Here is a 66587-nt window from a genome sequence, read left to right on the forward strand (position 1 = left end):
ACAGAAGCATAAAAGGACAAATAAGCACGGGGCCTGTCCCCAACCCCAGCAACGGGCCCGGACACACACACGGCCTGGTTGGAGCAGGGCCCGCAGCGGCTTCGGGGGTGACTGCGGGGCGCAGTGGCCTGCACCAGCCTGCCTGGAGGGGCCCCGCATGCCCAGCCCCCCGGAGAGCTGCTCTCTGCCTGAGCTGAGGGAAGTGTTCTCTGTGGGCTGCAGCCAAGAGCCCGGAGTCCAGCGGTGGACGCCAGGCTCCACTTGCTGCAGCGGAAGCTGAGCTTTCAGTGCTAGGCTGAGGGCGGGCGCGGAGAGGGGCGGCCGCGAGTTGCTCTCCTGCATGCCCGCTCCTGGGCATTAAGGGTCCTCTCACCTGGGTCGGCCACAGGCTGTGGGGACTGCACACGTGTGCCGTGCTGGGCAGGTCGGCTAAGCGTCACTCACAGGTGGGCGGAACCCTAGCCCAAATCCTTGCAATTTGAATTTAAATCTAATCAGAGACTCAAACTTCTCTTCCTCTCATCGTGGCGGTGCTTCCTGCGTGGCTGCTGACCGTTCAGACCTTGCAGCCATCTTGTCTCTGGAACCTGGCGGAACATTCTCGGGCTCTCAGAAGCTCCTGAGCCTCCACAGAGACCTGTCGGGGCCGACTCCCACAGCCCCAGCGGGGAGCGCGAGGAGGCTCACTCTGGCTGCCTGGGAAACTCTGGTTTGGCGTCCTCCCGATCGCTCTGGGACTCGTGTACACGGACAGCACGTTAGTTAACTTTGTTGCGTAAGAATCACCCTAGAGCTGAGCAGGCCTCCAGTGCACGCCATTTCCCTGGGCAGGAACCTGGGGTGGCTCAGCCCCACGGCCCGGCCAGCTTTCCCTGACGTTGGTGTCCAGACTTCAGCCAAGCATGGCTGCTCATGATCCCGACAGACGGCATCACCGTTGGCCTCAGCGCCTGGGGCCGTGAGCCCCGTCACAGGGTGGGTCGCGTGTCCCCAGCATGGCAGCCAGGACCCCAGAGAGTGTGAGAAAGCCACAGGGCCTTCTGGGATCCGGAGGGCTGCACCCAGGTCGGCTGCTGGGCTCCCTGGCTCGAGGGGCACCAGCCCCTGCCCCGGGTCCAGCTGGGAGAAGTTTCCTTCCAAATCTGCCCCTCAGCCAGGCCCCCCGCCTCCCCATGGTGGAGCTCCTCTGCCAGACAGGGGTCTTGGGTGGGGTCTGTGACTGGCGGAGCTGTGTCCACCCCTCCCCTCGGCCCGCCCCCTGAACGTGAGGGATGCAATGGGAATGAGGAGCCGGGTCAGCGTCCTCAGCCCAAGGCCCAGCGGTTCCTGGACCTGTCCTGGGCCGGCAGCGGTGGGCAGCTCGGAGTTAGCGCCCTGGGCGCGGCCAGCCCGCGTGCCCCCAGCCCCTCGGCCCCAGCAGGAAGAGCACATGTTCTTTCCACAGAGAGGAGAAATTGTTCCGTGAGTGAGTAAGCCCTTGGCCGCAGAGCCAGCCCAGCCCGCAGAGCCGAGGCAGGAAGCTGGCAGCTCTCGCGCCTCTCCTGGAACCAGGGCTGGGCTGGCCGACTCCCTCGGAGGCGATGGACCTGGGTCGGGGCTGGGGGCTGGGAGAACTGCTGAGCCTTTGCCTCCACGTGGCTGGCCAGCGGGGCGGGGGTGGGCTCAGCAGGGGACAGGCTCAGGTCCAGGCGACCCCTCGGGGCCCCTCCAGGTCTGGAGTCAGGGCTGAGTCAGCGGTGACTCAGGTGTGCTCCGGGGGGGGGGGGGTGCTCGGCTCTGCGGGGTCTCGACTCTCTTCATGTTTTCCTTCTGTTAAGGCGTTGGGGACAGGGCAGACGGGGAGGCGCGAAACCCCTGAGTGTGATGGGCGGCCTGGCCCAAGCAGGGCTGCATTCACCGAGGGTAGAACAGGAGCTTGGGTGCTGCTGAGGGAGCTCCTTTTCTGTCTGTGGACACTTGCGTGCAAGGACAAACAGGCCCGGATGAAAGGAGTCAGGTATCCACTGGTGTCCACTGGCGGCCCCCGGGGACCAGACACAGCTCTCAGATGAGCCCGCACTGCCGGACCACGATTGTCCAGAGCTGGGTGGCCATCCAGCTCCCCAGGGCACAGCTGCTCAGTTCACGTGCCTGGCCACACCCACACCTCCCTCTCGAGGCTTGCCCTGAGGGCCAGCCAGCAATCTCGGGAGAAGGCAGTGACCTGCTGCCAACACGCCAGGCCTGTCCTGTGTCCAGAGGAAGGACCGGCAAGAAAGCAGCCAGCACAGGGGCTGGGCCCAGGGAGGGAGAGGGAGGCCTGGGCGGGTGGAGGGAGGCAGGCCCTGCCAGCACCCAGCTCCACCCTCCCGGTGTGCATGGGGTAGACCTGATACGGGCTTTTCAAACCAGGGGCCTAGGGCAGGCATTTGATGGACAGGTGAAGGCATGGCTTCTGATGCCCCATCCCATACCGGATGCCCAGGCTCCAGTCCTGGCTCCACTTCTGATCCAGTTTCCTGCCGCTCCTCGCCCTGGGAGGCAGCAGATGATGACTGTGTCCCTGCCTCCTGCATGGGAGACTTGGATTGAGCTCTGGGTTCCTGGCCTCAGCCTGGCCCAGCACCAGCCCTGGGCATCATGGATATTTGGGGAGTAGACCTGCAGATAAAAGTGCCCTCTCTCCCTCTCTCTCTCCCTCCCTCTCTCCCTCTCTCTGCTTCTTGAATAAACCTGGTATATGAGAGCAAGGCCAGCAGCACAGAGACGGCCTGGACATTAGCTCCCACAGGCCAGTGCTGCATGTCCCCATGAGAGGTCGCCCAAGCCTCAGCCCCCAGGCCGTCCTCCAAGCCTGGAGCACAAAGAGCTCCCAACACCTCTGGTTCTCAACAAAAAATGAGCTGGGCAGGGGTCCCAGCCCTCCCCTCAGAGACTTTGGGGGCCTCCCGGGCTCCCCCTCCCCCTAGGACAGGGGGAGTTGGGCCTGAGACCTGCTCTGGGGACTCTGCCTTCGGGGAGCCAGGGGTGCCGGTCCTCGCAGGAGGCCAGCGTCAAGGAAGGATCCTTGGGCTAGGGCTTGGACAGCCTGGGTCTCCTCCCGGGCCAGGGGCACCTGCCATCCGAGCCCCGGGGGCTGAAAGCAGCTGTAAGGGTCCCTCTAGCAGTCCCTAGTGCCTCACCCGCCAGCGTCCTGCTCTGGTTCCTGTGACGCCGCCTGGCCAGCGACAGCCCCAGGGCACCCCCTGGTGGCCACACACAGCCACGCAGCTCCGAAGTGCCTAAGAATCCGAGAAGGGCCGCCTTGGGCACCATGGCTAAGACTCGCTTGTGACACCTGCACCCTACGTGGTCTGCCTGGTTCACGTCCTGAAGCCACTCTGCTTCTGACCCGGCTTCCTACCGATGCACACCCTGCAAGGCAGCACACGGCAGCCCACCCACGAGGGAGACCCTGATGGGGTTCCCGGCTCCAGGCTCCGCCAGGCCCAGCCCCACTTGTGGGGTACTGGGGAAAACGGAGTCAATGAAGGCAAGATCTCGGCTTCTCTACTTTTCAAATAAAAATGGAAATAGGAAAATAAAAATTTTTAAATAAAGTAAAAATCCATGAAACACCAGAGCAGGATCACGGCCCTGAGGCTGGGCTGGGGCAGAAGGGAGCTTCCCCCAGCCCGAGAAGTGGGTGGGGTCTCCAGATGCCAGGAATCCCCACCCTGTGACGCTGCACTTGCAGGGCGGGCCTGGGTCTCAGCCTCCCCTCCGCGTGGTCATGCTGTTCAGGGCCCACCTTGCAGGACTCGGCCTCTGCTCCTGAGATGCAGGGGACAGGCTGGTCGGCGGGGGAGTCCCCGGGGGTGCTCGGCCCTTGGCCCCTCCTGAGGGGAGCCCTGAGAGAGGCACAGTCTCAGGCTGCAGGCAGCCTGGACACCACTCAAGTGTGAGTGACCCGCCCACTCAGGAGACCGTGCAGGCTGAAACCCGCCAGCCCCAGGCCCCGGCCCAGCAGCCCTGGTGGAGTGGGCGTGAAGCGGCCACCAGCCACGAGAACCCTGGGCCTCCCCCACCCCACCCCGTGCTGAACGCAGCCCTGGACCCGCACTCGGACACTCCCACCAGGACAGGCCATGCCCACGGCCTCCCATGGGCCCGGGGGCACCATGAGTCCCAGTTTATAGAGACTGAGGCAGAGGGGTTGAGGACCCTCCACAAGTCACAGAGTTGCTGAACAGCAAAGCCAGGGTCTGTCCCCACCCCCACTACCACCACCTCGCGCACCCTCGCACCAGCTGCAGCCAGGGTGACCCCCTGGGCACAGGAACCAAGGGAGCAGGCAGGAGCTGCCCGCCAAGTCCCACCTCCCGGAGGCCCGAGGTCTGGGCAGACCGGCACCCCACACTCCCCTGCGTCCGTGCTCCCAGCGACAAGCCAGCTCAGAGAGGAGAGAGAGCACGGCGCTGGCGTGGGAGTCGTTTTACTGCTGAAGATGCACTTTCCAAAAGCACGGGGCATCCGTGGCCAGGATGGAGGCTGGACGAGCCTCAGTTGGACACAGGCAGGCAGGGCAGCCCCCGGCTGGCCCGGATCCGCTGGGACACTCGGAAGAGCTCCATGGTGGCCCTCGCGTCTTCCACCGAGCTGTGGCCCAGACCAGTGTTCTGCAGATACAGGCAGAGTGGCACTCAGATGGGGCCCTCACCGCTCACACCTCCACTCCAGCTTGGAAGGACAGTAGCCACAGGCCAGAGCGGGCCAAGGACACCGCAGATGGCAGAGAAGAGCGAAGCCCCCGTGACAGCCAGCCAGGCCCGGGGCAGCCAGGGAGGGACCCAGGCAGGGCACAGCATCCGTGAGGGAGGACCACGTGCTGCTGGCCTGGGGACAGGAGGTGCCTGCCCCTAAGATAAGAGCTGCAGCGGGGGTGGGCCAGGGCCTACCAGGAAGGCTGTGACCACTGCACGGGGCGTGGATCTTCAGGACTCAAGGGGGCACATGCTGCCCTCCTGTGTGCACAGCTTGGGCTCACGTGGTCCTGTAAGCCCCCATGTTCCGGATGGTGAAACGGAAGCCTACACCACAGCCGGTGGGGCTGGCACCCTTCCCTCCCTGCACACCCCTGCAGCCTGAGGTCCTGGCTGGGCCAGTGTGGGACCCGGGGGTGGCTGCATTTTCTTGGAGTTCCTCCTTTGAGAGGGGCCTCCCTTGCCTTGCGCAGGCTCCTTTTCCAGACATTCAGGGCCCAGGGCACGGCCCACAGCACCTCCCATGCCTGCCCTGCCCTCACCCGACCGACAGGGAAACAGGCAGAGCCCCTCAGACTTGCGGTCAGATGAACCCACCCTGGAACTCCAGGCGCTGCCCAGAGCTCAGCGTCCGTGGGCTCGTACCGTTCTGTTAGGTGGGCATAGCCATGCCTTCCTCAGAGGGTGGGACTCTCCCAGGAGGGAGACCCTGTCCTGTGGGTCTGGAGGCACTGATGCAGCAGGAGCTGGGGCAGGGCGAATCACCCGGCTCCAGGGGCCAGGGACCAGGTACCTGAGCCTGCGGGGCCCCTGAGTCAGGCTCACTGCCCCCAGGACACGGCCCAGACTGACCGCCACGGGGAAGCCCAGCCGGGTCCTTGGGCCACTGCTGACCCAGAGGCTCCTCCCCTGCTCAGACACAGCTCCCGCCTGGGGCTGGGGCCGGGGGCCTGGCTCTGGGCCCCCAGTGCTCAGGCCTGCGGTCCCTGCTGCCGGGCCTCTCACCTGGATGTTCCTGTGGAGGAGGCGCTCACACAGCACCCGCAGGGACACTCGCCTGCACGAGCCCAGTCTGGCCTCGCGCCACAGCAGCCTGTCGGTGGCCGTGTCGTAGATGGTGTAGGCCTCCATGTCCTCCCGCAGAGCCTGGAAGTCGTGCTTCAGGTCGTGGCCCACAACCAGCTTGCCTCTGAGCAGCTGCAGAATCTGCCCAGGGAGACGCGCATCACCGAGGCCCCTGGCGGGCGGGCACAGCCCCTCCTCCCTCGCTGTGTGGCCTCGGGCAGCTCACACCATCCCTGGGCTCCAGCCACATCGACCAGGAAAGGAGACGCCTGAACCAAGTCCCCCTGAGGCCCACACAGGCCGGCTCCGATGGACCCCGGATGCCCAGCGGCAGCCTTCCTGGGTCAGGCAGACACCCACGCCCAACCCCGCCCGCAAGCGCACTCCCTGGCACAGAATTAAAGCTGAGGTGGGTGATGACTGTGAAGCAAGGAGAAACCCCCCCTCCAAGGGCCCAACCCAACACCTGAAGGTCAGGGGTCGCAGGTGGGCGGAACTCACACCGGTGCAGACGGAGGAGGGTGCAGGGGGCCTGGAGGAACCGGGGCAGGAGTGGGGGGAGCAGGAAGTGGGCTCTCCCCCAGCCCCGCTGAGCCCACATGGGCGTTCTAACCCGCTAAGTCTGTGGCAGGGCCATGGTTGCCATGCACAGGGACAGGAGATCTTCAGACTAGTTTGCAAACTCCTTCTCAGCCCTCTCCGAAGAGGAGGACTCTGATGCCCCGCTGGCCTGCAGGCGGCCCGGTGACTTCTGACCTCTCTGGGGCCAGGTCCGAGATCATCCAACCGCCCGCAGAGGGGGCTGAGCCCAGGCAGTGGTGAGGGACCCCCGATGGCAGTCTCAGCCTTCAAGCCCCTTGGCAGACAGTACCGCCCGGCCCTGCACAGCCTGCAGGCCTGGAACAAAATAAACACCGATGTCGTTTCCACCACAAAGTCTGCCGTCATTCGCTAAGTGCCACCAGATAACAGGGCTGGGCACACACCATGAAGGCAGAGTGTCGCCGCTGCGCTGACCAAGGCACAGGCTGCCCAGGCTCTGCCAGCCTAGCGGCCGAGCCACAGGGGCAGCCGGGAGAGTGCCCACCCACCCTCACCCCACGGGGGCCTGGGTGGCCTCCCGGGCAGTGGCCACGCAGCACTTGGACTTGTCAGCCTCTGGGGAGGGGCCTGGAAGTGAAGGGGTCTCAGCGTCCTGGGCTGACAGCCCCTGGGACACTTCCCCACCTCCCACTGGTGGCTACGATGAACTCCTCGTGACAAAGGAGAGGGTGGACAAGCCGAGGAAGGGGGAGAGGAAACGCAGCTCTTCTGGACGAAGGTGCTGGGCCCTGGACAGGGACGGATTCCGGGACTTGTCACACGGCCTGGGCAGGTCAGGCCCACGTGGCAAGGGCCACAGACGCTGGGCAGGGCTGCCACCAGGTCAGACAGCTGCTGGAGCGAGAGCAGGCAGGCCCAGGGCTGCAGCACCTGCTCTGAGTGACACACGGCAGCTGCTCAACCTCACCACTGCCGCAGGCGGAGGTGGAGACTCACGTTCCTGGAAAGAGATGTGGATGGGGAGGGACACTTGCTGGGCTCCTGCCAGCAGGCACCGTCTGTGCCAGGTCCGTCTGCACCTCACAAGAGGAGGAAGTTAGGGGGCTTGCCCAGGTCACCCAGCTGAGGACCTGCAGCCGAGAATGTGTGGCCCCACCTGAGCTTCACACCGCACCTGCTGCCCCCAGCCGAGCACCAGGACAGAGGGCACAGCTGGCCCACAGTGGCTGCCAGTGAAGACTTCCGGGGTCAGGACAACAGCCCCTGTGAGGCGGGATTGCCTCCCTCCTGACCAACCCACAGGGGCTGCAGAGGGAAGGTTCCTGGGTCACATGTGCAGAGGGGAAGTGGCAGGCAGGTGCAGCTCAGGCCTCAGAGTCTGCCCTCTGCCCGTGCACTGCCTAGATGTGCCCAACCCAGGCCTTCTGAACCCAAATCAGCATGTGCTGGTTGTCCCAGGGGCTGCTTCCCAGCACGGGCAGCGCCCAGCGAGGGCACTGGGGGATACAGTGGGCCAGGCGGCCAGCCAGCTTCCAGACCAGCACTGCCTGGCAGAGTGGTGTGAGGCACAGGTGGAATTTACATCAGACGGCTGATGTTGCAGAGTGGCGGTAAAGCCATGGCCTGCTGCGCCAGCATGCCCCATGGGCGCCTGTTCATGTCCCAGCTGCTCCACTTCCCGCCCAGATCCCTGCTGATGCTCCTGAGAAAGCAGTGTTAGATAACCCAAGTGCTTGGGTCCCTGCACCCACATGGGAGACCCGGAAGAAGCTCCTGGCTCCCGGTTTCAGATCAGCTCAGCTCCAGCCTTTGTGGCCATTTGGGGAGTGAACCAGTGGAGAGAAGACCTTTCTGTCCCTCCCTCTCTGTCTGTAACTCTACCTCTCAACTAAATAAATCTTTTTTTAAAATAATAAAGATCTATCAGGGTATTTTATGGTTCTTTTTAAAAATACTAGTGTTCCAAGCCCAGTGTGGACTTGTTGCTCACAGCACGACCCAAGTGGCCAGCACAGCCCTGGTCGTGCTCCTGGCCAGCTCCTCCATGATCTGGGTGTTGGGGCTGACTGAGCCCCCAGCAAAGTTGTGTTCAAGTATCACCCCCAGCACCTCAGGAAGAGGCTTGTTGGCAAGGGGGTCTTGGGGTCGCTGCAGAGAAACACTCATGTCTCGGGACCTGCGCTGAGCTGTGCACACCCCCCAGGATGCTCTGGGTCATCTCTGACCCCGGATACCCAGGGGATGATCTGGGCTGTCCAGGGGACCGTGACAAGAAAGAAAAGCCTGCAGGTTCAGGACACACACGATTTTTCCCCTGAGTAGCTCTGATGCGGCACTGGGGGGATCTGTGAAAGCAGAACCTGCCTCCGCTCTCTCTACCCCAACAAGGGATGGGAAGCCAGGTACACAGAGGTAGAGCACCTTCCAGGGAACCTAGCTGGTGACAGCAGGGCTGGGGCTCACACCAGCCCCTTAACTGAGCTAACAGCACCTGGCAGGGCTGCGGCTGAGGAGTGAATGGGCGTGAAGACGCACAGGTGAGCGCCCAGGGCTCAGTGATCCAGAGCTACTGCGGTCTCCCCTGCAGCACCGGGGCCTGGATCTCGAGGGGCACGTGGAGCCCCCCTACCCAGGCCTCTCAGCTTGTAAGGGGGGAGGAGTCCACTGCCTGAGCCCTCCCTGGGTGACTCAGCCCGGGAGCACTTCCAGGGGCTGGGTTTGGCTTTCCCTTCTGGTTCAGAGAAACCGAAAGTTAGGCCTGCAGAGGATTTCCCAACAAGCCAAGCACAGCGAGGCAAACCTCGGCTAGCGTGGGCGGCTGTGCAGCCACAAAGCTGGTCTGGGACAGACATCCTGGCCCCTCTGCCCCGGAGGCTCTGTCCTGGGCTCTGGAGGTGGCTTGGCCCGGGGGTCCACATGGGAGCACCTGTGGCAGCCTGGTACGCTCGCGGAGCAGGGAGTCAGGTGGCACTCGTTACCCAGCCTCCATGCCATCTTCTCCCAGGAGAAAGCCTCCTTGGGGGAGACGCAGACACCGGCGGGGTCACCATCACAGGGCAGGCACCAGGGAGACAGCAGGTAAGCGGGGAGGGGAGGTTCTCCGCAGCCCCTGGGCTGGCTGGCACCGGCCCTTCACTCACCTCTCGCCTGGCCTGGGCAAACGGGGTGGCCGTGGCCATGTGCTGAGGCGTGACCCCGCTGACCCGGGTTCTGTAGTCGGTGATCTCCCCCTCGGGCAGGATGAACTTGTCGTAGAGCACGGTGCCCTGCAGGCTCACCAGGCTGCAGCGTGCCAGGCCGCTCTCCCGCAGGGGCCCCAGCCCCACCATCTCGCAGTCCATGGCCACCACCTCGGGGCTGCCCGCCATGCTCCTCGCAGACCCTCTGGTGCTGCAGAGAGGGGCAGCAGGGTCAGCCACACCTGGCCACCACAGGTTACCCCTCCGCCCTGCCCTGTCTCCAGCAACACCTGGCCACAGGGAAGCCAGCTTCCTGGCTCACTGGGCCAGCCGGGCAGCCTGTGGGCCGGGAGGCCCCGCCCATGCCTCCTGGCCCTCACCTGGCGGCCCTGGGTCCTGTCTCCGCCTCCAGGCAGCCTCTTCCCCCTGAGAGAACTGCTCTGGCAAGGACTATCTCTGCTCTGAGCCAGGCATCCCGGCCCCTTTAGTTTCTGATTTGTTATCAGAGCCGGGCCAGAAGGCAGGCACGTGGGCCAGCAGGTGGGGAGCTGCCTGCCTCACGAGACACATCTGACGTGGAAGGAGCGATTGCAACATCTCGACTTCCTCACCCTCCACCCAGGAGTAAACATTCCCAGGATTGGGGCCTGGGAGCTGGGTCCTGTCTTCCACCGGGACACTCGTGCTGTTTGCAGGAGCCGGGTGGGGGTGAGAGGGGGCTAGCCCCCAACCATGGCCCAGTAAAAAGATTCAGGGGTGCCCTGGAAGCCGGCATCCATGCACCCCCAGGGGCTCTGTGCCGTCTGGGGACAAGGTCTGGCAGTGGGACCGAACTTCCGTGCGCACAGCAGTGAGTGCAGGCAGGGCGAGGTCACCTGGGCACAGTGGACAACTCCCAGCACTGCCGTGTCCCACCCCACCCTCAAGCCCTACCGGGCTTTCCCAACATCTGATTTCTTGAGCTGTTTGTCACTGCACTTCTCTGCCCATGAGCTTTGGTCACTTCTTCTTGTCCAGCTCAACTCCCTGGAAGCTTCAGACCCCTTCACCTGTGGCCTCCTGCCACATCACGTCCCAGCCCTCTTAGGTCCACACCCACCCACCTGCAGCTCACTCAACTCCCCACACTTGAGGGGCACAAGGTCCAGGGCTGGGAGACAGCAGCTCACAGGGCACAGGAAGCCCCTCCTGCCTCCACCACTGGCTTGGTCTGCTTCTCCAGGCTTCTGTATTTAAATCTGCACCCTAGCCACTTCCTGGCTTTCCCATCAATCAGTGTTTTGTTTGCTCTTTGGTCCCTGTTTCACTGCCTTTGTGCTCAGTGTCCTGGGCACTGTAACCAACAGCACAGGGGAGGAACCCAAGCCAGGGGTCTCCCAGAAGTGATGCCCCCAGCTTTAACCAGCACCATCGGTGGCCAGCCAGGCTGGCAATCTTGTTGGGTGAGGCGCCAGCAGGTGAGTCCCTCGGTTGACACCTGTCAGCCTCAAAAGACAGGGCCTGCTGGCCACCACCTTGGCCACCAGGAGGCAGGTGGGAAGGCAGATGTGGAGCCCAGGGTGACTCGTGCTGGTTCTGTGTGACGTGAGTGAGAAAGGTTGGTCCCCACGGTGGTGCACTAAGGTGGGGTCTGGGGGGAGCTGATAGCAGGTGACCCAGCACAGCTGCACAGGTACAATGCCATGCTCTCATCCCAGGACTGCGACTGAGTCTCTTCACAAAGTTGCCAGCCTCGGGTGCTCAGTGCCAGCAGCAGAAGAGAGACAAAGACGGCAAACAAATGCCCTCCACACAGCAGGCACCGCCCCGGGCAGCTGCAAGGTCCTCTACCCAAAGCTGAGCGCCGGCCAGCTCACGGGGTGTATCTCAACACATGAGTTGTGCTAATGACACAACTAAATGAGCTAAAAAATGAGCAGTACACCAGTAAGCACAGAAAGTGCTCAACATGGGGCTGCCACTGTAGCTCAGCAAGCTAGGCCACCCCTGGGACACCTGCATCCTGCATGGGTGCTGGTGCAAGTGCTGGCTTCTCAGTTCTGATCCAGCCCCTGCTAATGCGCCTGGTAAAGCAGCAGCAGGTGGATCTCCTCTCTCTTCAACTCTTTCAGATAAACAGACCTAAAAAGGGGGGGAGGGGGGGAGTGCTGGCATTGTGGCGTAGCGGGCTAAGCCTCCGCCTGTGGCACCAACATCCCATATGGGCATAGGTTCTAGTCCTGGCTGCTCCTCTTCAATCCAGCTCTCTGCTATGGCCTGGGAAAGCAGTAGAAGATGGCCCAAGTCCTTGGGCCCCTGCACCCACATGGGAGAGCCGGAAGAAGCTCCTGGCTCCTGGCTTCAGATCAGCTCCAGCCATTGTGGCCATTTGGGATGGAAGACCTTTCTCTCTGTCTCTAACCCTACCTCTTAAATAACTAAATAAAAATCTTAAAATAAATAAAAAGTGCTCAATACCACCAATCATTAGGGAAACATAAACCTCACACCCAGTACGAAGGCCGCTGTCAAAAGCTGAAAATGGAGAGCGCAGCCTGGTGCACTGCGGGGAGCAGGCCAGGTCCTCTGACCACGGGGCATCCATGAGGCCCGCACACCTGTGCTCACAGCTGCAGCATTCACCCCAGACGCGGAAGCCAAGGGCTGCGAACCGCGGCTCACACGTACACAGAGCTGTGCAGCCTCAGACAGGGCCTCGAGCCCTGTGCTCCGTGCAGACGAGCTGAGGACCTGACACTGCATAGAGCAGGCACAGGTGCCACAGGACACACCCCCGAAAAAGCTACTGAAACTCAAGAGTAGAAAGGCGGCCGGGAGGACGAGCCCTGCTTTGCAAGAAGAGGTTCTGGAGATGGACGGTGCACACCAAGTGTGGCTGACAGCACGTGAGGCTGGCTAGGGTGGCAAGTTTGTTATTTTACCAGCACTTAGAGAGCAGCGGTTCCAGGGAGAAACAAGTCCCTGTGTCCTCTAAGGAGCAATTACAAAACAGCATGGCGTTCCTGCCACATGCCGACACGCCACCCTGACAGCTCCGTTGATGGCACCCTCCAAGCCCGGCTCTGGTGCCCAGGCTCGGCCTTCCTCCACCCACACACCCAGCCGTCAGCTCCCGCCTGGGGCTGAGTCTGGCGTCAGACTCTTAAGGGATCCAGAAGGAAGTCCTAGAGCCAGCTCTCCCACTGTGCCAACAGAGGGGCTGTGACCACATGGCCACGGCCCCGCCTCGGAGGAGCCAGACAAGCGCAGGGACAGCCCTGAGCCCCAGCCGCGGCAGAGCAGAGAGGACTTTACTTTCAGGCCCTGATGCTCCACCGAGGGCTTGGCAGCTCCGCCGCGTGGCTCACAGGCCGGGCACTGTGCTCAGCACTGCCCCTGAAGCCTCACTCTGCCCACTTCCAGGGGTCCGGAGTCAACAGGCTCAAGAGGCGCGCACGTGCTGCCTGAGGTCTCGCAGCCACGAGGCACCACCCCAACCGCCCCCTAGCAAACAGAGAGCCTTTAGAAACTGCAGGGAAACCCCACGGCTACACGGACTGTTGGAGCTGAGGACGCCCCAAGGCGGCCCAGCCCAGCCTGGCCAACAGGCGCTCTGCTCCCCTGGACTGCAGCCCTGCTCCTAAGGGAGACAAGGCAGGCACAGGGCAGAGGCCCCAGAGACAGCTGAATGCTGGGGGTGGGGAATCCCAGTTTGGGTCAAAATCAGTTTTCCAGTGCCCACCCAGCACTGCTCTGCTCCTCCCTGAGCTGTGCCCAGCACAGGAAGGGCCAGCGCCACAGGGGGACGCAGCCTGCCCCAACCACGGAGACACCTGTCCCTCAGGGACCTTGGCTCTCAACTCCAGCTCTGTTTATTCCACTCATTGACCACAGATGGGTGCTCACCCCACCTGTGCCCCAAGGAAGATGACAGCCCGGTGGGCGGCACCTGCTGGTGACCTCAGATGTGGGGGTGGGGAAGGCCAGGGACTGGCGTGCTAGGCCCCAGGGGGCCATCCGCTCGCCATTTCCTGGAGGGTGTAAAGTGCCACGAGTGAGTCCAGGGACTGGAGACAGGGCTGTGCCACGGGCGGGAGACAGGACACGGCCAGGCCCTGCCCTAGTCCCTCGGTCCTCCTTCTACAGCTTCACTCCTCCCCAGCTTTTCCTCTGGGGCCCTGGGCCAAGTCCGCAGGCCAGTACTGGTCTTCCATGTACTGCTCCATGTCAGTGCTGCTGTCAGGGTCCCCGTCCTCACGGTGGGCCTGGAGGCCGCTGGCCACTTGCTGCTCCCACTGTGCCTCCACCAGTCGGTAGAGCTCCATGGCCGCTGTGGCATCTTCCACAGACGAGTGCCCGTGCCGGCCCACCTGTGGATGAGACATCTGCCTGCAGCCCTGGCCAGAGCCTCCTCCTGCAGCTCTTGTACAGGCCTGAGAACACGTGCCCCACCACGGGGTACAGAGAGAAGGGCCAGAGCGCCAGCCACCCCCCCCCCAGGCCGCCCGGCCTCTCTGAGCGCCAGCTGTCCCCCACAGGCCACCAGGCCTCTCTGAGCGCCATCCATCTCCCCCCAGGCCTCCAGGCCTCTCTGAGCACCAGCCATCCCCTCACCCCAGGCTGCCCGACCTCCCTGAGCACCAGCCGTCCCCCCCAGGCCGCCCGTCCTCTCTGAGCACCAGCCGTCCCCCCCAGGCCGCCCGGCCTCTCTGAGCACCAGTCATCCCCCCCCAGGCCACCCGGCCTCTCTGAGCACCAGCCGTGCCCCCAAGGCCGCCCGCCCGGCCTCTCTGAGCAGCACCAGCCGTCCCCCCCAGGCCGCCCGGCCTCCCTGAGCACCAGCCGTCCCCCCCAGGCCGCCCGGCCTCTCTGAGCCCGTTCTCCTGAGATGGGAGCCACGACAGAAATCTGCTTGAGGCTCAGGCTGTGGGGCAGGGACAGGAGTCAGGCGGGGGCTCATCTGAGACCAGGCTGGAGGAACATGGTGATCAGAGCATGGTAGGGAAGGGCTGAGAGACACCACGGCTGCTCCACAGGGGGACTGAACCATATGCAGGGCCCCCAGACCTGGGCTGGCAAAGAACCACAGGAAGTGGGGCTTTCTCCCTCCACGTACCTGGATCCTCCTGTGCAGCAGCTGCAGAGCCAGGTCCTTGAGAGAGACCCGGGCCCGGGCGTGGAGGCTGGGCTGGCTGAGGAGGCTGGGGACGTACGTGGTGTCCCGGGTCTGGCTCCGAGGGTGCACGTACTTGAGGGCCTGGAAGTCGTTGTGCAGGGCGTGCCCCACCACCACCTTCCCCTTCAGGAGTTTCAGGATCTGAGGGTGGAAGCAGGAGTCAGAGGCCCCAGCAGCGGCCACAGCCAGGCTCCGAGCAGAGGCTCAGCACAGGAACTCGCACCTGAGGCCGGGCCCCACGACCACCCAGTCTCCTACAGGACCAGGACAGCAAATAGCACCCGGGTGGAGGGGGGGGTCTGCGTTACCGGACACCAGCACTCCAGGCCTTCTACATGCCTGGGCGCCGCGCCTCACCTCGCCCGCCTTCTCTACACTGGGCTCCTCGTTCTCCCCTCCGTGTGCCATCACCCAGCTCAGCTACCCCCGCCCCTCCCGCACGGCAGGAGCCACAGGAACCAGCGAGGCTCCAACAACAGCACTTCACCTGATCGCTGATCTACTCACTCGCCTAGCGGGTGAACCAGAACCGAGCCTGGCGCAGTTCTCGGGGTAGCAAGCAGCCCAGCCCTGTGGTTGGGAGTCTGCCCCAACCCTCCCCATACCCAGGGAGGCCAGGGCAGGGGCCTGTGCCCCAAGCTCTCCCAGCTGTGCCCCATCTTCACATCAGGTCAGGAGTGCTAGCTTTGTCGCTCTACTCTGATTCAGGCAGCTGTCCTAAGGCTTCTTTTGAAAATACGCATCTGTGGGGCTGGCGCTGTGGCGCAGTGGGTAAAGCCACTGCCTGCAGTGCCAGCATCACAAAAGGGTGCCGGGTTCGAGTCCCGGCTGCTGCACTTCTGATCCAGCTCTCTGCTATGGCCTGGGAAAGCAGTGGAAGACGGCCCAAGTGCTTGGGCCTCTGCACCCACATGGGAAAACCCAGAGGAAGCTCCTGGCTCCTGGCTTTGGATCGGTGCAGCCATTGCAGTCAATTGGGGAGTGAATCAGCAAATGGAAGACCTCTCTCTCTCTCTGACTCTCCTTCACTGTGTAACTCTTCCAAATAAATAAATAAATCTTTAGGAAAAAAAAAATAAAATACACATCTGTTCCAAGGCAATCGACATGCTGGGAGGAGACCTGCACTCTGCTCACGCCTGCCTGCACCCAGCAACGCAGAGAAACGAAGCCTGCCGAGCACCACCCACAGCACCCCTCCGTCCAGGGACCTGCCCGCCCACAGCACCCCTCCGTCCAGGGACCCGCCCGCCCACAGCACCCCTCCGTCCAGGGAACTACCCACCCACAGCACCCCAGCAGCAGCCCTCACACCTGCTCTCACGAGCAGACAGGTAAAGGGTTAACACATTTCCTAACCACTTAACAGGCCAAAAGGGTGCCCCATTGTTATCAGGGTTCTTTTCATCCTGGGTGTCACTGACAGTCCTGTGAGGGTTGTGCCCAGCCCAGTTCCCTGTCTGCTCCGTGCGTGACCTCAGGGACACAGCGTCACAGCCCTCTCAGGACAGCTGGGCGTGGAGCCCACCAGTCGGGTGCTTCCTGTGGTCGGGCATCGCTGTAGTCACAACCAGCAGAAAACAGAACCTGACTGCCGGCACCGCCTTTGTCCAGATCGCCCGCGCGGGCCCCAGTTGGGTGGATCAGGGTCAGGGACTGCAGTCCCAGAAGCCTCCCGAGGTCTCCGCCCACCACCAGACCCCTGCCGGCCCCCAGCCCTGACCTCCTTCTGGGCCTCCTTGAAGGGGATGGCCTTGCGCATGTGCTGCCGGGTGACTCCGCTCCAGCGTGTGCGGTAGTCTGTGATGGGCATCTCCGGCCGGATGTACTTGTCGTAGAGCACGTCGCCGTGGTAACTCACCACGGAGCAGCGGGCCAGCTCGCTCACCCGCCCCCGGGGTCCCGTGCCCACCATCTCGCAGTCAATGGCCACACACTTGCTGGGCAAGAGTCCCGCGGCCTCCTTGCGGGTGGGCTTCCTACTGCATGGGGCACAGCCCGAGCCGGCCCCTGGGTGCTGCCCCTGGCTGTCAGGAGCCTGGGTGCCCGGCAGCGGCTCTGGCTCCGGGGGCAGGTTCAGCAGCCCCTGCCCCTGCAGCAGGGCCTTCCGCGCCATGAACCGCTGGTGCTGCCGGCTCCTCCTCTTGTGCCGGCTCCGAAGCCCGTCCTTAGCATTCAGGCCACCAAGGCTCGGGCACAGGCACGGGGCAGAATCCGGGGCCTCCCGGGGCTCCGTCCCCATCAGCTCATGGCTCTGGACAAGGGAGGCCTGGGACGTGCTCCTGCCTTGGGGCAGCGGCCTGCAGAAGACAGACAGAGAGAGAGGCTGGCTGAGGAGTGTGCCCAGCCCCAGCCGGGGGGCTGCCTTGGGGCCTGTGCTGCAGCGGAGGGTGGCAGCTGCCCGAGGACCCGGCACTCCCACTGCCAACACCATCACTGCCAACAGCACCTGAACAACCCACACAAACCCGACGCCCCCCACTCCACAGGAAAGAACCCGAGCAGCAGGGGCCGAGGAGCCTGCCTGATTCCTAGGCACCTGCCAAGGAGAACCCAGAATCTGCCCTCAGTCTCCCGCGCTCCCTGACACGAAAGGCTTCCAGCTACACAGTTAGGAGCAAACAGCTCACAGGAGGGCGCAGGCAGTTACGCTGTGAGCTACTCGGTCTCAGGTCCAGCTCCCTGCCGATGCACATGGGAAGACAGCAGGTGACAACCCAAGTCGTTGGGCCCCCCACCCACACGGGAGACCCGGTGTTGTTCCGGGCGCTGAGTTCTGCGTGGCCCAACCTGGGATGCTTCAGGCGTCTGAGGAGTAAACCACCAGGTGGACGAGCTTTTTCTTCCCAATAAACACATCTTTAAGGAATAAAGCAAGTCACACAAAGTGCCGAGTGTCCCGGCGGCAGCCCTGCCCCTCCCCCCAGGCTGCAGGGACCAAGCCCCCTGCTCTGCGCTCGGACGGCAGAGCGGCCGCGGCCGGGACTCACCGCCCCTCCCCAGCCCAGGCCCGGGTCACTCACATCGCGCAAGGCCGGCTGGGCAGGCACGAGGGCGCTGGACCCCGAGCGGACGCGGAAGCCGCAGGCGCCTCCGTCAGGGACTGCGCTGGAAACGGCGCAGGCCGGTCTCGGAGGGCTTCCCGGAGGAGGGAGGCCTGCGGAGGGGGCAGGGTGAGCTCCAGGCGAAGGCGCCGGAAGCCGCGCTCCGTGCGGGGCCCGTGCGACCCACGGCGTCCGTCCCAGCACTGGGCAGCCCGGACTTGGGTACCCTACCCAGCCAGGGCTCGCCCAGGGTCCCCGGGGCTCCGGGCGGCTCCCACGTCGCTGCAGAAGAGGCCGGGGCGCCAGCCCCACCCGCGATCGAGAGCCGGCTCGACCTGGCCCCTACGCCCGCACCGCCCGCGGACAGGACGCGGCCTTCGGTGCCGACTCAGCGCCGGCCACAGCCCGCCCCGCCGGCCACGGCCCGCTCCCCGAGGCCCCCGGCCCACTCCCCGAGGCCCCCGGCCCGCTCCACGAGGCCCCCGGCCCACCTGGGCTTCTGCTCACCCACCGGCCCGGAGTCGACTCCGCCCGCACGTGGAGGCCCGGCCGCCGCAGCTCCCGCATGCCCGGGCAAGCCCGGCCGGCCGCTCGCCTATTGGCCGGCTGGGGGGCAGCGCCCGCCTTCGTCCTCTTCTGATTGGCCAAGGCCGTCTAGCCGACGGTAGGCTACGAAAGCAGAAGGGCGGGACTCAGTAGGGTCGCGGCGATGTGCCAGCAGGCCACGCCCCCGGGGAACTGAGCCGCCGGGGGGGCGTGGCCTCCGCGCGTCCCAGCCAGCTCCGGTCTGCGCCTCCCTCCCCAGACCCCCTCAGCCCCCTCCAGCGCCCCGCCCACAGCGCCCCGCCCCTCCAGCGCCCCGCCCAGCGCCCCGCCCCTCCAGTGCCCCGCCCACAGAGCCCCGCCCCCTGCCCCCTCCACCCCGACCTCTGAGTCACGGGGTGTCCTGTGAACTTGAGGCCGCAGGGACTGATGACTGACAGCGCACTCGCGTCTGTGGGGGAACAGGCGCCCCCGCCTCCCGGTTGTGCCGTGAACGGTACCGCGCGCGGGCCATGGTCCGCACTGGACGAGACCGCGTTTGCACCCTGGGCTGCTGCTCCTTCCACGCCTTCTTTCGCACACCTGGAGCTGACCGGGAGCCGCGCTTGGCTGGCAGGTGGCAGCCGGCGTGACTGACAGGGCCGTGTGTCCAGAGCAAGAAGAAGCCATCGCGGACCATCTGACGTCTACGGAGGGTAAGGGAGTCACCTCTGTCCCAGGGGAGGGCCCGACCTGAGCAGCGCCCGCACTTCCTGCAGGCCTGGGGTGCGGCGGGAGGAGCCAGCGGGAGCCACTTCGCACTGAGCCCTACCCAGGGGACACTGGGCGGCGTCAGTCCTGCTACGCCAATCCCCAGAGGCTTTTGGGAGGCGGACGGGCTGAAGCCACAGATGCTACTCCAGCAGAGCTTTCTGGGGAGTTCACTGTGGCTGTGTGCAGGAGGAATGATGGGTATGGGGACGGCCGCAGGGACCTGGGGCAGGGGCCGTGGGGACCTTGGGGAGAGGGCGTGGGGACCTGGGAGAGAGGGCGTGGGGACCTGGGGGAGAGGGGGCGTGGGGACCTGGGGGAGGGGGCGTGGGAACCTGGGGGGGGCGTGGGGACATTGGGGAGAGGGCGTGGGGACCTGGGGGAGGGGGCGTGGAACCTGGGGGGGGCGTGGGGACATTGGGGAGAGGGGGTGGGGACCTGGGAGAGAGGGCGTAGGGACCTGGGGGAGGGGGCGTGGGGGCCTGGGGGAGGGGGCGTGGGGGCCTGGGGGAAGGGGCGTGGGGACCTGGGGGAGAGGGCGTGGGGACCTGGGGGAGGGGGCGTGGGGGCCTGGGGGAGGGGGCGTGGGGACCTGGGGGTGCGTGGGGACCTGGGGGAGAGGGCGTGGGGACCTGGGGTAGGGGGCGTGGGAACCTGGGGGGGGCGTGGGGACATTGGGGAGAGGGGGTGGGGACCTGGGGGAGATGTCGTGGGGGCCTGGGAGAGGGGGCGTGGGGACCTGAGGGAGGGGGCGTGGGAATGGCCATGGGGACCTGGAGGAGAGGGCGTGGGGACCTGGGAGAGAGGGCGTGGGGACCTGGAGGAGGGGGCGTGGGGACCTGGAGGAGGTGGCGTGGAGACCTGGGGGAGAGGGCGTGGGGACCTGGAGGAGGGGGCGTGGGGACCTGGGGGGGGGCGTTGGAACCTGGGGGAGGGGGCATGGGAATGGCCATGGGGACCTGGAGGAGGGGGCGTGGGGACCTGGGGGAGGGGGCGTGGTGAGGGGAGCAGAGGATGGAGCTCAGGACAGACTCGAGCTTGCTCTGAGCAGCTTGGATGATACAAAGTTAAGCAGAAAAAACAACATTGAGCACAGCACAACACAGAAAGCGACCTGGCTTGGGAAGGAGACTGTCCTTGGAAGGACTGTTCAGGGTGCAGAGAGAGTAGGAAGTGGGGTGAGTGGACATCCAGTGCTGGGGCCAGCCTGTTCCTGGAGGAGGGATCTGGGAAGAAGGGGTGTGTGATGGCTGAGGCAAGCCAGCGTCTTGGCACCTTGAAGAACCCAACGATAACCACACTTTGGCCAACAAGCATTTTGGTGCCATTGACTAGTGGGCCGAGTAGAGCAGCCAGTCACTTAGGAAGCAAAGAAGAACTTTGGGGGCTGGCACTGTGGCATAGGTTAAGCCTCCACCTACAGCGCCAGCATCCCTTATAGATGCCGGTTCCAGTCCCAGCTGCTCCACTTCCAACCCAGCTCGCTGCTATGGCCTGGGAAAGCAGTGGAAGATGGCCCAAGTGCTTGGGCCCTTGCACCCACATGGGAGACCTGGAGGAAGATCCTGGCTCCTGGCTTTGGATCGGCTTAGCTCTAGCCATTGTGGCCATTTGGGGAGTGAACCAGCAGATGGAAGACCTCTCTCTGTCTCTTCCTGTCTCTAACTCTACCTCTCATGTAAATAAATAAAAATCTTTAAAAAAAAATGGCAGAGTGAGGGACAAAAAGATCTCCCTTATGCTGGTTCATGCCACAAATGCCTGCAACAGCCAGGGCTGGGCCAGGCCAAAACCAGGAGCCAGGAATTCAATCCAAGTCTCTCCCGTGGGTGATAGGATCCAAGTACTTGAGCCCTCACCTGCTGCCTCCCAGGCTGTGCACCGCAGGGAGCTGGGCCAGAGCAGAGCTGGGACTCAAACCCAGGGTGGGATGCAAGCCTCGAGAGTGGCACCTTAACCCCGGGCCGCTTGCCCCACCCCTCAGCCATTGCTGCTGTAGAAGCCCGGTGGGTGGTGAAATCCCAGGAGTGAGAAGTTTCCATGTCCTCTGAAAATAAACCATGTTGGCTCCAAGTCAGACAACATTCAGACTCCCCTGTGTTCTTTAAAGACGTCCACGTCTACACTCGAGCTTTGTAACTCCAATGGAATTTTGGTAAAAATGTATTATCAAGCAGAATTGTGAGGCCCAGTGTCCAACAGGGCGGTAGCCCAGGAGCTGCCCACAGGCTGGGCTGGGGCCTGGGTGGGACCCCCGCCCTCCGCTGGGTCCCTACTCTCCTGCAGGTTTTCGGCTGGAAGCACTCGGCACAGGACTTTCCCTGATTCTGTCTGTCCTGCTGTAGTCGCAGGGCCGGCTCTGCGGCACCCGTGTGATGGGCCAGCTGCAGGCTTGAAAGGACGCGCTGGCCTGGTCAGTTTTGAAGCAGTGGTTCTCCAAGTGTGGTGGCACAGCAGCCTGGGCCTCTGCCCCGGGGCCCCACATTATAAAGCCACCCGTTGTCGCGTGTGAGGGTGCGAAGCGGCGGAAATGGGGCCGCAGGTGCGCATGGAGGCTGCACTCCGGACCCGGGCCGCCAGTCACCCTGGCACCTTGACAGCGGCGCCCGCAACTCCTGCGCTCCCAGCACCCTTAGCGCAAAGCAAGGCTCTCATGTGGTTGATTTTTATGGAGGTTCGGATTGGATGCAGAGAAATTCTACTGTGTGCTATTGCAGGCTCGCTTCAGACTGGAGTTAAGTCAGTAGTGTCCCGTTGTCGGCTGAACGTGGGGACCTGGACAACGCCCTGGGGCCGGGATCCTGAGTTCCCACGGCCCGGGATTCTGGGTTCCCACGGCTAGGACCCTGTCCTCCAGCCCTGGCTCGGCAGGCGGGCGCGCGGCCCCAGACGGCAGACGCAGCTGCCCAGCGCGGCCGGCAGAGGGCGCCGCAGGCCGCGCGTCTCGGGAGCGGCGGGGAGGCCTCCGCGCGGGACCCCAGGCAGGTCCCGCCCCACCTCCCCCGACCCGGCCCGGATTCCGCCAGCCGGACCGAGGCGGGCACGGGCTGCGTCCATTCGCGCGGAGGGGGTGCCCTGAACGGGACGCGACCCCGCCTGTCCCACTTCGGGGAGGCCCCGTGTGGAGTCTTCGGCGGCCCCGACAGCCGGCGGACCCTCTGGCGTGAGGACTGGGGCGGTGGGCGCGGGGTCGGAACCTCGACCGAGTCACCTCCGCAGGGGCCCGCCCGCGGCTTCTCCCACGCCCCTGCGGCCCCCGAGGGCCCGCGCCGCCGGCGGGGAGCGGCTGTAGTGGGGCGGCTGCCGTTCGCCGGACCGGAGGTGGTGCGGATGGCACAGGCCACTAGGCTTCTGCCTGTCGTGCGGGAGACCTGGGTGTGTGCCCCTCCCGGCCCCGGCTCCCTGCAACACCGCATGGCGTCAGCGTGGGCCTCTGGGGAGTGAACGTGTGGCTGGGAGCCCAAATAAACACATTTTTTATTTTTTGAATTAATTTACGTGAAAGGTAGAGTTAGAGAGAGATCTCCCATTAGCTTGTTCACTCCCCAGATGGCAACCAGACCTGGGCCAGCCTGAAGCCAGGAGCCCAGAACCGTCAGGGTCTCCCAGAGGGCAGCAGGGGAGCTTGAGCCTCCACCTCCGCTGATCAGGAAGCGATGTCCCACCCAGGGCTGCCGCGACTCTGTTGAGCTCCCCGACAGGGGATGCCCGGTTCACCAGTGGCCTCCGGTCACCTCTGCTGGGGGAGGGGCTTCCCCACCCCCACTTTTCCCTTGGTGACATCTCTGGGCCAGCAGCACTGGGCAGGTTCTGGGACCTGCACATCCCCTGCACCCAGTCCACTCCCCTCTGGTTTCGTCCCTGCTGCAGATACTGTGCTCTCCAGGGCCAGACATCCGGATCCCGGGGTGGGACCCCCGGGTCTCCCGCTGCGGGTGCCTCGAAACAGCTTAGGAGGAATGAGGGACAGTCATGAGGCTCCCTCTCCCTCCCTGTCCTGGGCCCCTCCTGGGGTCACAGGAGAGTGAAGGAGGCGCTGTGTCTGCTGAGCTGTTTCCTAGGAAGTGGGGGGGGGGGGCATACAGGGGCACCCGCTGCGTGGCCAGCACCGTGCGGCAGACTGGGACTTGTTGTTGAGCACAGCGAGACAACAACAAAATCACTAGTCTTCCAGACGGGGCTGGCCGGTCCAGTCCTGGGGGCCGCACCCAGAGCCCTCCACATGCGCGCGCACGTGCATACACACACACACACACACACACACACGGGCGGCTGGATGGATGCTTCTGCAGGGCCAGCCTCAGCCCCCTCCTACCACCACCACTCCCCTACCTCGGACTTCTCCTCTGCTGGAGCTGGGGCAGAACTTATTTTCTTCTTTCTTTGTCTTTTCTGGAGAGTTCTACCATGGTCAAATCCTTCCTTTAGTAGTCGGGGATCTTACTTTCAAAGGAAAGCAGGCAGGGGCCAATTCTCCTTTTCACAGAGCACTGCGCTACACAGAGAAGGGAGGGGAAAGAGCTCCAGGTGGTGCCGGCCCCCACTGGCCCCTCCCCTCCTGCACTGCCCCGTCAGGGCAGGGGCCGCCCGCCCGGGCTCACTGAACCGGCGCTGAGAGTGAGGTGCCTGTGCCCAGCAAGCGGAATAAACAGCCAGGAAGGGGTGCGAGCTGGCAGGGGGATGGTCTCTCCCCTGGACCAGGCTGGGCACCCATCTAATTTCCCCTGCAGCAGGCCCTGCGCCAGCCCCTGACTACACTGGGGGGCACCTCCACTCCCTGACCAGCAAAAGCCACAGCGTCCTGGTGGCTCGGCGAGCAGGGCCCTGAGTGCGTCTCTGCAGCAGCTCCTGGAAGTGACCTGCACACAGGTGCCGTGTGCAGCCTCAGCCCTGGGTTTGTCCTCCATGTGAGGTGGGGAGGGCCTGCCTGGATGTGAGGAACCAGGGGCCCAGGTGCGACAGGGAGAAGACGGCAGAGCCAGCTTGCTTTGAGCTTCAGAGGTCCTCGAGTGGACAGACCTTCCTCATGCTGCAGCTCCCCCACGTCAGCCTTCAGGGACAGAGAGTGACGCGTGGTCTCTGGTTTCTTCTAAAATAACATACAGGCACCTCCTTTCCTGCCAGAGAGCTGTGATGTGGAGAGCAGGGTGACTCAGGGACAAGGGGCTACGGGAGACGAAGACCGGCCTCTCTCAGGGAGCTCAAAGCTCAGCACCGGGCGGCGAGAGACGAGCTGAGAGCCGAAGTGCCCCAGCTCCCTGGACGCCCGCCTGGACATGCACTCAGCTGCTCTCCGCCCCTTACTCTGCCCTGGACACGCTGCCTGGAGCAAGCAGGCAGAGAGGGAGAGCGAGGCAGCCAGGAACCCACTTCCATCAGCCTTCTTGCAGATGGATAAAAATGGACTCCATGGGTTGGGGGAGATATGAGGGGCCAAAAAGGCTGCTCTGGTCTCCAAGGAACATGCCTTTTTTTTTTTTTGACAGGCAGAGTTAGATAGTGAGAGAGAGAGACAGAGAGAAAGGTCTTCCTTTTCCGTTGGTTCACCCCTCAATGGCCGCTACGGCCAGTGCTGCACCGATCCAAAGCCAGGAGCCAGGTGCTTCCTCCTGGTCTCCCATGCGGGTGCAGGGCCCAAGCACTTGGGACATCCTCCACTGCCTTCCCGGGCTACAGCAGAGAGCTGGAATGGAAGAGGGGCAACTGAGACAGAATCCGGTGCCCCAACCGGGACTAGAACCCGGGGTGTCAGCACGGCAGGTGGAGGATTAGCCTAGTGAGCCACAGTGCTCACTGGAACACGCCTTGAAAAGAGGATCTGCCCTTCAGCTCACAACGCCTACTCCCCACCACAGTCCTCAGAAGAGTCCTTAGCAATACCAGTTTCCATGGTTCCCCGTGACCATGATCCCCAAACCCCTCCTCTGGGTGATGGCCACTCTAGGTAACCATGGTAACAGCTACTGAGCTCTCTCTTCCAGCTGATGGCAGGGAGGGGCCAGGGCCAGGGCCGCCTGTCTCTGACAGAGGCAGATAGGTGATGTGTGTTGACGCTCAGCCCCCCATAAAGCACAAGAAGCACCTTGGGAAGCAGGTGCACCAGATGCAGCCAGAGGGAAAGGCTGACAGTCCAGCCCCAGGGCTCCTGGTGCCACTAACCAGTGCCCTGAGTGGGGTCAGCAGAGGAGGCAGCTCCTCACCAGGCAACTGCCTACTCCCAGCACCTCCACCACCAAGAAGCAGGGAAAGACCCGGCAGTGCTGGCCTGGGAAGGCAGGCCCGGGGGGCTGAGAGCACGCTTTGGTTCCAAAGCCAATGTTGTGAGGGCAGGCTCCAGTGAGGGACAAACGACCAGGTGGAAAAGTTCACCCGCGTGGTGCACGCGCTCTGCAGTGGCCGAAATGAAGCCCAGACCCTGGGCCCTGGGACTCCCGGTTCTCCTGGGCTGTCGGAGGGGCCCGCACGCCATCCCTGTGGGTACCCTGCTCTCCAGCCAGTCCGCAAGGGATAAATGGCAGCTTCTTATTGGCTGGCGAGGCAAGGCACACCGACCAATGAGAGAGCGCTTCTTCCTCTTGCCCCAATGAGATCTCAGTCATCATGGTGAACGGAAAGTGGACTCCGTCTGTACAGAAAACGTGCACAAAAGGGACAATAATTAAAAAAAAAAACAAAAACCCTCTTGTTGCTATAGGGCATTAGAGATGTGAGAATGCAAAGGGCACCAGGCCAGCCGCGCGGTGAGGCCCAACAGAGAGGTTGCCTGGTGAGGAACAAGACAGAGGGGAGCGGTTTTGCGTGAATGCCGCAGAACTGCGGGCAGCCGGCCTTAAACTCGGGCTGAAATTCTAATGCCTCAGATGTCTGACTCAATCATTCTCAGGATTCAGGTGTCAGCGGGCGCTGGCACTGCGGGCTGAGCCCCAGGAGGTCGCGGGGCCGGGGACGCACGACTCAGGCGCTGCAGGGCGCAGACCGTCCCAGCAACGGGGCCCTCCTAGGGCGCTCACGGCGGCCTTTGGAAAGCCACGGGCAAAGTCCCATCCGGAGGTTCAGCGGGATTCAGGCAGCGAGGCTGGCAGGGAAGCGGGCGCAATAATCGCGAGGGAGGAACATCGGAGCGCAGAGCGCGGGGGAAGGGATCCAAGGGCGCGGAGGCGAGCGGGGCGGACGCTGCAGAGCGTCCCAAGAGCCGCGGTCGGGGCTGCTGGTGGAGGCAGACCCGTGCTTTCCATGTGGTCCGGCGGCCGCTTGTAGGGGGCTGGGGGCAACCTGAACTCAGCGCCGCGCGATCCTTGCCTGGGGCAGAGCCCCGGCCCCTTTCACCCCCAGCCCGGTGGCCGGCAGAGGGGAGAGGGGCGAGGGCCGGCCCCGCGCCCGGAAACCGCGGCTCGCGGGCGACCGCAGGATCGAGCCGGGCAGGGGGGCGGCCGCGACCTGGTCCCGCACCCTTGTTGGCACTGGAAGGTTCCCCGCGCGGGTCCCGGGGACGGGGTGCGGGAAGCGGCTCAGGGCTTGCGGGAGCTGTACCCAAGGCAACCAGAGGCGGGACCGTGGCGGGCCCCTGGGCAACCGCTCCTGGCTCGCCACCTCGCTCCGGCGGTGCGGGCTCCGCTGCGTGTCCTCCTACCCGGGCTGCTTTGCGTGAAAACGCGAGCCTCGAAGTCCGCTCAGGACAGTTTCTGTCCACTGTCCAGCGTGGTCGCCCAACAAACAGCCTCACCCTGGCCTCCGCGGCCGCCTCTGCCAGCGCGTTTTCTCTCGGTTCACGGCGGGATCGCGGGGGCGGGGGCCCGCGTGTCCGCCCTGAGCTCCCCTGCCGCGTGCTAGAATCAGGTCCCAACCCCGGGGCCACGAGGACGAACCCCCGTGCTTTTCGTGGGCCTGGGTGGTCAGGCGCGCGTGGAGCCGTCCCGCACCCAGACAGGGCGCTGGCCTCACGTGGTGCTGTCTGACCCCGAGGGGCGCCGCGTGGGGGCATGCCCTTGGCCTTCGGGAAAGGCGAGGCTGGGAAGGGTCCTCGCCACATGTGCTTCCCCACTCCCGGGCGCCCCGCATGCCCGCCGCGAGCGCAGAGGGGGTTGGCGCTCGGCGCCGGGTTCGTTACCCATCCCGCGTTCCTCCCGCTCTGTATGCTTGAGAGGTCCCCGCCAGGGACCTGAGGCCGTGGCGCCGCCGACGTCGGTGAGCCCAGCTGCAGGCCGGCTTCAGCGTGGCCAGCGGGTAGACAAGCGTAAGAGAAACGGACGCCCCGGCACTCGAGATGGCGAGCGCAGGCCGGAGCGCTCCGCCGCGGGCCCCGGAGCCGCCTCGCCTCCCCGCGCGGGCGCGCACCTGCGAGGACTTCCGGCCGCCGGCGGAGCAGTTCTGGGCTCAGCCAGCGAACCTCAGCTCACAACCCCGAGCCTCCCGCTAGGGTCTGGGCCGGGGTGACCTGGCCCGACCCGCCACGGCCGTCAGGGCAGCAGGACCCTTGCTGCCAGTTCTCCGGAGAGAAAGGCCCTGGCCGCGCCGCCCGGGCTGTCGCTGCGCCCCTTCCTCCCTCAGAGCTGCCGAACAGGGTGCAGGGCAGGCGCGGGTCTAGAGGTTCGGGGCGCGCCCTGGAGCACCCGCTTCCCGCGGCCGTCGGTCCAGTGCGTAGGAGTCTGCGGAGGCCCCGCCGGCGGCGGCTTTAAAGCTGAGTCAGGGCCACGAACGCTCCTGACGTCACCCTTGAGGCGAATGGTGAAGGGGGCGTCACCGAACTTCGCTTCAAAAGTCCCCCGTGACCATGGCGACAGCTGGGGACGGGGGTCCTAAGGCCCGCAGCCTGCGGCATTTCGGTCCCTCGGGTCCCAGAGGGCGCGGGAGCCGGCCCAGGTCCACCTATCTGCCCTGGGTGGTTCCGCTGCCGGGCTGCCAGGGCCGCAGAGAGGCCACCTGATCCCAGGCCACGTGGGGCCCTGCGGGCAGCCACTGCGCAGCAACCACAGTCACTCCGCCCGCCCCCGCCTCAGGGCCAGGCCGGGTCCACCTGCCCAGACAGAGCGGTCCCCTTGGGCCCAGGCGTGTGCGCGCTTCCCCGCTCCGGGGCCCGGGCGGCGCTCCGCCTCGGGCCCTGCGGCCTCCAGCGGCCCGCCTGCGAGAGAGCACACCCCGCCCAGCCCTCAGGGTTCATCCCCACCGGGGCCAGGAGAAAACCGACCACAGCGCGACAACCGCGTCGGGAGCCCGCGTTTCCTGGGCTCTCAGAGCACTAAAAGTATGATTGATACTTGTCAAAAAAAGTTCACTAGAAATCCGATTCTCCACAACTTAACATTTATTTTAAAGATTAATTTATTTACTTGAAAGAGTTACACACACACACACAGAGAGAGAGAGAGAGAGAGAGAGAGAGAGAGAGAGAGAGAGAGTCTTCCATCTGTTGGTTCACTCCCCAATTGGCCGCAACGGCCCTGCACCGATCTGAAGCCAGCAGCCACCGGGGCTCAAGGACCTTGGCCATCTTCCACTGCTTTCCCAGGCCACAGCAGAGAGCTGGATCGGAAGTGGAGCAGCTGGGACATGAACTGGTGCCCATATGGATGCTGGCACTGCAGGCAGCAGCTGTAACGACTACCCCACAGCACCAGCCCCAAACATCTATTTCTTTATTCACGTGTTTATTTGAAAGGTAGAATAAGAGACACACAGAGAGAGACATCTTCTGTCTGCTGGTGCACTCCCCAAGTGCCGGACACAGCCAGCAGCCAGGAAGTTCATCCCACAGGATGCCAGGAGCCCAGGCTCTGCCGCTGCTGTCCCGAGCCCATCAGCAGGAAGCTAAAAGGAGGTGGAGGAGCCAGGACTGGACCCGGCCCTCCCTCCGATGCAGGATGCAGTGCTGTAACACACTGTGCACAGCCCCTGCCCCAGTAAAATAATCTTAAATACAGGAAGTGCTGGGCGCGTGGAGATGTCCATCATGGCACGGCTTCGCATTCTATGGAGCACACAATACACACCCAAGAACAGGGAGCTGGCAGTGCACCTGTGATGCGGGCCAGCCGCACCTGTCGAACAGAACCTGAAGGAGGGAGTGGGAATGAAAAGAGGGACAAGGGCGCAGAGAATGGAGCCAAGACAAAAGTCTGATCAAGGCTCACTTTATTGGAGAAGGAAGCAGCTTATATAATACAAGGCAAGGATTGTAACAGTCGAGGGCAAGCAGGTGTCATCTCACAACATAGTTCAAAGGAATAATTTCACAGGAATCAGTATCAATTTGAGAAAGGGAGTTACAGCGAGGTCTCACAGCTAGCAGACATGCTTATCAAGGTACAAGAAAGAGAGCACTGAAGCCAGATGGCCAGGCGCTAACCATATCAGTGAGCTGTACAAATGGACTTTTCTAGTGACTCCTCCTTACAGGAACACAGTTGAAGGTTAGTCTAAACAAAGGCCTACACAGGGAACCCAGCACAGTGGCTCCCAACATCTCCCCCTTCTTTGTATATAGCAAAATGAGGTTACATGTCATCAGTGCTATACTGCTGCGTTTTTGTGAGCAGTGCTGTTTTTATTTTATAATGAAGCCAACGATGGTGCCTGTCTTAGGTCGTGGGTTCCACCTGCACATTCTTACCCGTCATCAGAATCCATCGTCATCGATGAATTCCTGTCTTAGGTTGATATGTGCGGCAACCCATCTTACCCGTCATTGACTACCCACCGTCTAATCTTTTGGGGGACTTCCAAGGCCTAGTTAGAAGATACACGAAACACCTGCCGACAAGATAGGCAGTAAGGAGGCTTATGAGAAGGCTTATGATGAAGATTACAATCCCCACAAACAGTTTTCTAAGCCAGGAGAAATTTGGCAGCCAAGATGTAAACCAATTGAATAAACTTTCGGACCCTTTGTCTTGAGTAAAATGAGAAGCAAGTTCTGTGAGTTTTTGGATTTTACTAGCAATACTATGAGAGTTATCAGTAAGATTAAAACAACACATATTTTTAACTTGATTGCATTTTTTGTGATGTCATAAGAGAAGATAATCGATGGCTGCACGATTATCTAGAATACCTTGCTGTAATACTTGTTGTTTTTTGTTTATTAAGATAGGGCAGTTGAAGAATGATTAATTTTTTTTTAAAGCCAGTCAAATTTAGCAGTGGGGGGTTGTATACCAACTTTAGTGACACTAATGTTAATAAGTTCTGATAACCCACTACCATCGGACCAGCCTGACATTAGGCGAGAGATGAAACATATAGCCAAATATCAATTATTTTTGATTACAAAAGAGGTTTGGTACAAAGTTTCAAATGATGAATGTCAGTCCATACAGACTGTAGTGAGGTTAGCACAAATTGCAGAACACACGGAAAACATCCCATACAAAGTAGGAAAAGCAGTAGCGGTCCAGCCAGCATTAATAACCAATGAATCCATTGAAATCCTCCAAATGTTAAGGGGTTAGTAATAAACATATGTTGCATTTTACTTTTAAGTTTATCAGTAACAGACTCTATGTGGCATATTGTTAGTAATGTTAAAACAACATCCCCTGGTACAGATTTACAACTTATATGATCTTTTAACAGCAAATAATCGATAGCTGCTCGGTTTAAGAGTACTCCTGAACGAACTTGATCCAATTCTTCAGCTATATTGGATAGCGCAGTAGCAGTAAGATTGATGGTTTTGGTCACCAAACATGCAAGCCTTCGAAGTCCATGGTTATTTCCATAAGCCAATCCAGGAACTCCCACTAGCTATATAGCCATGGTAAAGGCAGGTCTCCAATTAAGATGACATCATCATCACAGTTCTCAGGTAATGAGTGTTGCTGTCGTGTCTTTGGAAATACAGATGTTAGCATCGAGGCCACACGGCCCAATGAGCAGTTGCAAAAATCATCAGGGGCTAAGGAAGTAAAAGCAAATTGGTTGCATAAAAATACCCATCCCTTAGGAGCCGCGTCCCACACCAGGACGGATCAGGTCCATTTGAGTGATTGGGGAAGGATCCCTGCATTCACCATTGCTCTTTACGCAGCTGTTTGTGGATGCCAGTGCTGATCAGCTGCAAAACGACCATCTTTATCCAAGGTGAAAAAATTTAAAGTGAATAAAGCATGTGAGAGCCATTTGTTAGAAGGCAGAAACCCCAAACTCCCCCTTTTTTATTTTATTAAAATATTGCTTTAAAGTATTATGTGTACATTTAACAGTGCCTTGACCCTGAGGATTATAAGGAATGTCAGTAACATGAGATATAAAAAAAGTTACACAAAAAGTTTTAAAAGAGGCGGAAATATAAGCAGGTCCATTATCCATTTTAATTTGTTTTTTGGAGTTCCTAGGGAAGCAAAAGCTTGTAAGCATTGGGCAATAACATGTCTTGTAGCTTCACCTGTATGTAAGGGAGCAAAAATAAATTTAGAACAAGTATCAATAGACACATGTATATATTTTTGTTTACCAAATTCCAGGAAATGGGTGATATCCATCTGCCACAGTTGATTGGGAAACAGACCACGAGGGTTAATGCCATAATGAGGTACTGGTAACAGGATGGAGCAAGTAGAACAAGATTTTACAATTTGTCGAGCCTGTTCTCGAGTAATTTTGTGTTTCAAACGCAGTGTATGAGCATTTAAATGATGTGAAGCATGATCTTTTGTAGCTGTCGCAATAGAATCTACGCGCAAAGCAGCATCCGCTAAACGACTCTCCATTGATATCTTTTCATGGGCTCTTTAAAATTTACCGATGGAACACCGAAAGCAAATCGGGGACAATCTTCTGGATGTAAAGGTATTGTATAAAAACAATCTTTTAAATCTATTATTGCAATCTAAGAGTCTTTTGGAATTGCAGTAGGCAACGGTAGACCCGGTTGTAAAAACCCCCATAACTTCCATAGTAGCATTAACTGCCCTAAGGTCCTGAAGCAACCGCCATCTCCCAGATTTTCTTTTTGATAACAAAAATAGGACTATTCCAAGGAGAACTAGAAGGAACTATATGTCCTGCTGTAAATTGTTCTTCCACCAATATCTGTGCAGCATTTATCTTTTCCTGCGGTAAAGGCCACTGATCCACCCACATGGGAGCATCTGATTTCTTAACAGGCCAAATTGGATTATTCCTTTTAGTGATTATGGGAATCATCATTCCAGCATTAATATAATTTTTTACTGTTTTAGATATTTTCTCATGTCCACCTGGAATTCTATATTGTTTACACTGAATAACCTTAGTTGGTCCTGGCAGCGGTACAGGGGCTTGATATAATTTTCCTACCACTACCTAGCGGTTTGATTCCAAAGGGCAGCATTTTCTTTTTCCCAATTTACATTTATCCTGTACTGCTCTTTAAATTGTTTGCACATGCATCAGTATGCAGATAACAAAATCCATCCTCACCTTCCCAAAGCCTATAGTTCATCCCCCTTTTCTACTGGCACTGATTGATTGCAAAACCTCAATAACTTGTGGAGGCTGCGCACTCCGTAACTTGCCATCCCAATTCTCACTCAATCCTGAGCAGAGAGCCCATTCCTTTGCCAAAGAGGCCAACTGAGGGTCTTTCCAGCCAGGAACATCACAGGTTACACATGCAACTTCAGTTTTCTTTTTAAAGAAAGGCATTGCTTTGTATACTTGCAGATTCTGCCAACTACTCCAATTTGTGACAGCAAATTATTTTTCAGCTGTCTGCTGTGCACAGACTTAGTTACTTTTAGTTTAATCTGCAAGAATATACGCTGCAAGCCTTGTAGTGCACACTAAAATTATTTAGAGGAAAGATGGTAAAGGAGCATAGATTAATAGAATGTTGCAATAAACACGGCTCCATTGCTTTAATGATACTATAGCAAGACGGTCCTCTGATCCCTGTAGGGAGGGCCCGAGGCTGGCCCCACTTCCAGTTTTCCGAACTCTGTTTTTTAATGAATTACCTTCTTTATCAGTTTTGGAGTAACATTCATTGGCCCAATGCCTTCCCCTATAGCACCGGGGGAAAATCCCAGGAGGAGCCTTATTTTGATTTTTGACTTTTGGACAATTTTTTTGTACATATTTTTGCTGTCCACATTTATAGCAGCCTCATTTCTTGGGCATAGCCCTCCTTGATTATTTTTATAATGACATACCATGTAGAGCGGCAGGTCCTGAATGTCCTGTTTTTAAGTGAATTCATTTTGCTAATCTCTCATCAAAGGAACTGTCACAGAACACCTCAGCCACAATAGCCAATCGATTTATGTTCACATTGTACTTATGTTTTGTAGAATTTACAGTACTGTGGTCATCACTAGGCAATCTTCACACAGCACCGGAAAAGGATCCATACTGAGAATTAAACATCATTAGTAATCATCACGGGCACGTTTAACGTTCAGCTTGACTGCGTGTTCCCCCAGGATGAAACAGCAGCAGCAGAGGCTTGCTCCGGCTCCCTCTTAAAGCCCCCAAGGACAAGGGTGGCTCATTGCTGAGATTTTAGGCAAGCAGTGCGTCCGGTCCCGGATCTTGGCCAGAGAGCCGAGACATGAAGCATGCCCACCTGTTTATTAGAAACATTCCTTTATCCCCCTCCTCGGGAACTGGCCAGGCTCCCAAGGAGCAGGAGAAGGTCATCTGGCAGCAAAGTTACTTGTCTACCAGAGCCGAACCTAGATACAAGCCTCTCCATCCCAAAAATCTGTCCTTACATTTGGCTCTAGGGTTGCATTGAGAGGTAGACATAATTAACACATCATAAGAATACAATACAAATTTTTCATACAAGCATACATCCAGCAATCAAACACAATAATATTCAATGTGTTTTAAGGATAAATTGAAACATATCTAAGGGAATTAGCCTCTTATTATCTGTAATTGTTGCATTTTTGCAAGTTTGTGTAATCTTGACTATTTGCGGCATATTTTGATTTACATTATTTTATAAAGCAAACCAAGCATAATCTGTCCAAGCATTCCTATCAATAATAGGGGTAGAGTTAGCACATAATACAAAAACAGAATGGGTAGTCCGGACACTTTGTCACCACAATTGCTCATTTCACATAGTAATATTAACTTTATAACAGATAACATTTACTTCAAATGAACTATTCAAATGCAGGGTGGGGGGTGTCCAGTGTACACTGATCTATATTTTTTACTTCCAGTGTTTCTTATCCACAACACCCTCTTCAACAAACCAAGGACTAATTTTTTCAACAGCACTGATAAATTACTCTATGGGTTTGTTTCTTTAACCCTATTCTCTACATCTGCAATAAAGTTTTTCCAGCCTTTGTCACGGCTTGCTTTGTTTCTTTAAATGCGCATTTAAATCTTTTCCGAGCAAATCCCAATGTTGCTCATCCACGACTCCTCCTTCTGCGAACCAAGGACTGACTATTCCTATAGCATTAATGAACTGTTCTATGGCTCGCCTTTTTTAACCCTATTCCCTGCGTCTGTAATGGAGTCTTTATAGCCTCTATCACGGCCTGCTGACCTTGTGCTTGTCCCATAATTGCCCCTTTCACACCTATCCGGAGGCGAGCGGTATTGGGTCCTTACCGTCTTCCTCTCATTATTGTGCTGTCGCTGCAGCCTTTCTGGCGGGGTTCCTCACTTCTGTCCCTCGTATTCAGGTCCCTGTTCGGGCGCCACCTGATGCGGGCCAGCCGCACCTGTCGAACAGAACCTGAAGGAGGGAGTGGGAATGAAAAGAGGGACAAGGGCGCAGAGAATGGAGCCAAGACAAAAGTCTGATCAAGGCTCACTTTATTGGAGAAGGAAGCAGCTTATATAATACAAGGCAAGGATTGTAACAGTCGAGGGCAAGCAGGTGTCATCTCACAACATAGTTCAAAGGAATAATTTCACAGGAATCAGTATCAATTTGAGAAAGGGAGTTACAGCGAGGTCTCACAGCTAGCAGACATGCTTATCAAGGTACAAGAAAGAGAGCACTGAAGCCAGATGGCCAGGCGCTAACCATATCAGTGAGCTGTACAAATGGACTTTTCTAGTGACTCCTCCTTACAGGAACACAGTTGAAGGTTAGTCTAAACAAAGGCCTACACAGGGAACCCAGCACAGTGGCTCCCAACACACCTGTGGGTGGGGTGGTGCACCCAGCGTGCAGTGCTCTGCAGACGCAGGACCAAGCAGATGCTGGGGAAGCAGTGTGCAGGCAGGGAGGGAGCCGTGAGCGTCTTCTCCACAGCCACAGTGGGGGAGAAGCAGGCACACAGGACCCGGGGTCACCGCTTTGTTCTGCATGTTTTCTGAAATGTGATGATGTGGTGTTTGTAATTCAGAGTAACAGGAGTAGATGGCATTTGTTACTGCTCCAGTGAGCTGACGCAGACAGCTGTGGGGACTGGGTCTCAGGCCTGGCAGTCTGCTGCAGATCCTGCCTGCGACAGTTGGTGACCGGGATGGCTTGATCTTATCAGCAAAGGGCTGATAAGGGACATTTGGTTGTCACTGGACTCAGATGCATCATCAGCCCAGCTGGCCTCCTCCTCGGCTGTGAGCTTGTGGGCGTCCTAAACCCCACTAATCACTGAGCCAAATGCGCCCACGGAAGACTGCTTTTTGAAAAGAAGACACAGGGGCCAGCGCTGTGGCCTGGCCAGTAAAGCTGCTTCCTGGAACTCTCGTGTCCCATAGGGAGACAGGTTCAAGTCCTGGCTGCTCCACTTCCAATCCAGCTCCTTGCTAATGGCCAGGGAGAGCAGCGGAGGGAGGCCCAAGAATTTGGTCCCTGCACCCACATGGGAGGCCTGGCTTCCGCCTGGCCCAACCCTGGCTGTTGTGGGCATTGGAGCGAGTGATCCAGCAGATGTAAGATTTCTCTCTCCATCTCTCTCTGTAACTGTGACTTTCAAATAAATAAATCTTCTTTAAAATAAAGGTGTAAAAAAATGATATTGACAGTGGTGAGATGAAGCATGATAAGACATTAGAGTAGAATCTGAGGGTAGCCAGAAGAATACTGTAAAGGTTTGAGGTCTCTGAGTAGTTGACTGATTTTTAAAAGAATCGAATTGAGAGGAGCACAAACTTTAATAACTGATGGCAATGGAAAGCCAGGGCAGGCCAGCGACCTCTGGTGGTGGCAGAGATGAGTGGACAGGCAAACCCAGGGCCAGGAGGCCCAAAGCGTCCCTGACATCTCACCCAGACGAAGATTTACTTATTTCTTTGACAGGCAGGGTACAGAGAGACAGATCTTCCATTCTCTCAAGGGCAGTGACAGCCAGGGCTGGGCCAGGCTGAAGCCAGGGGCCAGGAACTCCATCCATGTCTCCCTCACGGTGGCTGGGGCCCCAGTACCTGGGCCATCTTCTGCTGCTTTCCCAGGTGCCTTAGCAGCGAGCTACATGGGAAGTGGTTGGGCCTTGGGAGGTGGAGACACATGAGGAACTGACAGGTGCTGTGACGTGGGCTGTTTATACACAGCAGTGTCCGAGGTGGCCTGTGGCCAGTGGGGATGACCGGCAGGAGAGCGTGCGGAGGGGCTCCTTGGTCTGCAGCCTTCCTTTGGGACACGAAATGAGCTGGAATTAGACAGCAGTGAATATGTAAAAGTCATTGAACTGTACACTTAGAGGATGAATTTTATAGAACGTGAATTATTTCTCAATTTAGAAAAATCAATAGCATTCCCAAGAAACAGCTAATTTAACAGGTAATTTAAAATGGTCTTATTCTGAATAACGAGAGAAGTCTTAAATGCCCGGGAGTAAATCTAATTCTGAGGAGATGCCCATAAAGGCTGACAGAAGGAGGAGATGTTGGATACATGTGGGCGGAGGCGTGACAGTGCCCATCTCCCTGTTTAGTTATAAACTTATCACAGGTGTGTAGGAAGCCAGCGGATCGCTTTGTATGTGAACGGACACATCAATTTTAAGTTTTATATGAAGTTAGAGTTCAGAATAGACCCGAGGAGTCTAGGAAGTGGACAGGGATTCCTCCCCCGCAGGTGTGAGGGCTTACCATGTAGCAACCCAGGACACAAGGCAGAAGAGAGACAGCGGGACCTGGAGGGACACTGGTCTGTGGGTTTTGGCAGTGGAAGCATTTACATGAAAAATAAAATTATTTCTAAATTCACATCATTCTCCAAAATAAGCCCACATTTAGGACTGAAAGCAAAAATGTGAAAAACTTTTGGAGAAATATTCAGGAAAATGTCTTTTACCCCCAGGAAAGGTACAAGATATAAAAAGATCAATAACACGAAAATACCAATTTTACTGAGGGCAAAAAATGTAAACCAAGTTAAGATCAAGTTAAATATCAGGAAAAGATATTGGCAAAACTTATCAAGAGGAATTAATATCTAGAACGCCTAAAGTACTTGTATAAATCAACACAGAAAAAGCTGGAAAATATTGAAAACTGACTAAAGGATGTGACCGAGTGAGTCCCAGGGAAGGGACACCCGCGTGGCCACAGAGTTCGGGTTAGGGTGAGACCCAGCCTGGCGAGGCAGGCCCGAGGGCAGTTCGGATTCACATGATCATGGCGAAAGTGCAGGAGCCATGGGCGTCTCAGCAGACGTTTCTGCACGTGACCCGGGTGACCAGGAAAGGGAACCCCACCACTCACAGCCCAGGCCCTGCCCCGGGAGCTGCTGGAAGCCCTGGTCCGCCCGGTTCTCACTTTATGTCCGGTTCCCCCCCCGTCCTGGAATGGGAGCCCTCTTTCACTCCCTGGTCTCCCCGTCCTGGAATGGGAGCCCTCTTTCACTCCCTTTCCTACTGCCCCGTCCCGCCCCTGTTCCCTGGGAATGAGCCTGTCTGGGATATGAACTGAGGGTTTTTTTAACCGGAGGTGACTGGATGTGCACATATGTTCCCCGGGGTCTCTGAGACTTGGGTCATATTTTAAAGTCTGTTCTCATGCAAAGATTATTTTTTAATTACCAAAAACTTGTCTAGTTTGTTTCCTTTTAAGTCTTCAGACCAAGCAGCCATCTTTCATTTCTAAATAAATTGTAATTTTCTTTTCTCTTAACCTAAGGGTTATTTAGAATATTTTAATTATTTTTCTAAGCAGATAATATTTCAGTTATCCTTTTAAAATTACTAATCTTAAGTGTTATTTCACTATTTTCAGAGCTTTAGTTCTTTATGATTTTTGAGTTTGAGGATTTTTCCAGTTTTCCTTTGTAACCCAAGACAGGGTCAGTTTTTTGAGATTATTGCCATGTACTGTGTAGGTATAATTTTATCAGATTTGTGTGTGAAGACATATGTGTGCACATGTGTGTGTGTGAGAATATGTATGAATATGTGGGCTGGCGCCACGGCTCACTTGGCTAATCCTCCACTTGCGGTGCCGGTGTTCTAGTCCTGGTTGGGGAGCCAGATTCTGTTCCGGTTGCTCCTCTTCCAGTCCAGCTCTCTGCTGTGGCCCGGGAAGGCAGTGGAGGATGGCCCAAGTGCTTGGGCCCTCTACCCGCATGGGAGACCAGGAGGAAGCACCTGGCTCCTGGCTTTGGATCGGCACAGCTCCGGCCATAGCGGCCATTTGGGGGGTGAATCAACGGAAGGAAGTCCTTTCTCTCTGTCTCTCTCTCTCTCTCACTCTCTAACTCTGCCTGTCCAAAAAAAAAAAAAAAAAAAAAAAAAAAAGAAAGAAATATGTATGTGTGACTGCATATGTTTGTGAGAACGTGTGTTTCAGAGAGAATGTGTGTGTGAGTGTGGGAGGAAGAAAGTGTGTGAGTGTGCGCGCATGTCTTAACCCACCCAGGCTGCCACCACAAACAACACACGTTTGCTCTTGTCCATCCTGGGTGTGGACGGCCGGGGTCCAGGTGCTGACGAGTGTGGCCAGGTGAGGCCTCCCCCTGAGCTGAGATGGGCTGTGCACAGGTGAGGGTGGTGCTGCGGACACCTCCCCTTGCCCTGGACAGAGTGGACACAGCGCTGTGGGGGGCGGGGGCTGGGCGTGTTCCACCGTCCTGGTCCACCCGCTGCTGCAAGAAGACCTAAGCTGCTGGCTTCCTCTCACCTTTGCAGGTACACAGCAGGTCAAGTGGGGTCCAGGGGCAGCAGATCCAGGTCATGGGTCCCTAACAGCGCCTCCTGGCTGTGTCCTCCCTCTGCGACCAGGGTGAGGGCACTCGTGCCTCCCGGGGCTCCTGGGCCCATCTCCTGACGACATCTCCTTGGGGTTAGGATCTCAACATTTGAATTTGGGGGACATGAACATTCTGCTTTTTAAAGACTTTGTTTTGTTTATTTGAAAGTCAGAATTACAGAGGGGGAGACAGAAACAGAGAGAGAGGGTTTCCATCTGCTAGCTCACTCCCGCAACGGCTGGAGCTGGGCAGACTGGACGCCAGCAGCCAGGAGCTCCTTCCAGGTCTCCCACATGGGTACAGGGGCCCAAAGACTTGGGCCATCTTCTACTGCTTTTCTAGGCCATCAACAGGGAGCTGGATCAGAGATGGAGCAGCCGGGACTCGAACCAGCGTCCATGTGGGATGCCAGCACTGCAGACAGCAGCTGTACCTGCTGCACCACAGCACCGGCTCCAGACACAAACATCCTGACCACAGCCCCATGCCCACCCTGGACCCTGCTCTCCACTGCAAGAACTCCTGCATTCCCCATGCCCCCAGGTAGGACCAGGGCTGTTGCTGGGGGCACCAATCACACAATGAGCCTGGGGTGGCTTCAAGGGATGGACGGGGTAGGTGCAGTGTAAGCACAGAGAGCATCAAGAGGGACCAGGAACCCTGGAGCCAATGGGAGGAGGCGCAGGGGTGAACAGGTGCCTCCAACATCGATGTGCATTTCTGATTTTGGGTGTGGTCGAAGGCAAGGACAGGTAAGGTAGGAGAGGCTGGCCACGCGGGGTGTGTCCACCAGCTGCCAGGTGTTCCCTCTGCGTGCCTGCTCATCACAGCAACCCCACTTTCAGGGGGGAAACTGAGGCACCAGTGCGTCCTTCAGTAAGTGGTGGTCAGGGCTCTCCCAGACGTGCCTCCCCCATCCCCCTCCTGTCTGCCTCGATGCCACCTGGCGTGAGTGGCCAGAGAAGCCCCTGGTGGTGGTATGAGCTCCCGACTATGAGAGCCAGGGCCACCCAGATGTGTGTTTCCCTCTTGCTTTGTGGCTGTACTTATTTCTTTCTTTTTTTTTTTTTTTTTTTTTTTAGTTTACAACCAGAGGGGTGACGGAGGGTATGCATCACGGGTACTGGAACCTCCGCTGGACAGAACGCCACCTCCCAGCCAGGACATGCGCTGTCCCCAGCAGCTCCAGTTGTGTTTTTCTGAACACAAATCAGAGCTCTTGGAGCAGCTAAATACATTCAGTAACGGGTCACGCACTGCCTGGTATAGTGGACGAGGTTTTCTCCCTGCACGCCTGAGGTCAGTGCCCTGCAGGTGAACCTGGGAAGCCCGGCACCTGGGGTGCTGGATGGCCCTGGGGCTGCTGCTCCAGTCCCACCGATGCGGAGAGAGGTGCTGTTCCCACACCCCCAACCCCCACCACGCCACCGTCAGTTCCGCGAGGTGAGAATCAGCTGGGGTCAGCCTAGCTCCCAACCCCTCACCGGTCAGGATCTGAAGCTTTGCCGGGGAAGCTGTGACGCTGCTGGTGGGGCCAAGAGGGAGGAAAGCGCCAGATGGCTGGGCAGGTGTTCCTGCCCCGCAGCCTTATCAGATGCACCCGGTCCAGCCCTGCAGGCGGTGAGGATTGTGAAAGCAAGGGAGGGGATGTCCCCCTCCCTCCCCCCTCCCTGCCTGTGTCGGCAGAGGGCCATCCAGTGTCCTCATGGCCACTGCCACGTGGTGACCCTGGCCCTGGTGTGCCACATCCTGCCCGAGGCAGTGGTCTGGTCCCTGAGGGACCCTGGCTCTCCCTAGCTTGCCACTGGGAGAGATTCCTGCTGGATCCGAAGGGGGCTCCTGTGCTCACGCCCCAGGGCTTTGCCGCCCTAGGCCCCCGTGCACGGGTGCTGGGCCCAGGCCTCTCACCTTCTGCCTTTGTCCCTAGGAGCTGCTCAGTGGGGCGGGAGGTGGGGGAGTAACTCCGGCTGCCTCCCCTCTTGGGGGGGAAGGGACTTGGTTTCCAGTCACCGACATCAATGTTCAGTTTCTTTTTCCTTGCCCACCCGCCCCACTTTGTCGGGCGTATATCCCTAAAACGAGGGGCTCCCTTCCCTCCCAGCTCCCCGTGCCACAGAGACAGCAGCTCCAGGCCGAGGCAGCACCACAAACAGCGCTGTCCTCCAGGGTGGAGGCAGGGATGGTAGAAGGGAGTGGCCCCGGGGCGGCGGGCGTTGCAGCCCCTGGCCTTGGACTACGCCTCTGTCAGCAGACTGGGAACTTCTCTGAGGCAGCACTGGGTCGTAAGCGAGTGTCTCCAGCTGTGCCGGCCTGGGCCTGTGCTGAGCACACAGCCTGGCTGCACTGCGTCTGGCTGCCTGGGGCCTGGACGAGTGCAGTCTGGGTGGGCTGAGGAGGAGGGTTGGAGGGGCCGCGGGGGCACTCAGCCCTTTCCCTCAGCACAGCTCAGAGATGCGACAAGGGAGCGTGGCAGGGTTGCACGTGGCACGGCAGAGATGCAGCCCCGGAAGGACACTGTCCCTGGTCCCTGAAGTGGCCGGGGCCCAGGCCACACAGAGCAGCCACAGGGAGAAGCTCTCTTCTTCCAGACAAAGGCACAAGGTAGACGCAGAGTGGATCTCACCCAGCAAGGCCACCAGGGAGGGCGGGGACTGGCTGGGGGAGGCAACAGCTGTGTGTCCCCTCCAGGCCAGTAGCTGCCCCTTAGTTGCAGGGGCTGGAGCCCTGAAGAGGGGCAGCCGAGATAGCTGGAGGAGCCCTGGTGGCCCGACCACCCCCAAGGCACCTGCCTCCCCCAACCACCAGCTCACTGCTGACTCTGGGAGTCCAAGAACCATGGCCCTGGGCCTGTCCTGGGCCAGCCCTGGGGTGACCAGGCTGGAACGTGAACCACAGGCCACCAGACCCACCTGGGAGGACACAGGGCTGTGAACCAGCAGGAGGGGTGGGAAGCTGGGTGAGCCCCGCCCACAGCAGGAAGGTGAGAGAGAGGCAGAAGGGGCTGGAGGGTGAGAGCACCAGGCGAGCGACACCTGGAAAGCCCACTGCCCTCTGCAGGTGGACCTTGAGGGGGTGTTGGCCAGAGGGCCTGGTCAGGACTGACAGCTCTGGATGCTCACAGCCCTGGTGGGACCAGGCCACAAGTTGCAATGAGAAGGGCCAGGCGGGGTCCAGGCTGCGCCACACCCAGGGTTGGGGTTCAAGGGAAAGCGGGGCGAGGGGGCGGGGAAGAAGCAGGCCTGGGACCCCGCACTGTTTCACGCTTTGTCGTTTCTTCATGTCACCCTGACCGAGGACAAGGGGACTCCGGCCGGGAGGGGCTTCGCGAGTCACGGTGGCTTCAGGCAGTGCCTGCAGATGGGGACCCTGGCTCTGGCGAGGGGGGACGCCGCGAGGGGCGGCTTGGGCAGGGGTGGCCCCGCCCAGCGACTGGGCGCGCTGGGAGACCAGGCCCTGTCCGTGGTGCTGACCGCGCCCGCAGCTTGTGGGTCAGGGCACGGGGCGCGCAGGTGCTGAAGAGGCCGCGAACACGCGTGTCCCTCTTTTGGCAGTGGTCACGTCCTGGAGGGGGAGGGGAGACTCCGGGTCCCCAGAGCCTCCGCCGCGCGCCCGCGCTCTGCACCCGAGTCTCTGGCCGTGCTTCCCCTGCTCTGCGCCCTGGAGCCTACGCCCAGCACCCTTCCCGCAGCTTCTGTTCTCCGGGGCTATTCAACGCCCCTCCCGCGAGGTCGGGCTCCCCAAACCCCGCGGAGGTCGCCTGCAATCCCCTGAAGTCTTCTCGGAGGCCGGACTCTCGGTGCAGCCTCGCCGGTGTGCAGCCTCATGGCAAGCGTGACCTCTGAGCTGTGCTTGCTGCTGCTCCTGGCCCCCAGACCCCTGCACACCGGGCGGGTCTGGACCCAGGCCAGGCTGATGCTAGAGCTGCTCTGCCTTGGGAACAGCAGCAGGTGGAAAGCCGCGCCGCGAGTGAGGGGTTTGCAGCAGGAACTACGTAACACGGGAAACGCCGGGCACGATCTGGAAACCCCTCCTGTGTCCCCGACCTGAGGGGCAGCAGAGGTGAGGGACATGGAGGACAGGGAGAACCGAGCGGCAGGGCAGAGAGTGTGGGGCCGTGCCGGGCGGGGAATAAAGAGCTGGGACCATAAAGAACGGGAAATTCCTGCAGAGCAGCAGAGGCCTCTGTGGGAAGAGTGAGCCATGCAAAGCAGGATGGAGCTGGTGAGACCGAGGCTCAGTTTGTGCATCTGTGAAATGGGCTCCAACATCCTCCTGACAGGGATTCAATGAAATCTCCCAGGTGACATAACCACCCAGGGTCTGGCACACAAAAGTCTTCCCTGAGGGGACAGTGTTGTGGCGCCTCCGGCTAAGCTGCAGCCTGCAGTGCCGGCATCCCACTTGGGTGCTGGTTAGAGTCCCGGCTGCTCCACTTCTGATCCAACTCCCTGCTAATGGCCTGGGAAAGCAGTGGAAGGTGATCCAAGTCCTTGGGCCCCTGCACCAGCAAGGGAGACCGGGAAGAAGCTCCTGGCTCCTGGCTTCGGATTGGCCCAGCTCCAGCCTTTGTGGCCAATCATTTGGGGGAATGAACCAGGAGATGAAAGACTCTCTCTGTCTCTCCCTCTCTGTCTGTAACTTTGCCTTTCAAACAAATAATAAGTCATTAAAAAAAATATGTGCCAGGCCGAGTGCTGAGAGTTCTACACACGACCCTCTCTGCTCCTCCCGCCTGCCTCGCCCCAGTGCACAGGCGGGAATCCGGGGCACAGGCAGGTTAACGGACTCGCAGGTGGGACGCACTGGCGGTGAACAGAACCAGCCTCACCCCAACCCCGGCGTGCAGACACGGGACGGGAATCCAGCCCTCCCGGAGCTCCTGCAGGTGGACCCCGTCCGGAAACAAGCCGACCCCCTCCAAGTCAGCACAGAAACCAAAAAACCAAAGCCAACCCGTCGGCTCGGGGTAGCGCGCTCCACTCCGCGGCAGGCGCTCACCTGCCTCACCTGCCGCCCCGGCTGCACCTGCTGGCACGGGAGCCGCGGGCACGCACATCTGGCCCGCGGCGCTCGCTGTCGGGAGACCGGGGAGAGCAGCACTGCTCAGCGGGGGAGACAGTGCGGGACCGAAGCTCCGGTCCACGGTTTCGGAAGCGCGTCCCGCAGCGGCCTCCGCCTGACCGGAGCGGCCGGCTCGCCCTCCACCGCCCGCCTCCAGGGGGCGCTGCAGCCTTGGCGCCCGAGGGCGGTGCCGCGCTGCCCGCACTTCCCCTCTCGCTGCGCCTCACTTCCGGTGGCGGTGGCGACGGCGGCACCGGCGGTGCGGCTGAGCATGGCGGGGGCGCGGCCCGCGTCGGCGCGCACCGGGCGGGCTGGGGCGTTCATGTCCCCGGCCCCTTGAGCACGACGGGACAGGTGAGGACTTCTCCGCCTGCCCAGGCTCTCAAGCTCATGCGACCCTTCCGGGGCGTTCTCGCCGGCGTTTCTTCATGGGGCGTCTCCGGCCACCCGTGCCGCACCCCGGGCACCTGCCGGGTGCCCTGGACCCCGGTGCCGCCGCTCGGGCACCTGTGTCGCTCACGGGACCCCCGCGGCCCCGCCGCCGCTCGGGCACCTGTGTCGCTCACGGGACCCCCGCGGCCCCCTCCCTCCCCTGGACCCCCGTGCGTCCCGCTGGGCACCTGTGCCGTCCCCTTTGGCACCTGTGGCCCCTTTCCCTCCCCTGCAGCCGTGCCGCACCCCGGGCACCTGGGCCATGGCCTGGACCCCCGTGCCGCCGCTCGGGCACATCTAGACCGTGCTCTGGCCCCCATGCCGCCCCTTGGCGTCCCCTCGCGCTGGAAGCCATCACAGGATGGAAGATCTGCGCCCCTGTTCCCCGGGAAGCACTGGCTTAGCATCTGCCCCCGCCCCCCGGCTTCAGCCAGGCTCTCACCTCTGTTCCGGAACACCCAGAAGGGCCTGTGCCCCCACCCACCAGGCCCGGTACTGGGTGGCTAGGGCGGCCGTGGTTCTTTCCTGTTTGGAGCCTGTGAGGGTCCGGTGCGGATGGTGCCAGCAGCCGGGGATTGCAAGATGAAGGGTGGCCCCAGTTAGCTGGGGTGGCCGGGGAGCACTTCCTGACCCGCCGCTCGGGGACGGATGGCCCTTAGGCCCCCCAGTTGGCCAGGGCTGGAGGCAGTGAAGGCGAGGGGAGAGTCGGGGCGGTGGTGGGGTTACCTGGAGCAGTGTGCGGGTGAGTGGTGTGGCTGCATGGACGTCTGTGTGGAACATTAAATTAATGGAGAAGTTTATCTTAGTGTAAAACCTTGTGAAACCCGCACGGAGAGAGCCGTGAGGAAGTGCAGGGTGCTGCCCTTGGTGACGGCGTGTCCGGCCTGGGGGCCCGGGTTCCTGTGAGTGGTAGCCGACGGCAGAGGCCCAGCGATGCCGCCGACTGTGGACGTGGGTGTGCACATTCCTCTTCAGGATCTCAGCTCCAGTTACCGTGGATTTACAGAGAGGAATTGTGGGTTATGTGGGAATTCTGTTTTTAATTTTTTTGAGGAACCTCCATACTGTCTTCTACAGCCAGTACCATCTTATAGTACCAGCGCCTGAGTTCCGGTTTCTCTACACCCTTAACCATACTTGTTGTTTTCTGGTTTTTTTTTTTTTTGATTGTACAATCCTTACTGAGTGTGAGTGTGAGGTGGCATCTTCTGGTTCTGATTTGCGTTTCTCCGCGACCTTGAGGAGCATCTGTTGGCTTCTTGGCCGTTTCTGTATCTTCACTTGAGAATTATCTGTGCAGGTACTTCATCTGCTTTTTTTTTTCTTTAAAGATGTATTTATTTATTTGAAAGAGTTACACATAGAGAGAAGGAGAGGCAGACAGAGAGAGGTCTTCCATCTCTGGTTCACTCCCCAGTTGGCTGCAATGGCTGGAGCTGCACCGATCCGAAGCCAGGAGCCAGGAGCTTCTGGGTCTCCCACGTGGGTGCAGGGGCCCAAGCACTTGGGCCATCTTCCACTGCTTTCCCAGGCCATAGCAGAGAGCTGGATTGGAAGTGGAGCTCCCGGGACTCGAACTGGTGCCCATAAGGGTGCTGGCACTGCAGGCGGTAGCTTTACCTGCTATGCCACAGTGCTGGCCCCTCATCTGCTTTGAAATTGCGTTATTTTATTGTTGTTGGTTATGTAAATCTTTGTGATCCGAGTATTAGCTCCTTGTCGGATTTAATGTTTGCGAATGGTCTCTCTGCTCCCCTCTCTGGGCTGTGTTCCGGGAGGCACGGGGGTTTTCCAGCCTGATGTAGCCGTGGTCTGTGTGTCCTGTTGCCTGTGCTTTAGGCCCTGTGTTGTCGCCAAGTCTGGCGTCACGAAGCTCTTCTGTGTTTTCTTCCAGGAGCTGTGTATTTCCCTCAGGTCTGTAATTTCCTGGCTTGACTTCGGTCAGTGGTGTGAGGTCAGGATCCGCACTGGAGCTTTGCATGCCGAAATCCAGTTTTTCCAGCACCGTCTGTGTCCTTTCCCTCTGGCCACAGGCGTGTGGGGCTCTGATTTGCCTTGAAATCAGAAGTGTGAATCCTCCAACTTTGTTCTTTAAGATGAGTCTTTATCTGCAAAAAGCACCCTTGGGACTTTGATGGGGCAGCGCTGAACCCACTGCTGTCCTGGGCCTGTGGGCACCTTGCCCAGTGGATGCACAGGACTCTGACACTCTCCCTCCCGGTGGACGGTCCCAACAGCTGAGCACATGTGGAGGCGACTCCTGCCTCCGTCCTGTGTCCAGACGCGGAAGCCCCAGGCCCACTGCCGACTGGTCTGGGAAGGGGAGGGCCGAGGGAACTGGTGGGAGCTGGGGGTGTGCTCGCCTGGACCTGTGCTGTGGCAGACTCTGCTTCCTTCTCTTGACCTCTGGACTTCTCATGCAGAGATGTGACGATGGATCACCATGCTTCCACCATCAAACCCCGAAGAATCCAGAACCAGAATGTCATTCACCGCCTGGAGCGCCGGCGGATCAGCTCGGGCAAGGCCGGCACCCACTGGCACCAGGTGCGTGTGTTCCACCAGAACGTCTTCCCCAACTTCACGGTGGTCAACGTGGAGAAGCCTCCGTGTTTCCTGCGCAAGTTCTCGCCTGACGGACGCTACTTCATTGCCTTCTCCTCGGACCAGACGTCTCTGGAGATCTATGAGTACCAGGGCTGCCAGGCAGCGCAGGACCTGCTGCAGGGGTGTGGGGGCGAGATCCTGTCCAATGGCAGTGACCAGCGGGCGGTTGGCATCCGGGGCCGGCTCTTCGAACGCTTTTTTGTCCTGCTGCACATCACCAACGTGGCCGCCAACGGCGAGCACCTGAACCGGGAGTGCAGCCTGTTCACGGACGACTGCCGCTGTGTCATCGTGGGCTCGGCTGCCTACCTGCCGGACGAGCCCCACCCCCCCTTCTACGAGGTGTACCGCAACAGCGAGTCGGTGACCCCCAACCCGCGGTCCCCGCTGGAGGACTACTCGCTGCACATCATCGACCTGCACACCGGCCGTCTGTGCGACACGCGCACGCTCAAGTGTGACAAGGTGGTCCTGTCCCACAACCAGGGGCTGTACCTGTACAAGAACATCCTGGCCATCTTGTCGGTGCAGCAGCAGACCATCCACGTCTTCCAGGTGACCCCCGAGGGCACCTTCATGGACGTGCGCACCATCGGCCGCTTCTGCTACGAGGACGACCTGCTCACCGTGTCGGCTGTCTTCCCCGAGGTGCAGCGCGACAGCCAGACGGGCATGGCCAATCCCTTCAGGGACCCTGTCATCAACTCCCTGAAACACCGCCTGCTGGTGTACCTGTGGCGCCGGGCAGAGCAGGACGGCAGTGCCATGGCCAAGAGGCGCTTCTTCCAGTACTTCGACCAGCTGCGGCAGCTGCGCATGTGGAAGATGCAGCTGCTGGACGAGGACCACCTTTTCATCAAGTACACGAGTGAGGACGTGGTGACGCTGCGGGTCACAGACCCCTCCCAGGTAGCCCCGCCCCCGGGCCGCCCCCGGGCACATCTTTTTATTGTTAGTAAGATTGATTGATTTATCTGAAAGGCAGAGAGAGAGAGAGAGAGAGGTTTTCCGTCCACTGTTCACTCCCCAAATGGCCACAATGGCCGGGGCTGGGCCAATCTGAAGCCAGGAGCCAGGAGCTTCCTCTAGGTCTCCCATGTGGGTGCAGAGGCCCAAGTCCTTGGGCCATCTTCTGCTGCTTTTCATGGGCACATGAGCAGGGAGCTGGATTGGAAGTGGAGCAGCCAGGACTTGAACCGGCGCCCATGTAGCATGAGGCCATCACAGGCACTGGCCCCAAGAGCACATTTTGCACAGTCTGAATTGTTGCTGTCCCCAGGCTCAAACTTAAAATCGGCTCCCTTTGCCTGGCCTCTGTGGAAGCTGAAGCTGAAGCCGTTGACCTGGCCTGGTCTCTGCGGTTCTGTCCGATTCTCCTGCAGGTGTTTTCATTTCCTGTAGGGAGGTCGGGGTGCTTTCCGGCCCCTGCCCTTGGAGGCTGTGCCATCTGTCCTGGCGTGGGGACGAGTGTGCTGAACAAAGAGGCAGACCCTCTAGGGGTCACATCAGTCCCTGCCCCACGAGCCCTGTGCTCTTGACCTGTGCCTGCGTCCTGTGGGAAGGGCACTGGAGAGCTGGGGTTTCCGCCCTCCCAGGCCCCACAGGGCTTTCAGTTCTGGTGAAAGCTGGGGTGCTGGGGGCCAGGCTCTGCTCAGACTCGAGGTTCGGTTCGGGGTGTTTTGGGATCGAGTTCTCCACCTAGCACTGACCAAGGGAGAGGCCGACCTTCCTGCCCTTTCTCCTGTGAGGCTGGAACAGCCAGCGTGAGCTGGGTCTGCTCCCGCGCTGATCTCTGCTGCTGCTGGCTTCTCGCCCTAGCACTTGCCGGTGCCTGTGCGGAATGTCTTGTCACCTTCCCTGCTGAGTCAGCCCTGTTGTGAGTCGGGAGCTCCGAGTAGAGACAAGCCTTCTTTTTCACCCAGTGTCTTCCCGGTCGGTCAGTGAGGAACTCACACATTGGGAGGTCTTGTGTGTCCTGGGGCTGCCCTGGAGGGTGGGTGGGCAGGTGCTCCTTGTGAGACCCGCTGAAGCCTGGCAGGACGCAGTGTCGTCCAGGGCTCGGGAAGGGAAGGACCCAGTGTGGTTTAGGTCTGAGCTGTAACTCCCTTGCGTTCTCATATTGCTGCCCAGGATGACCTGGTTTTTGATGGCTGCGGTGGCTGTGGCCTGCATCTGTCCCTAGTCACCTGCATCTCTCCCCAGTCACCCTGGATCCACAGGTGACCTGTTCTAAGTGTCCTTTAGATCCATTTGCCCAGCTTGCCCTCCTCACCCTTCTCCCCTCTAATTTGTGGGTTCCAGCAAGGCATCCTAGCCGGAGCCTTGATGGTGCTCAGGTTAGCATCCAGCCTCTGTAATGAGTGGCCAAATGTAGCTTCCGGGAGACGGAGAGAGCCTGCAGCATAAACCTTGGGAGGGGCCGAGCACTGGTAAGGCGGTGGGCGGGGGTCCAGAGATGGTGCAGTTCCGAGCTCCCATGGGAGCGTGGGATGCTGACTGCAGTTTAGTTCTTACTGCTCTACTCAAATCAGGCTCCTCAGCTTCCACGTCGGGCAGGGTGGAGGGCAGCAGGGGCTTGTCCTCCGGGGGCTTCTCTGTCTCCTGTGGCATCTGAGGCTTTTTAGGGTTCCCTTCTGATCTCACTGCTGCAGTCCTTACACGTAGCCACACCGCAGATGAGGAGGAAACCGAGGGCTCTTGGTCCAGCAGTGCCCTGTGGGGATGCAGCCGCCCGGGTGGTCTCTGTGCGTTGGAACTATCCAGAGGGGACAGTGACCACCTCTGGAGCTGCCAGTTGTGCACGCACAGGAGAAAGCAGTGTGCCAACAGGCAGCCTGGCTGCAGATGACGCTCTCAGCATGAAAGAAAATGAAGTCTTGTGTTTTAAGAAATTTCTTTTAAATTCATGGTGGATCTGGGAAACAGATAGGGAAGAAACACTGGGAAGGAGAAATACTGAATTTGTGTAGTTTGAAAAGTGAAAGGTGGAAAACTTGTGCACCCGTGCTGCGCGCCTGGTGATTTCAGAGCTCGGAGGCAGCGGGCAGTCGGTCAGTGCCGGGCCTCACCGAGTCCTCCTCCTTCCCCAGAACCCACGGAGCCACGTTTCCCCCTCCCGCAGAAGCCGTGGTGTTCGCCTGTTTCCTTTGGGCGGCTGAGTCTTAACCCTGGTGCGCTGGGCGTGGCGCTGTCTTCTGTGCAGGCGTCTTTCTTCGTGGTGTACAACATGGTGACGACGGAGGTCATCGCGGTGTTCGAGAACACGTCGGATGAGCTTCTGGAGCTCTTCGAAAACTTCTGCGACCTCTTCCGCAACGCCACCCTGCACAGCGAGGTCCAGTTTCCCTGCTCAGCTTCCAGCAACAACTTCGCAAGGCAGATCCAGCGCCGGTAAGCCGCTCCGCCCGGCTGAGCAAACTGGAGTTCTCTGTGGAAAAATGGCTGGTGCTGGGCCAGCGGCCATCTCTGTCAGAACACCTCTTAGTCTCTGTCCACTCGGCCTTGGCTAGCACCCTGGGTGCTGTCCTGGACGTCTGTCGTGGCCAGCCCCTGTGGAGTTACTGCACGGCGCTGGGTGTGCTGGGTGTGATTGTGGTGCACGGTCACGCACTCAGCTGTGTGCTGAGGGAAGGATCGAGGACGTCGTTCAGAACTTCGGCTAGACATGGTGTGTTGAGTATGTGCGTGTTTCTCTGCTGCATCCCAAACCCACTAAGGTGACGGAGGGAGTAAGAGGAGCGAATTTCTAAGAACAGAGAAGGGAGAGGAGATGATTGGAGGCAAGAGTTATGGGTTTTGTTTTTTTTTTTTTTTTGATAAGACACAGTTCCTGTCTTTATTATTATTATTTTTTAAGATTTATTTATTTATTTGAAAGGCAGAGTGACAGAGAGGGAGGGACAGACACAGAGAGATCTTCCACTGACTGGTTCACTCCCCAGAAGCCTGCGACAGAACAGCAAGGTCCTGGCTGGACCGAAGCCAGGAGCCAGGAGCTGCATCTGGGCTTCCCACAATGGGTGCCGGGGGCCCATATACCTGGACTGTCTTCTGCTGCCTGTCCGGGTGCACCAGCAGGATGCTGGATTGGAAGTGGAGCAGCAGGGGCTTGAACTGGCACTCCAACATGGGAGGCTGGCGTCACAGGCTGTGGCTTGACGTGCTGGGCCCCAGGTTGGGGATTTTGACAAAGACTTGGACACTGAAAGTCCAGTGAGCGAGTGATGGCTGACAAGGCTTAGAGTAGAGGCTGAGTCTGCAGGGCTGAGTCACCACGGAACCAGAGGACGCGGGGCGGGGCCCTCGTGTCCCTGCAGGCGCCTGTGAGGCAGGTGGAACCAGAGCTTTGCCGATGTTCTGGAAGGAGCAGTTGGGTCTCCTGCATCTGTCCCCAGTCACCTGCATCTGTCCCCAGTCACCCCAGTCACCCTGGATCCACACACACACACACACACACACCCCCATGACAGGGCCTCTGAGGAGCCAGAGCTCGTTGAAGGGAAGCGCTCCTTGGAGCCTGCCGAGGTCAGACAAGGATCAGACTGCACCTGCCTCAGGCATTCCTCGCCTTAGCCTCTTGCAGGGAGCGTGTGCTCTGGGGAGTGAGGCAGGTCAGAGCTCGAGGGCACTGGTGCCCAGGAGCAGAGTAACCACGCCTGAGTCGGAGGTGCTGGTTCCTGGACAGCGGGACGGCCCTTTCCTCTGTCCCTGGGTGGCCAAGTCCACTTTGTTAGCGTCCCCGTTCAGTGTAGAAGGGATTCTGGGAGTAGAACGTAAATCAGATTGTGCTTTTTCCAATGTGGAATGAATTTTCTTTTTTTTAAGATCAGCTTTCAAATCAAGCAGGTCATGAACGAGTGTCAGCGGAGGCGCACTCAGTGGCCGTGTCGCCAGGTGTGAGAACATTCCTGGAGCACGAGAAGCCCTGGGGAAAAGGGAGTTGCTGCAGGCTCTGGAGCAGCTCTGAGAAGGGGAAGTGGAACGGTAGGAGGAGAGAATGAGGCCAGGAAGTCCCAATCCAGCTCACTGCAGAGGAGCGACAGAGGGGCGGGAGTGACGTCAGACCGCTGTGCAGTGCTGGAGGCCCTGGGTGCCAACCAGCAGCACCTTTCACGGCCACGGGGCCCAGCTCCGTGTGGCGTGGGAGAGCGGACTGAAAATCTTGGGAATTTTTGCAAGCTTATTGTTAAATGTAGCCTTTACTAAAATTCACTATTTCCTTTTTTGTTACTGTTTAATCCAGTTTTATCTATTTGAAAGGCAGAGGGAGGGAGGGAGAGCTTCCATCTGCTGGTTCACTCCCCAGATGTCTGCAACAGCTGGGGCTGGACCAGGCTGATGCCAGGAACCAGGAGCTCCATCTGGGTCTCCCGCGCGGGTGGCAGAGACTCAAGCCCTCGAGCCCTCACTGCTGCCTCCCAGGTTCGTCTGCAGGAAGCTGGGTTGGAAGTGGAGCCATTCAGTCAGACCCCCCAGAACGCTATGAAAGAAAAAGTGGTTTTTAATCTGCATTCGTATATCCAGAAGTTGGGTAGAACAGCGATGTCCTCAGACCCATAAGGCCTCCAGCAGTCGCTTCCTGGTACCTTGTCTACAGAAGCCTCTGGAAGAGCACTTCACCAGCCCACAAGAGTTTGCAGGGAAGAGTCCGATAGTGGGGCCCTTTGTAGAAGGTAGAGCTGCTGCCTGTGATGCTGGCATCCCATGTGGGCGCCAGTGCATGTCCCGGCTGCTCCGCTCTGATCCAGCTCCCTGCTGGCACTCCTGGAAAAAGCAGTCAGCATGGCCCGAGTGCTTGGGTCCCTGCCACCCACGTGGGAGACCTGGATGAATTCCTAGCTCTTGGCTGCAACCTGGCCATTGTGGCCATCGGGGAGTGAGCCATTGGAGGGAAGATCTCTCTGTCTCTCTCTCTAACTCTGCCTTACAAATGAGTAAATAACCCCCCCCCTTTTTTTTTTTGAGGAGTTCCACACTGGAGGGAGGCAGAGGGAGTTCTGAGCGTGATGGCAGAGGCAGGGTGTGGGGTGAGAGTGACCAGCCTGCAGACAGAGCAGTAGGGGTGTGTCTGAGGAAAAAGTTAAATGTTGGACTATCTGGTGGGTCTGACTGTTGGGCGGTCAGTATAGGCCCCCTGAATGCTGCATTTGGAGGGGGCGAGCTTGTGGACAGGCAGGGGAGGCGGGCGTAGCGAGTCGAAGGGCAAGGAGGACCTGGTGCCTATCGGGGACGCCCAGGAGACCGGGGTGGCTTGATTTGGATGACTGAGGGTCAGGGTCAGTGCTGGGGGTGGTCAGGAACCGGGTCCAGGCAGCCAGGTTCACGGGGCCGTTCCTTACGGTGACCTTGTGAATGAGGGGCTGCCCTGCATTTGAGCAGAGGGGTCGTGTGGTCTTCCTGGGTTGGGCCGGGCTTGCACGGAGCTGCAGTGTGTCGCCTGACACAGGGTCCCGTGCTCGTGCATGTTGTGTGCACCGAGTGCTGCTCCTTGGCTGTGGGCTGGCGTGGCGCAGGCTGGGTTGTGACGTCTCACAGCTCTCAGGACTAGAACGGAGCTGGTGCAGGGTGCTGGGTGTCTGGAGTTGAGTCAGTGGGCTGTCGGCCCCACGGGCGTGAGGACTGCTGAGAGCAGGTGAGTGGAGCAAGCAGCTGGAGAGAGTGGGGAAGGCAGGAAAGCTGCTCTGAGGTAACTCCACCCTGAGCTGGCGGCTGAGATGCTACGTCACCTGTTCCCCTGGGCTGAAGAAATTGTGTTTATTTTCTCTTGGTGGTTAAGCCATTTAATACGCTTTAATACAGAGATTTAAGAAAATGCATACCGATAGGCCATTGGTGTTCTTTCTAAGAAAATCAAAAAGAAGGAAAAGTGAAGAAAGAAAAAGACTGGGGCGTGTCCTTGGCGGCCCGACGCTGACACACGATGGCCCCTGTCAGTGTCTCAGACGTGAGCTTCCTCCCCTGGATGTTAGTGTCATACGACAGTCACCCTACTTCTGCTTACGTTACCATTTTGAAAATGGCAGTTTTTGTTAGTTTTTAAGATCGATCTATCTATCTATCTATCTATTTATCTATCTATCTATCTAAAAGTCAGAGAGAGGAGAGGCGCAGAGAGAGAGAGAGAGAGAGAGAGAGAGAGGTTTTCCATCCAATGGTTCACTCCCCAATTGGGTGTAAATGGCTGGAGCTGGGCTGATCTGAATCCAGGAGCCAGGAGCTTCTTCCGGGTCTCCCACGCGGGTGCAGGGGCCCAAGGACTTAGGCCATCTTCCACTGCTTTCACAGGCCACAGCAGAGAGCTGGATCAGAAGTGGAGCAGCCGGGTCTTGAACCCGCGCCCATATGGGATGCCAGCACTTCAGGCCAGGATGTTAACCTGCTGCGCCACAGCGCCGGTCCCTTTTGTTGGTTTTTTGTTTTCTTCTTTTTGGCTGTGGAGAACAGTGCTGTGCTGAGTGCATGTGGGGGGTGCAGCAGGGTCAGCTTCTGGCCTGAGCACTCGGAGCTGGCGTTCCCTGCATTCGCCTCCGTGTCCAGAGGGGCTGGTGTCCCGCAGGAGGGAGTGGCCCGGTCCACGCTTCATCCCAGCAGAGCACCAGGAGGTGCCCCAGGAGGGTCAGAGGCAGCCCCGCCCCCAGTTCCCAGCACCCCACACACCTTCTCTGTTCAGTCTGAGGCTGTCATTTGGGAGAAAGGAGGTTGAGCTGTTCTGTCGACGGACGCCACTTCTCCTTGAGCTTGTTTGCAGGGTCCTTGCTAACATTTGGAGCCTTTGCAGCCAGGCGCTCGGTGTTTGAGCTGCCGTTCTCAGTCGCAGAGCGAGTTGTCCTCAGGCTCGTGTTGTCGGGTTAAAGCCCAGGGCAGGTTTGTGTCCCTGTCGAGAATGCCTTCCTCACAGGTGCTTTGTTGTAGGTTCAAAGACACCATCATCAACGCCAAGTACGGGGGGCACACGGAGGCCGTGCGCCGGCTGCTGGGCCAGCTCCCCATCAGTGCCCAGTCCTACAGCGGCAGCCCCTACCTGGACCTGTCTCTGTTCAGCTATGACGACAAGTGGGTGTCAGTCATGGAGCGCCCCAAGACCTGTGGAGATCACCCCATCAGGTACAGGCGTCTTCCCGACGTTTCTCTGTGACTGGCTGCTTCTGTAACGCCTGTGCCTCTGTCTCGAGTCCTGGTCTCCCAGATCTCTCCTGCTTTTTGCTCCTCACCTGAACATTACGTTGAGTCAGTGCTTTGCACCGTACTTTCCCACATGGTGCTCAAACACATTACAGACATTTCTGATTTGTCCTGTCTCTTACAGTCTGGGGAGCTGGGGGACTTGGGGAGCCCCACGCCCCATGTGAGGAGTGCTGGACACACACTGCTGTGTTGTAAGATTTATTTGAAAGGAAGAGTTAGAGGGAGAAAAGGAAATAGGTCTTCCATCCCTTGGTTCACTCCCCAAATGGCTGCAATGGCCGAAACTGGTCAAGCTGAAGCCAGGAGCCCAGAACTCCATCCAAGTCTCCCACGTGGGTGGCAGGAGCTTGAGCACCCTCCCAGGTGCATTATCAGGGAGCAGGATTGGAAATGGAGCAGCCAGGACTCGAACCTGCGCTCATGTGGGATGCTGGCGTTGTAGACAGGAAGTGGAAGAGGTTGGAGCAGTAGTGTCAGCCATGTGTGGTCAGTAGCCTGTGGCCGCCTTATTCTGTGCCCGCGGCTGCTCCTGGCCCAGCCCCTGGTACTGAGCGTGTGCCACCTTCCCGCCCCTTAGGTTGGAGTGAATGTAGCCCTGGCCCTCCTCAGCTCCTGAGCCTAGTTACTTCATGACTTCCTTGAATTATTCCTAGGAGTGGAATTGTTGAGTCAGCAGGCATGAAAATCTTTTCTTTCTGGAGGGGGAATTGTGAGGTCTCAGTTCAGGGGTCTTCATTCGGTGGAGCCCCTCCCCCGATTCAGTTCCCACCCTGCTACACCTCTCGTCCCCGACAACACGTCACCATGTTGCATCTGCACACAGGCGCTTGTACCGGGAGGGCTGCCAGCACCTGCTGTCTCCCTGTGTCACACTGAAAGTTAAAAGCTGTGTGAGAAAGAAGAAATTCCCCAAAGACTTGGTCCTTAGCAATGAAAGACTCATAGCTGTGCGTTGGCACAGCGGATGAGACACTGCTGTCCCACCCCGGAGGGCCTGGCTCTGCACCCTGGCTCTGCTCCTGATTCAGCTCCCTGCGAATATGCACCTTGCGAGGCAGCAGATGAAGGCCCAGGTAGCTGGGTCCCTGCCACCCACGTGGGCGCTCTGCAGTTCCGTCTTCAGGCCTAGCTCTGGCCAGTGTGGGCATTTGTGGGGGACGCAGATGATTGGAGCCCTGTCTCCCTCTGGCTCTCCTGATAAAGAGGAGAGAAACTTAGCTGGGCCTGATCTGCCTGGAGCTGTGTGGAGCCCCGAGCGTGGGTGGCCTCTGAGCCCTTAACGTAGTTTGAGCTGGCCGAGGTACTGCAGATTGCGAGCAGAGAAAATGGGAAGTGTCTCCCTGTGGGTTTATGCTGAGTGCGAGCTGTCATATCAGGTAGGTCGGGTGAAATGCAGTCTCTTCTGTTCTGCCCGTGACGGCCTAACAACGCAGAGCTCACTTTCCGTTTCCCGCTGTCTGGGGCAGCTGATGGTGGGTGGGGCGGAGTGCAGCTCACGGTGGCCGACCCCGGCTGCTGGGGGGCGCGGGGGCTCCCTCGTCAGCCTGGCGCTCTCCCCCGTCCCTTCAGGTTCTACGCCCGCGACTCCGGCCTGCTCAAGTTTGAGATCCAGGCGGGCCTGCTCGGCCGCCCCGTCAGCCACACCGTGCGGCGCCTTGTTGCCTTCACCTTCCACCCCTTTGAGCCTTTCGCCATTTCTGTGCAGAGGACTAACGCCGAGTACGTCGTCAACTTCCACATGCGACACTGCTGCACGTAGGCACCTCCGAGGCCTCACCCCTCCCCTCGGGCTCCAGAGGCGCCAGGCTCCGTGGACTCCAGCCTGGCGGGGCTGTGCTGTGCACAGGGCCCCTGCTGAGGGCTTAAGGCCCACTTGCGTCTTTCCTGTGGGCGTGCCCAGCGGTGATTGAGCCCACTTTGTTCTCTGGGTGGCTTTTACTGCTCTGAAGAAGGGCGTTGCATCTTCGAGCGCGGGGCCATCGCTACAACAAGAAGAATAAAGCCTTGGTATTTTCTTACTTAAATACCTGCCGTTGGATGAGTGCCTCGTCTCCTGTCACACGCCCTGGGTTCCAGCAGGGACTGAAAACAGCTGGAGGCCCTGGCCACAGCAGCGCTCCCGGGAGCAGCAAGTGGTGAGTGCCAGTGGGGAGACGGTCGCCTGCCAGGGTTCCCCAGTACTCGTTTGCCCCGGGGGAGCTGCAGCCCTTGCACCCTGTCCTGTGGAGGCTGGCGTCATCCCCTCGGTGCACATGGGTGGAGAGTGAGCTACTCCCAGGAGCCTGCGTAGGCCATTGTGTGAGTGGTGGCAGCTCCCAGCTCCAGCGGCCCTGAAGAGAGCAGACCGGTGGCTCCTGGGAGGCTGGGCAGCCGCCTGTCACATTCCCTTCCCCGTCGTGGTGGGGAGGGCAGTTGCTGGAGCGAGTCTCGTGGGTTCTTTTCCTCAGCTCAATATAGAAATAAAAAGCCAGGAAACAATTTGCAGAGACTTATTTGACAGGAAAGGAACTTTTATTTGATTGGCAGGTGACAGAGAAAGCGTCTGGCCTGAGAGGAGCCCAGGCGGAGTGCCCGAGTGGGACGCTGGCTCTGAGGAAGTGACCCGGTGTCTAAGGCATTACTGTCTGCTCACTGGGTTGTTCTGTGGGGGTGCCCATTGGACAGGGGTTTGTCACACGCATGTTGATTGGCTTGGGGCTCATGGAGGTAGCGGATGGACGTGGGGATTTCCTGGAGATGTCTCTGTGTCCTTAGGGCCCAGCCCCCTCCCCTGCCAGCTCTGGGTCAGAGATGGCAGCCACCTGGAGGTGTGGCTTAAAGCCCCAAGGTCACACAAGATAACCAGGGTCTCCTGGAGCCAGTCTGACTCTTCCCCAGGGAGAGCCCCCTCCTCTGCCAGCTCTGGGTGGAAGATTGCCCCCACCCAGGTGTGATTTAAGGCCGTGAGGTCACACACACAGCATGAGAAGCTATCAGTGGGGGAGATGCCGGTCGGTGTGGAGACAGCTTTCCAGCCGGCGGCCTGCTTGTGGAGGGCATTCTACCTGCGTCTGAGGGGCCACAGACCCCAGCCCCACTGCACGGCATCATTCTTACCCAGATACCAGAGATCTGGGGCTCTGTGTTTGACCTCATGGTGCACCTGCCAGTGAGGTCAGCATCATCCCTGTGAAACAGGCGGTTCAGGGTGGGCCGTGTGCCATGTTCTTTCCACCACCGAGACCACTTCCTTTGGGAACTTGAGCAGGTGACCCGAGGGGCCAGGCCCCATCGTCCCCAGCATTGAATTGCCAAGTTCATGTTCGGCACAGGATTTGAGCACCCACTCAAATTCAAACTCGCTGTGCTAGTATGCAGAGGCTGAGACCAGAGATGGAGTAGAGGTCGTCAGAACAAAGGTCATGTAGTGTCTCTGGGTACAGGGGGAGGAGGGCGGGGGCCCTGTGACCAGGGCAGAGGACATGCATGGCCAGCATGCACGTAGTCACAGTGGCAGGGAGGGGCTGGGAGGCTGTTGGCAAGTGACTGGCCATCTATCGATGTGGCCGCAGTGTGCCTGGGCTTGGGTGGCAGGGCTGACTCAACAGGGGGCTGGGTGTCGTGAGGCAGAGGCCTTGTGCACGGTGCTGGGCTTCCTGTGGGGCAGGTGCAGGGAGCATCAGAGGGACCTCGCGGCATCTGGAAGGCAGTTTGCAGGGAGTGGGGGTGTGGGTGATGTCCCTGGGGGCGGGGGTAGAGCGGTTGTGTCCTTGTGAGTCCCGGCCTCTGCTCGCTCCCAGACCCTGGCCCTCCCAGCCTTGGACTGTGGTCCTCACTGCCTGCACCTCTGGTGCCCACTGCCCCTCTGTCTCCTCTGCCCCACTCTGACCTCGCCCTCAGCAGCTCCCTCCTCACCTTACTGCCCGCCCCTGTGACCCTGGACACCTCTTCCCTGACCTCACCAGAGCAGTTTAGAGTAGAAACCTCCAGAAGCAGAAGAGCCACCCAGAGCTGCTTATCCTCGTGTTTCCCCCACAGCCGTGGCAGCATCCAGGTGGCTTCCATGGTGTTTCCAGCCGTGTCCTGGAGGAGCAGGGGGCTCTGCCTGGTCGTGAGGCCCCTGCCCCTTAGGGTATGTGTCACTTCCGCTCTGTTCCCTTGGAGACATCCTCACCGTGTGGCCTCCACTGCCAGCACCCTGCGTCCAGAAGGGATCGTTGGTGTGGGGGCAGCAGGCTGTTGCTGGGCACTGGATCTGCTGCAGCTGACACCTGCTGTCCGCCGGCCTCTGGCCTGTCCCTGCCTAGGTTGCGTGGCCGGACACCCTATCCTTGGAGTCATCCTCACCTTCCTGGCCCTGCGGGGGTCTGTGTCAGGACGGCAGCTGAGGGTCCACAGACCTCTTCTGTCTGAATTCCTCCCAGTGTGGCCCCCGCAGAGCCCTCTGCTTCTCCCTGGAGGCGCTGGCCCCTGAAGGCAGAGTCTTGGTCTGGCTCCCTGTCCCTCCCCGCCCCTGCACATCCCGTCTTGACCTCCACCACACTCCTGCCTTGTAGTCTGTGCTTCCTCCCTCCTGCCAAGTTCCACACGGCCTGGAACTGCCCTGACACACATGTGAGCTCTCAGGGCAGGGGCTCACTGGGCCTGATGCTGCTGACACACGTGTGAGCTCATTGGGCCTGATGCTGTCCTGACATACGTATGAGTTCTCAGGGTTTCATCGCTTCCCCTGGCTTTAGGTTGCAGGCGTGTGGATGGTGCCCAAGTCCCGGCCCCTTCCCAGAGCCCCAGGCTCGTATTTCCCATGATTTCCAGCGCACTGGAACGGTCACATCCAAAACTATACATCCTGTGGGGTTTGCATGCGGCCCCAGGATTCGGTTTCTTTTGCCATCTTCCTCTGTTCTGCTCCCTCCCGTGTGTCCTGCATCACACAGGGGAGGTGCCCTGAGCAGTGACTTGGTGGAGACTCCCCTGCCCCTTTCCTGGTGGCGAGGACAGGACCCCAGACCACACGAGCCAGCATAATGGGCCTGGTTCAGGTCAGTGAAGCTTTGGGGACCGTTTCTCTCTTTGTTCACCCCCAAATGGCCACTATGGCCGGAGCTACACGGATCTGAAGCCAGGAGCCAGGTGCTTCCTCCTGGTCTCCCATAGGGATGCAAGGGCCCAGGCACTTGGGCCATCCTCCACTGCCTTCCTGGGCCACAGCAGAGAGCTGGACTGGAAGAGGAGCAACTGGGACTAGAGCCCAGTGCCCACATGGGATGCTGGCGCCACAGGCGGAGGATTAACCAAGTGAGCCACAGCGCCAGCCCCAGGGACTGTTTCTCTTAAGAATGTCAGAAAACAAGCAGCCTGAGCTCCTTGCCTGGGGTGGCAGAGTGAGGAGGGGGCCCCCGGCTGCAGGTGACAGCGGCTGCTGGGAGCACAGCCCTGAGACCACTGGCCTCACACATTGTGTTTTCTGTGTCTTGCAATTGGAAACATTAATAGTCACAAAGAGAAAGGTGAGTTCCCTGTGGAAGGGTCCATGAGAGATTTGGTTCCAGTTTCCACGAGGCCAAGGCAGTGGCTGGGACGGCGGCATGATCCCTGGCTGTGCCACCACCCCTGCAGCCGTTACCTGAGGTGCCTGGCATGTCCTGTGACTGCAGGGCACCCGGCCTCTGGAGCCCTTGTACGGCGTTCAGCTGCTCCACCCCTTCTGGGTTGGTTCTGTCAGTCAATTCTGTGTCGCTGTCTCCACAAAGGTCCGGGGAATCTCAGGAAGCTTGGGAGAAGTGAGCTCTGGAGAGCTCTGGAGCCGGTCAGGCAGGCTACCTTGTGGACCACACTTGTTGATCAGCCCTGCTTGGCCGGTGCCTGTTAGCAGAGGACGGGGGAGGAAGAGGGGGCGGAATAGGTTCGGACCCTGTGCCTCGGGGCCCTAGTAGGTCGGGGAACAGCACAGCACAGCGCATCCCGGGGTGTGCGGAGCTGAGTGTGTCCTGCGGCAGAACTCTGCCAGATGGGGGTGCTGGCGCAGGCAGGCGTGTGGGAAAGGTGGAGAATCAGCCTCAGATCCAAGCTGGGGGGTGAGGGGGGCAGGGGTCACTGCACCCCTGGCTGGCGTGGGTGCCTGCGTGCCCAGCTCCACCCAGCTGCAGTCTGCCTGGCAGAGCGCCTGCTGCCCGTGGCGACAGCACGATTTGGTGCACCTGGGCCCTTTCAGCCGCTCCGAGTCCTGGGTGCTCAGGGCCTGCTAATCTGTCCCCATGGCAGCAGGGGTGACATCAGGAAGGCCATGACTCCCACATCTCCATGGCCAGGCTGCTCGCCCAGAAAACATCTGCATTTCAAGAGTGGGGAGTGAAACGTTCCCAAGTTATCCACGAGCCTCTCCCATGCCACCTTCCAGCTAGGCGGGGCGAGCCCAGGGCCTGTCCCAGGAGCGAGCACATCCCGTCCTGCCCTCCACCACACCCTCCTGTCTCGTAATCTGAGCTTTCTCCCTCCTGCCAAGTTCCACATGGCCTGGAACTGCCCTGACACATGTGTGAGCTCTCAGGGCAGGGGCTCACTGGGCCTGACGCTGCTCTGACACATGTGTGAGCTCACTGGGCCCGACGCTGCTCTGACACACGTGTGAGCTCACTGGGCCTGATGCTGCTCTGACACACGTGTGAGCTCACTGGGCCTGACGATGCTCTGACACACGTGTGAGCTCTCTGGGCCTGATGCTGCTCTGACACACGTGTGAGCTCACTGGGCCTGACGATGCCCTGACACACGTGTGAGCTCACTGGGCCTGACGCTGCCCTGACACACGTGTGAGCTCACTGGGCCTGACGCTGCCCTGACATACGTGTGAGCTCACTGGGCCTGACGATGCTCTGACACACGTGTGAGCTCTCTGGGCCTGACGCTGCCCTGACATACGTGTGAGCTCACTGGGCCTGACGATGCTCTGACACACGTGTGAGCTCACTGGGCCTGACGCTGCCCTGACACACGTGTGAGCTCACTGGGCCTGACGCCGTTCTGACATACGTGTGAGCTCTTAGGGCAGGGGGTGGCCCTGGCGCAGGATGCACGCATGCACACGCGGCTCATTCACTCCATCCATAGCTACTGGGCCCGGCCTCTGGTGCTGCGTCCCAGCTCTGGTTCTGATCCAGTTTCCTGCTCTTGAATGCATCCTGCCTGGCTGGCAGCAGCAACGGACCGAGGCCTGGGTCCCTGTTACCCACCTGGGAGAGCCGGTGGAGTTCCCGGCTCTGTTTTGACCTGGTCCAGCCCTGGCTGTTGTAGGCATCTGAGGAATGGACCAGTGCACGGAAGACTGCTCTCCCTCTGCCTTTCAAATAAAATAACAATGTAAACCTGCCAACTGTGAACGCAACAGAACCCAGACAGTGGCCAGCTCTCGCTCTGGAGCCAAAGCGCCACAGTGAGCTCTGGCAATCTCGGCGAGGGAGCTACCGAGGTTGGAGGCGTCTGGGAACAGCAGCTCCTCACCGACCGTGACACAGCAAGGGCACTGCCCGCGGCCGCGCCAGCACAGAGCTCAGCGGCCACGACGTAACGCAAACTCTTTATTCTTGGAGCAGAGGCTGCAGCCCGGGCCACACTGCCCGCTTCCGTCCAGACTGCAGCCCGGGCCACACTGTGCGGCTTACCCACCTCAGGCGTCTGCCTGACTTCCCCGAGAGTCCGAGAGTCCCTGCCCCCCAAAGACAGCCGAAAGGGAGCTTCCCACGAGGTCCAGCTGGGGGCCAGGGCAGGGCAGTCCCTTCCCTCACAGCCTCCTGGCCTTCCTGGGACGGCAGCCGTTGTGTGGGATGGGGGTGTTGTCTGTGATGGAGATCACTTCCAGGCCCCCCATGGTCAGCCCCTTGATGGCAGACTGGAGGAAAGAGCAGAGCACACGGCAGTTTCAGCCAGGGACCCCGTGTCTCCAGGCAGGACTGGGGTGGGGAAGGTAGAGCTAGTGGCCCCTCTCTACCGATGCTGTCCACTCTCAGGTCTCCCGCCACGGCCCCTCACCCGCCCCTCGAGGCTTCTGCAGGTTGACTCCTCGGGCAGTCTCCTCCCCGGAAGACCCCCACCCCGCCCCGCCCCGCCTCCAGCCAGTGCTCCTTACGCCCAGGAAGTGAGAGGTGCCACCTGCTGCAGGGGCAGAGGTCACTGCTGTGGGTTCCCGGCAGCTGGGCACAGGCTGTGAGGTCACACTCGCCTGCAGAGGGATGGCCTTCCCCTTCCCAGGGCCCAGCGGTCACTTACCAGGCGTCCTGGCCCCAGGCCCTTCACCACCACTCGGACGTGGGTCACACCCTTCCCTGAGGCTTTCTGGAAAGACGTGTGCAGGAGTCAGTGCAGCAGAGCGGAAGGGGCCTTGGGGCACCAGGGCAGTGAGCAGGGGACATGCGGGGCCCAGCACAGCACTGCCACCTACTGGACATTGCTGAACACTGCTCCGGCTTTACATGGAAGGCACCTGTGGCCCTGAAATCGCGTGGGCGTCTCACTGGTGGTGCACCTGCTCTGGGAAGCACAGGGCTTCCAGTGGGACCGTGTGTGAGGCCTGCGCCACGGGAGACAGGCGCAGGCTTCGGTCCACGCCCAGCTGGGTTCAGCTGGGGTGGGGGGAGTGGCTGCAAGGCTCTGAGCCCCACACTCTGAGCCTCCGCAGGCGGCTGCCCCCACGGGTGACGCCAAAGACTGCAGACCACGAAGGCGGCCTGCTTCTGGAAAGGTCCTCCCTCACCCACATCCCCCGCACCACGGACCCCAGACCCTGGCTTCTCCTTCCTAGGTGAACCGGCAAGTGCAGGCACGGGGGGACCTTCGCACAGGCCCATTCAGACCACCAGCGCCACGAGCCGCGGGGCAGAGACACTTACCGCGGCTGCGGCTATGCCTGCGGTCTGAGCGGCAATGCCAGTGCCCTTCTTGGCGTTCCGAAACCCCTCTGTGCCGCAGGAAGTGCGGGCGAGGGGCTGGTTGGCGGCAGAGACCACCTGGATCTGTGTGCTGGGAAAGTGGGGAGGTGACTGAGAAACGGGAGGGGGCTCAGCGCTGCCCCCGCCCCTGCCCCCGCCGGGAGCAAAAAGAACTCCAGCTGCTTCCACTCGGAGCCCACGGAGGAACGGGAACCCTGGGTGGGGTTAGGGGCCCGAACCACCGCGGCCCGGCGGGAACCCAGGCCTCTTGCCACCCGTAAGGAGCCACGCCGGCCCTCCGGCGGGGGGTGGAGGCATCGGCCCCTAAACCAGGCACGCCGTCCCTGTCTGCCCCTTGAGTTTTGCACATCAGGTAGTTTTCAGAGGGGAAGTTTCAGACGCACAGCAAAGCTGAAGGGAACCCTGGGTCCCGCCTGGTGCAGCTCCCCGCCCAGCCCCCGCCCAGGCCTCTCCGTCTGGCCCTGCTGCCCGTGGGTGGGCAGCCTGGCCCTGCTTACTTGTTGTAGGACGCCTTGATGTGAGCGATCGGGATCTCCTCAAACCTCTTTCCTGCCCACCTCAGCGAGCTCTCCTGCCCCGGGGCGGGAGGGTAAACGCTGCAACACAACAGCGAAAAAGTTACTCTGGTTTCCCCTTAAATCACGGGTGTACCCCAGCGGCCAGTCGGAGACAACCGCACAAACGTGAGCGGTCCGTCGGCTCCCTCCTTCCTCGGGCCACCTCGGACTCCTGGCCGGCCGGCCGCCCGCCCGCAGGAGCCCTCGGCCCTGCCTGCAGTCCCCGAGCTGGCCGAGGCCCTTGGGGGAACAGCGCCCACCGGAACTCCCGGTGCCGTCTCCGGGCTGCCCCGACACTGCTCGGCCGCCGGCCCGACCTCCCCTGAGCTTCCTGCCACTTCTGTGCCCTCCAGGGCGCCCGCTTCCCGCCATCCGTTCTTGAACCCACGCGGGTCACGTGTCGGCCACCAGGGCAGGGCCGGCGCGGCTGACAGCCCACGCTGACCCATGGCGCAGGTTCGAGCCCCGGGTTCCGCGGACCCAGCTCCCTGCTCACGGCCTGGGAAGACAGCGGAGGCCCAGGCGCTTGGGCCCCTGCACCCGTGAGAGACCGGATGGGCTGGTCCTGGCTCTGCTGCTGCCTGCAGTGCAGTCTCTGCGGCTCCGCCTTCCAGACAAACAATTTTTTAAGGCTTTCCTGGCTTCCTTACTGCCCGCTCCGAGTCCACGGAGCTCCGCCCTCCACCCTCCGCCGCCGCAGCTCCCGCCTGTCCGGACTGTGCGCCCCCACCCCGCAGCTCCGCCGAGGCCGGCACGTGGGGTCTTCCTCCACCCCGATATTAACAAGTCCTGCTGGCCTGACCTTCCTCCACACCCCCCCGGGCCCACCCCCCTGCGCCCTCACCGCAGCCTGCACCCCAGTCACAGCCCCGCGCCCTCACCGCAGCCTGCACCCCAGTCAGCCCCGCGCCCTCACCGCACCCCCCGCCCTTTCACCGCTCGGACGCCGGTTCCCGCTCTGCTCGGGGTCAGCGTCCACCCTGAAGACGGCCGCCGCCCCGGGAGCCCCGGGAGGCTGCGGGCGGGACCCGGCCTCCGTCCCCGCCCCCGCGTCCTCACCTGAAGCCGCCGCGCCCCGTGGATGCCGGCTGCGCCTGCTCCGCCGCCTCCGGCTGGGGCGCGCCTTGCAGCTCCCGGGCCCCGGCCACGCGCCTGCGGGGAGGGAAGCAAAGCTCGGGAGTCGGGCCCGACCGCTCCTGCGACGGGGGCCGAAGCGCGAGGGGTCGCCTGCCTTACCCGGTCGTCCGGGGCAGAGCCCAGGATCGCAGCAACCGGGACCCAGCACCCCGCACAGCCTGCATGGCTCGAATTGGTCCCGCTCGGCTCCCGTCGGCGGCGCCGGCACGGTTGGGACACGGCCAGCACCACCGGACGCCTGTGGGAGGTACAGGAGGCCAAGTCCCGTTTCCTCTTCGTAAGAGCCATTGAATATTCTCGTTCAAATTCAGGTGCTCTACAAAAACAAGAGTTTATGGCCAGCCTGGGAATTCCTGCCTTTTTACTGTTAGAATAGATCTTCGTCCACCCCTCCACATTGGAATGGATCACTCCAGTAAGTCTGGGTGTGAGCGGACCGGGCGTGTCCTCGCGCGCTGCCTTGTGGGATCACGGGATTGGCTGAGGCCCCCGGGTGCCGCGGAGCCTTGTGGGAGGGCGGCAAGATGGCGGCGCCCGTGAGGCGTGTTGTGTTAGGGGCGACGGGCGTCTGGAGGCTGCTGGAGAGGCCGTGGGCGTCTAGCCTGTGT

At 60.0% G+C, this 66587-nt stretch overlaps 5 protein-coding genes and 1 long non-coding RNA gene across 10 annotated transcripts in view; 3 read left to right on the top strand and 3 right to left on the bottom strand.

Annotated features, from left to right (window-relative positions):
- Nucleotides 1-4403: 4403 nt before the first annotated feature.
- ISG20 (interferon stimulated exonuclease gene 20) lies at nt 4404-11604 on the bottom strand. Its single transcript, XM_062204912.1, has 4 exons — nt 9889-11604; nt 9470-9719; nt 5727-5927; nt 4404-4637 (listed from the first exon to the last, which is right to left on the bottom strand). The coding sequence occupies exons 2-4, from the start codon at nt 9695-9697 to the stop codon at nt 4521-4523; spliced, it is 546 nt and encodes a 181-aa protein (XP_062060896.1). The 5' UTR covers nt 9698-9719; nt 9889-11604; the 3' UTR covers nt 4404-4520.
- Nucleotides 11605-13343: 1739 nt separating this feature from the next.
- On the bottom strand, nt 13344-18289 carry AEN (apoptosis enhancing nuclease). Of its 5 annotated transcripts, none has more exons than XM_062204907.1 (5): nt 18215-18289; nt 17687-17820; nt 16387-16963; nt 14604-14804; nt 13344-13857 (listed from the first exon to the last, which is right to left on the bottom strand). In XM_062204907.1, exons 1-5 carry the CDS (start codon nt 18272-18274, stop codon nt 13636-13638), a joined length of 1194 nt encoding a protein of 397 aa, XP_062060891.1. In that variant the 5' UTR covers nt 18275-18289; the 3' UTR covers nt 13344-13635. The 5 variants fall into 5 exon arrangements, with proteins under 5 accessions (XP_062060891.1, XP_062060892.1, XP_062060893.1 ...); XM_062204908.1 differs by having other exon boundaries at nt 18199-18276; XM_062204909.1 differs by having other exon boundaries at nt 18219-18250.
- Nucleotides 18290-18661: 372 nt separating this feature from the next.
- On the top strand, nt 18662-40320 carry LOC133769332 (uncharacterized). Its single transcript, XR_009867193.1, has 3 exons — nt 18662-18945; nt 39420-39620; nt 40160-40320. It is a non-coding gene; the product is annotated as an uncharacterized LOC133769332 (long non-coding RNA).
- Nucleotides 40321-44402: 4082 nt separating this feature from the next.
- Nucleotides 44403-57827, top strand: DET1 (DET1 partner of COP1 E3 ubiquitin ligase). Its single transcript, XM_062204913.1, has 5 exons — nt 44403-44492; nt 46994-48086; nt 50380-50567; nt 55089-55280; nt 56931-57827. Exons 2-5 carry the CDS (start codon nt 47004-47006, stop codon nt 57118-57120), a joined length of 1653 nt encoding a protein of 550 aa, XP_062060897.1. The 5' UTR covers nt 44403-44492; nt 46994-47003; the 3' UTR covers nt 57121-57827.
- A 5077-nt stretch (nt 57828-62904) lies between these two features.
- On the bottom strand, nt 62905-66185 carry MRPS11 (mitochondrial ribosomal protein S11). The gene is made up of 6 exons (XM_062204916.1): nt 66079-66185; nt 65902-65994; nt 64783-64881; nt 64226-64355; nt 63606-63671; nt 62905-63228 (listed from the first exon to the last, which is right to left on the bottom strand). Exons 1-6 carry the CDS (start codon nt 66141-66143, stop codon nt 63121-63123), a joined length of 561 nt encoding a protein of 186 aa, XP_062060900.1. The 5' UTR covers nt 66144-66185; the 3' UTR covers nt 62905-63120.
- Nucleotides 66186-66462: 277 nt separating this feature from the next.
- The window catches only part of MRPL46 (mitochondrial ribosomal protein L46), a 5908-nt gene continuing 5783 nt past the window's right edge, over nt 66463-66587 (top strand). Inside the window, exon 1 of the mRNA XM_062204915.1 lies at nt 66463-66587. This exon is cut by the window's right edge and continues 144 nt beyond it. Coding sequence (XP_062060899.1) covers nt 66504-66587 — 84 coding nt within the window. The 5' untranslated portion in view covers nt 66463-66503.

This window comes from Lepus europaeus, chromosome 11, assembly GCF_033115175.1.
Source record: "Lepus europaeus isolate LE1 chromosome 11, mLepTim1.pri, whole genome shotgun sequence".
NCBI classification, from domain to species: Eukaryota; Metazoa; Chordata; class Mammalia; order Lagomorpha; family Leporidae; genus Lepus; species Lepus europaeus.

Excerpts from the sequence above, each read along its gene's own strand:
- ISG20 (XM_062204912.1), bottom strand. The coding sequence starts at position 9,697 with ATGGCGGGCAGCCCCGAGGTGGTGGCCATGGACTGCGAGATGGTGGGG. Across the intron at positions 5,928-9,469 it reads TTGCCCAGGCCAGGCGAGAG|ATTCTGCAGCTGCTCAGAGG; the intron begins GTGAGTGAAGGG and ends CTCCCTGGGCAG. Across the intron at positions 4,638-5,726 it reads TCCTCCACAGGAACATCCAG|AACACTGGTCTGGGCCACAG; the intron begins GTGAGAGGCCCG and ends CTGTATCTGCAG.
- AEN (XM_062204907.1), bottom strand. The coding sequence starts at position 18,274 with ATGCGGGAGCTGCGGCGGCCGGGCCTCCACGTGCGGGCGGAGTCGACT. Across the intron at positions 14,805-16,386 it reads TCAAGGAGGCCCAGAAGGAG|ATCCTGAAACTCCTGAAGGG; the intron begins GTCAGGGCTGGG and ends TTCCACCCTCAG. Across the intron at positions 13,858-14,603 it reads TGCTGCACAGGAGGATCCAG|GTGGGCCGGCACGGGCACTC; the intron begins GTACGTGGAGGG and ends TCTCATCCACAG.
- DET1 (XM_062204913.1), top strand. The coding sequence starts at position 47,004 with ATGGATCACCATGCTTCCACCATCAAACCCCGAAGAATCCAGAACCAG. Across the intron at positions 48,087-50,379 it reads GGGTCACAGACCCCTCCCAG|GCGTCTTTCTTCGTGGTGTA; the intron begins GTAGCCCCGCCC and ends TCTTCTGTGCAG. Across the intron at positions 50,568-55,088 it reads GCAAGGCAGATCCAGCGCCG|GTTCAAAGACACCATCATCA; the intron begins GTAAGCCGCTCC and ends GCTTTGTTGTAG.
- MRPS11 (XM_062204916.1), bottom strand. The coding sequence starts at position 66,143 with ATGCAGGCTGTGCGGGGTGCTGGGTCCCGGTTGCTGCGATCCTGGGCT. Across the intron at positions 65,995-66,078 it reads GCTCTGCCCCGGACGACCGG|GCGCGTGGCCGGGGCCCGGG; the intron begins GTAAGGCAGGCG and ends CCCTCCCCGCAG. Across the intron at positions 63,229-63,605 it reads GCCTGGGGCCAGGACGCCTG|TCTGCCATCAAGGGGCTGAC; the intron begins GTAAGTGACCGC and ends TCTTTCCTCCAG.